The following is a 72,089-nucleotide window of genomic DNA, read 5'->3' as shown; positions in this document are numbered from 1 at the left end:
ATCAGCCAGCAATCCCACTCCTGAAAACAGATCCAAAGGAGGTGATTCCTGCTCTGCTCCCTTATGCTCATTGCAGCATTATTCACAAGAGCCAAGCAATGGAGACAAGCTAAGTGTTCTGGGCAGATGAAAGGATAAAGAACATATCACAATTATATAAAAGACATATCAAAGAATTCTTCTTAAAAATTCATCAGAGGGCTTCCCTGTGGCACAGTGATTAAGAATCCACCTGCCAACGCAGTGAACATGGGTTCAAGCCCTGGTCCGTGAAGATCCCACACGCTGCGGAGCAACTTAGCCTGTGAGCCACGACTACTGAGCCTGTGCTCTAGAGCCTGTGAGCTGCAACTTCTGAGCCCGCGTGCTACAACTACTGATGCCCGCAAGTCTAGAGGCCGTGCTGCACAAGAGAAGCCACCGTAATGAGAAGCCCGCGCACCACAACGAAGAGTAGTCCCCGCTCGCCGCACCTAGAGAAAGCCCATGCGCAGCAACGAAGACCTGACACAGCCAAAAATAATAAATAAATAAAAACAAAATAAATAAAGTAATAAAAGTTAATTTGCAAGACTATTCTTGTCTTTGGGGGTGATACAGAGAGGAACAGGAACAGAGACAAGACATGGTAGATTCTCCTTCCTTCAGACGTCTTGTCTCTCTCAGGAAATCTCTACAGGCACAGCTTAATAGTGAGCCAGCCGGAAAGGCAAAATAGGGTTGACAGAGACCCAGAAACTTAGAACAGGTTATAGAATTTTGAGCTCAGATATTAAACAAATTTTACTTACCCTGCATCTACTTCCTCTTATATATCCTGACAAAGAATGCAAACAGAAGTGACTATAACATCAGTAACACCCACTTCCAAAAACACAAAACACAAAAACACAAAAACAAAATTTAAGACCTTTGTTAGGGAGTGTACTCATGTTTAGATAGTAAATAGGGAACCACTGACAGATTTTAATGAAATTTACATATATCATTAATTTTGATGTAGAAAATTTCATGTACATAATGACTTCTCTTCTTTCTCCCATGGCCACCTAGGAAACTCAGAGATTAGGAAAAATGCTTCCTTCCCCATATGTTGGTTTAATATCCTAGCCTCAGATATACTCAACACCTCTGCCTGCGCCCCTGATGGAACACCACTCTCAGGTGAGGCAGTGTTTCTACCTGAAGGATTTCAAAATACCCTTAAGATTTGGGAGGAATTGGGAGGTCTAAAGGTAAAATCTGTGCAAACACTATGTAGAAGCAAAAACCTTGTATGACTCAGAAACGTATCTGGAGGGTTGAGTGGGTGTGTGTGAGTGTATGGGTAAAGATTATTTCGGCTGAACTTTAGGCAAACTGTAAACATAAACTCTACACAGAAACACTTTCCAATCCCCTGTGTCTTTAAACTCATGAGATGAGCTGCCCTGCAGAGGCAGGACCTGGTGTCTTTGGGCAGCTGTGGCAGTTAAAGGGTGTGAGCTCTCAAACCAGACTGCCTGGATAAAAGTTCCAGTTCACTTACAGGCTGTGAGATCTTGGGCTCAGGATTTAATATCTCAAATCCTGTCTTCTATAATAATTCTCAATTTCTCCATCAGTAAATGAGGTGAAAAATAGTCCCAACCTCATCGGATTGCTGTACAGATTTAATGAGCTAATACTTTACAAGGGCCTACTTGATGTCGAGCTTGGCACAGAGTAAGTGCAAATTAATGTCTGGATACATCACAAAATGAACACATTCCATGCTCACTGCTGTAGCTGCACAGATCATCTTTTAATCCTTCAAATATGCTATGTTCTCTTTCTTCTAATGGATCTTTGCCCATCTTCATTCCTCTAACTAGACCTTATGCATAGCTTTGGCCAAAACTGACTTTCTAAGCCCTAATCATCCTTAACGTCCCAACTCAGGCTTTTTTTTTTTTTTTTTACAAGAAGCCTCTTCTCTGTTAAGACGGGGTTGCACATTTCTTCCTTTATTATTTTTAAACTAAAGTGAAAATAAAATAACATAAAATTAATGATTTTAGTCACTTTAAAATGGACAAATCAAATAAAAAGTTCTAAAAATAAAATGTACAAATCAGTTCTTTTAGTACATTCACGATGCTGTGCAACCATCACCCCTATCTAGTTGCAGAGCATCTTCATCAACTCAAAAAGAAACCCTATACCCAGGAAGCGGTCATACCCCATTCCCTCCTATCCTCAAACACTGGCAACCACTAATCTCCTTTCTGCCACTATGGATTTGCCTAATCTGGACATTTCATAGAAATGGAATCATGCCATATGTGGCATTGTGTGTGTGTGTGTGTGTGTGTGTGTGTGTGATATTTTGTAATTTTTGTTCATGGTAGTTGTTATCTTTTTTTCATTATGAACGTTTTCTCATTCTAAGAAAAGATTCACTTCATGCATGATTGTGTATAATGATAGAAGAGAATCTTCCATATTGTATGAGTTTCTTGCCTGTTTGTACTTGCCTGTTTGGAACCCGTTTTGGACTCTCCCTGTAAACGACCTAGACTCCTTGGGAATAATGCCTGTAGCAGTCCAAGAACATACACAAAGATTGTATGCCCTGACCAAAGGATTTTTATCCCAGGAATATAATGTTGATTTGGATTTGTATCCCAGGAATATAATGTTGATTTAACATTAAGAAATCACAGTGTAGGGACTTCCCTGGTGGAGCAGTGGTTAAGAATCCACCCAAAAACGAAGGGGACACAGGTTCGAGCCCTGGTCTGGGAAGATCCCACATGCCACGGAGCAACTAAGCCCATGTGCCACAAATACTGAGCCTGCGCTCTAGAGCCCATGTGCCACAACTACTGAAGCCTGCGTGCCTAGAGCCCATGCTTCGCAACAAGAGAGGCCACCACAATGAGAAGACCGCACACTGCAACGAAGAGTAGCCTGCAGTCACTGCAACTAGAGAAAGCCCGCATGCAGCAACGAAGACGCAACAGCAGCAAAAAATAAAGAAAGAAAGAAAGAAAAGAAAAGAAATCACAGTGTACGGACTTCCCTGCTGGAGAAGTGGTTAACAATCCACCCGCCAATGCAGGGTACACGGGTCCAAGCCCTGGTCCGGGAAGATCCCACATACCCCGGAGCAACTAAGCCCGTGTGTCACAACTACTGAGCCTGCGCTCTAGAGTCCTTGAGCCACAAATACTGAGCCAACGTGCCACAACTACTGAAGCCAGCACGCCTAGAGCCTGTGCTCCGCAACAAGAGAAGCCACTGCAAGGAGAAGCCCGCGTACTGCAATGAAGAATAGCCCCCGCTCAGCGCAACTAGAGAAAGCCCACGCACAGCAATGAAGACCCAACGCAGAGAAAAATAAAAATAAATAAATTTATATTAAGAAAAGTAATCAAAGTGTAATACATCTAACAGAATACCAGAAAAATCCTCATGATCATCTTAAGAGACATTTATAAAGCCTTTAGCATAATTCAAGAAACTTCCATGATAAAAGCTCTCAAAAAAACTAGGATTAGAAGACATCTTCTTCAATGCTCAACATCACTAATTATTAGAGAAATGCAGATCAAAACTATAATGAGGTATCACCTCACACCGGTCAGAATGGCCATCATCAAAAAGTTTACAAACAGGGACTTCCCTTGGTGGTCCAATGGTTTAGACTCCACACTCCCAATGCAGGGAGCCCAGGTTCAAACCCTCATCGAGGAACTAGATCCCACATGCCACAACTAAAGGACCCCGCATGCCACAAGTAAGAGCCCACATGCCATAACTAAAAGATCCCACATGTCACAACCAAAGAGCCCACATGCCACGACTAAAGATCCTGCATGCAACAACTAAAAGATCCCACGTGCAATGAAGATCCTGCATGGGGCAACAAAGATCCCACGTGCCCCAACTAAGAACCAGCACAGCCAAATAAATAAAAAAAATAAAATAAAATTTAAAAAAACGTTTACGAACACTAAATGCTGGAGAAAGTGTGGAGCAAAAGGAACCCTTCTACACTGTTGGTGGGAAATTAAATTGGTGCAGCCACTATGGAAAACAGTGTGGAGGTTCCTTCAAAACCTAAAACTAGAGTTGCCATATGATCCAGCAATTCCACTCCTGGGCATATATCCAGAGAAAACTCTAATTCAAAAAGATAAATGCACTCCAATGTTCACAGCAGCACTATTTACGACAGCCAAGACACGGAAGAAACCTAAATGTCTATCGACAGGTGAATGGATAAAGAAAACGTGGTACATATATACAATGGAATACCACTCAGCCATAAAGAATAATGAAATAATGCCATTTGCAGCAACATCGTTGGACCTAGAGATTATTATACTAAGTGAAGTATGTCAGACAGAGAAAGACAAGTATCATGTGATATCACTTACATGTGGAATCTAATACAAAATGATACAAATGAACTTATTGATATTTACAAAACAGAAACAGACTCACAGACATAGAAAACAAACTTATGGTTACCAAAGGGGAAAGGGGGTGGGGAAGGGATAAATTAGGAGTTTGGGATTTGCAGATATAAACTACTATACATAGAATATGTAAACAACAAGGTCCTACTGCATAGCACAGGAAGCTATATTCAATATCCTGTTGTTAACCATAATGGAAAAGAATATGCAAAAGAATGTGTGTCTTTGTGTATATATATATATATATATATGTATATATGTATATATATATTTATATATATAACTGAATCCCTTTGCTGTACACCAGAAACTAACATAACATTGTAAATCAACTGCACTTCAATAAAAATATATTAAAAAATGAAACGCAGCTATGAAGCCACAAAAAAGGTACAAACTCTTAGTTATAAAATAAATGTCATGGGGATGTAATGTACAGCGTGATGACTACAGTTAATACTACTATATTGTATATTTGGAAGTTGCTAAGACAAAACCCTCTTAGGTTTGCTCTTAATAAGAGATGATAATAGGTTTTTCCTTACCTTCTAAGTAATCTCCATAGAAAGCAGAGATTCTGTGTCTTATCAGAATAATTTCCTGTGCTTCTTGTTGATTTATCATGTCCTTTATTTGTAAGATAAATGAGTCTTCTTACTTCTAAAAGAGAGAAGGCTCTTTTTAATCACATTACTTCCAATATTTACTTTTGAAATCTTATATTAGTACTCTGGTTAAATAGGTGGCCAAATAGTTTCTTAGTGACCCATGATTCTATTTAGCCAAGTGTACAAATCTTTTGCCATTTCTAACAACTAGTGATATTTGGTCTTTCCAAATTCAAATCCTAAATGAAATCTGCTTGATCTCATACTGACACTGATATTTCCCAGAGGGCCTGCGGAAAATCCAGAGTTTGTTCTTTCACCTTGTAAATGAGAGATGTTACAATAAGTAGGTTTATTTGATAAGTTGAGTTGCACAGGAAGCACTGCCAAATATGAAGAGATGCTTAACCTTCTCTAGTTTATATTTCTATGTGTAAAATGTTATTAATACAAATACTTCAGAAATTGTATTAATTCCTATAAATGTCAGTGCCCTTGCTGTCCATGACGTATCTTGGCGCTGCTTTGCCTTAGAATCAGACAACATCAGCATAATGTTATCAGCTGTCATGCCAGTTAGTGTCTTAAAATGTTGTATGCCACAGAAACAACCAAATGTCCTTGGCAATTGCATCATTTTTATAATGAACTTTCATCACGTCTTTTACCATGGCCATTTTCACTCTTTTGTCATCCACACTTGTTTTAGTTTGATGCCTCCCTGAAAGCTCTTGCAATCAGCTACAGGCCACAGTAATTATCTTCAACAAAATGGGACTATCTTGGAGTCCCACAGAAAGGACTATGCCAGGTACTCTTGAGGCACAGAACTCCTAATGGCATTGCTTAAATAACTTTGAGACCGTACCACCGGCCTGAGTCAGGATTTCCAGAATTCTCCTGGAGAAGCTGATAAGTTCATGAGATGGCTAACCCAAGATCAAGCAGAACAAGAATTACATAGGGCTGAATGAATTGATCAAGGACGATTATGGCTTTTGCTTGGACTACTGCTGATGCTTTAATGTTCTGTTTTCTGGATATAAAGAACTGCCTACTTTTCTAACTTCAGCTATCTACAATTCATAACAGTTTAGTAGATCGTACTTCTGTAAGCAGAAATGAAGTATTTACCTTTTTTTGCCTGCCTGATCACTCTAGAATTTGAATATTCTTACTAAGTATTCTTATTTTCACAGTAATACAATGAACTGCTTAGGTTCCATAAGAATCCTTCCTCCTGGGAACAGAACATAATTGATTTGACTATATGACCAAAGCTCTGAGTGGACTGTCATGTTTTGAAAGAATACAGTGTTTTTAAAAATAGTGATGGATTGATTGACTTGGCTGCACCAGGTCTTAGTTGCGGCACGAGGGATCTTCGTTGCGGCATGCGGGAACTTCAGCTGTGGCATGTGGGGTCTTTTAGTCGCAGCATGTGGGATCCTTAGTTGTGGCATGCAAACTCGTAGTTGTGGCATATGGGATCTAGTTCCCTGACCAGGGATCAAACCCGGGCCCCCTGCATTCAGAGCACAGAGCCTTAGCCACTGGACCACCAGGGAAGTCCCAGACTATCATAGCTGAGAACAATATATATAATCAGATATGACCAGATAGTCTTAAGGAACTAAAGGTGATTTTATGGAGCCAATGCTTATGAAGTCTTCTTGGGAAAATGGGCCTGGCACCTGGATTACAGCTTTCTCAGCCTTACAGGTGAGCGGGAGAGGCCACCTCCTGGCAGGCCTAGGAAACTTAGGATATTTTGGGGGCCTTCAAGAAGAGATTAATTTACCCAGATCTATAGGTACTGCAGGGGAATTGTGGTGGTGAGATTTGGGCTTGGTTTCCTAGCTTTGAGAGGCTTTTAAAAGTCCAGTCGGAGTGAGACTCCTTATGAAAAGTTCCAGCAGAGTAAACTAAAAATGGCCTATGTGGTCAATTATCATCCTTGCTGCAATTGTGCAAATAAGCAAGCCAAATCTAATAAGACCAGACACTCTATAAGCAAGAATAATCTTACTTTGATTATCTTTGATCAAAAGGGAGGTGACGGGGCTTCCCTGGTGGTGCAGTGATTGAGAGTCTGCCTGCCGATGCAGGGGATACGGGTTCGTGCCCCGGTCCAGGAGGAACCCACATGCCGCGGAGCAGCCCGGAGCCTGTGCTCCACAATGGCAGAGGCCACAACAGTGAGAGGCCCGCGTACCGCAAGAAAAAAAAAAAAAAAGGAAGTGACGGTTGAGTGAAATTTTATATTTCAATACAAAACACACCCTTGTGAGGGATGAGATTCTGGTCCCGTTCATTATCTTTCAGCTAATTTGCACTTCTTTGTAAACTACGTGTTTGTGTTACCTACATGTAAATTGGACTAGCTCCTGCTATCTCACACATTTTGTCAGTCCTTACCAAATTCTCAATTCTTCCAATTTCCTTCAACATCTGGCTGCAACTCTTCAAACTAATGTTTCCAATTTTTCTCCAACCCTCCTGATTTGACATCGCAGAGAACTCAAAGCTGACCACCCAGATTCTTACTGGATCCTTAGGTTTTCTTCTAACTGGCTTTGTTTCACAGGATCTAAAGAAGCCCTGTGAGCTGAAGTTGGACAACTTGATGTAAACTTCAAAGGACTCTTCCCTGCAGCAGATCATGTATGATCCTCATGCCTGGAACTGCTGCCGTGTGGGCCACTCGGGAAATTCACTTTATCTTCCATGCTCTGCTCCACGAAATAATCGTGACTGTGGATGATCTTACCCAAACCTAACTGATGTCTAGGCCATCAGAAAACATCCACTGTAAACTAGGAAATCCATCAGATTGCCACTGCCATCCTCACTCCACCATCTAAACATGCGTCAAGCCCAGCATCTTCAATGGGCTGTCCTTCTGGACTCAGAAGCTGGCTTCAAATAGTCCACTACAAACATTAATCTTTCTTTTCCTTTTCTTAGAAACCCTCCTCATTAAATGCCTCATTCCTGGCATGATCCAGCAAATATCCTCTACTACCAAACATCAGCAGATGGCTCAGTTGTTCCTTAATGAACAAAAGGTGACTGAATGAGAAATGGACTTATATTGTTCACAGGAAAAAAGAATGCCTCTTGTTGCCTTGCACAAGAAGGGGAACTCAAAGTAACTCCCTTCTTAACCAAACTTGAGGCCATTCTGAGTCCTCTTCTTCACTAGGCCTCAAGCTTGATCCTATCTTTGGCCTGCCAAGCCCAGTTTTAGCAAAAATCCTCCTAGGCCAGTTTAGCAAGAATCCCCCCCTCCTTCGTATCTAAGTTCTTCATCCCTCCTCTTGAGGTCTAATCAAGTTCCACCCCCCAGCCTCCCTTCATCCTTGTGTTAGTCAGGGTTCTCCATAGAAACAGGACCAGTAAGAAACAGATAGGCATATAGATAGCTTATCTATCTATATCTACAGATCAATATCAATGGTAGGTATATATATCTAGATAGCTATGTCAGATATCTAATATCTGTATATTTATAGATGTATCTTCATATTAATGCTATTTCTCTGTTATATAGAGATATAGATGTTGATATAGATATAGATATAGTTGAGGAGATTTATTATAGTAATTGGCTCATGAGATTATGGAGGCTGAGAAGTCCTACAATCTGCTGTCTGTAAGCTGGGAAACCAAGAAAGCCAGTGGTATAAACCACTCTAAGTCTGAAGGCCTGACAAACAGGAAAGTCCCAGATCAAGATTGAAAGCCCAAGAATCAGGGGACTGATGCTGCAAATCCTGGTCCAAGTCCAAAGGTCCCAGACTAGGAGTAGTGATGTCTAAGAGCAGAATAATATGGATGTCCCAGCTCAAGCATAGAGAAAACTCATCCTTCCACTGCCTTTTTGTTCTATTCAGGCCCTCAAGAGATTGTGATAATGCCCACTTGCATTGATGAAGGCAATTTTCTTTACTAAGTCTGCCAGTTCACATGCTAATCTCTTCCGGAATCCTGCTCACAGACACACCAAGAAATGTTTCACCAACAATCTGGGCATCTTTTACTCAAATCAAATAGACACCTAAAATTAACCAACACAATACCTAAGTTCCCCTCAGTAATCTGCCATTCACTAACTCCCTCACCCTCCCTGTTGGCCATAAACTGTCATCTGTCTGTCTTGTATGTGGAGTTGAGTTTATTTTCCCTATGGCAATAGTCCCTGGCCCCTATTACAATGGTCCTGAAAAAAGCCTTCCATGCCTTAAACTCCATATGGCATACTTTTTTATTGACAATATTGATGTTACTATGTTCCTGTGAGTGAGAGAATGTGTCCGGATCATTGCTGAGCTAGGTAATGTGTCTGCATATTCATGTGAGAGAATGTGAGAATGTGAGTCCATATGAGCGAATTTCTTCTGTGAGCTTATGTTGGAGCTATACGGTGGATGTGAGCATATCTGTGTGTACATCTGTACGTAAGCATGTTCCTGATTTCAAGAATGTGCATGTGCAAGTGGAAGTGTGAGTGACAGCATCGGGAAGCATCTGAGTGTTTATACTCGGGTCCCCATGTGAGTAAACTTATGAGTATGGTCATGAAATTAACTGAATATATCAGCATGTTTATGTGAAGCCGTGAAAGTATAAGTGGATGCATGTGAATGTACGTGTTTTTAAATTTCAATTTGTAGGCAAATCTGAGGGTGTTTAGGGAGTGTGCAAACATGTGACTGTGTGTAAGCATATCTCTGTGTGACACTGTAAGTGTGAACATGTTCATGGTTGAGAGTGTTTTCGTAAGTGCAAATTTGTGTTTAAAATTAATATTTAAGTGTGTTCACTTGTACGAATGAATTTGTAAGCACGTGAAGGCAGATTAGCATAATTCTGAGTCGTTGGGGGTAAATGTGTTTTTTGTGTGTTCTTGTTTATGTGTGAATATATTTGAAAAAGGGAGCATGTATATGGGAATGCATGTAATGGTTTTTTAAGTGAATGAATGAAATCATGAGCTTCTTGCTGATTGTGAGTGTGTTCCTATGCAACTCAATATGTAAGCATGTTACTGTTGGTGACAAGGATATTTTATATGGGTAAGGGAATGGGTGTGTGCATGTGTAAATGAAATGAATGTACCTGGAGTGTGAGTGAACTTGTAACCATGCTTATGTTTTAAGTGCATGATTGATGATGATAATCTGAATGAGGTGGGGCTACTGTGTGTGTGTGAACTGTGAGCCACCAAGTGTGAATGTATGTTAGTATGTGTGAATACCTTTGCCAGTATATGTGTTTGAGTGAGTTATCTGTAAGCATGATACTGTGAGTGAACAAATGAGCATGTACGTGAGCTTGTGCATTTGTGAGAGTAAATATGCGGCCTTGTAATCTCAAAGTGTGCTAGTATTTCAGTCTCTGAGGACTGCTGTAAATGTATGTTCAAGCGCACCCTTGAATTTGCAGCCATATGCATGGGGGTTAGCATGTTTGTATGAGTAAGTGAACGTGTATCAGGTTCACTGTGGTGAGCTACTTCACAGGTGAGTATATTTGTGTAAGTGAAACCTGAATAAACATGAGTGGAAGTGCATGTGAGTGTATTTGCTTCTTTGAGTGGATATTCTGAGCTTCATGGAGGATGTGAGCGTGTTTGTATGTGAATACCTATGTGAACATGTTCCTGATTTTAAGAGTGAAAATGTGCATGTGTAAGTGAATGTGTGAGTGGGAGCTCCTGAATGTATGCATTTGTGTCCCTGTGTGAATGAATCTCTTGGCATGGTCATGTGATTGAGTGTTTGAGCACGTTCGTGTGAAGGAGTGAATGTCAGTATGTACGTGTGAATGTATGTGTGTCTGTGAGTGGGAGTGAATTGGTGGGCAAGTTTGAGAATGTCTGAGTGTTTAAGTGTTTTGTCAGTGAGTGAATGTGTGAGTGTATGTATGTGAGCCCATCTGTCTGTGACAGTGTGTAGTTGAGCCTGTGCGTGGGTGAGAGTGATCTCTTGGATCTACAATGGCATGCTTAAAGTGAACACTTTTGTATGCTCATCTGTATAAATGAACTTGTAAGCCTGCGAATCATGTTAGCATATTCACGTATAGTGGATGAGCAAGTATGTTTTCTTGTGACCTTGTTAATATGTGACTACAGTAGTTGCAGACTATTCACGGGGGACTCATTCCAGCACCCACCAAGGATACCAAAATCTGAGAGTGTCCAAGTCCCATAGTCAGCCCTCTCTATCCCCGTAGTCTGCATTCGTGGACTCAACCGACTGTGGATCATAAACATAGCACGTGATATGCAGCTGGTTAAATCTGTGAAAGCAAAACCCATTGATACAGAGGGCTAGCCGTATATTTATTGAAAAAAATCTGCATATAAGTGGACCCACACAGGTGACACTCTTGTTGTTCAAGGGTCAGCTGTATATTCGAATGAGGTCATTCATGCCCATACGTGTGAGTCAATGTAAGGGTTTTTATATAAATGAGTGAATTTGTGAGCTTCTAAGTCAGTGTGAGCATGTTTGTGTGCAATTATATTTCTGACTATGTTAATGTTTATGACCAAAAAGGTGCATGAGTAAATGAATGCGTAGGTTTGTGCATATACACACAATGAGCATGTCTGGAATGTGAGCGAATTTGTAATCACTCTTGTGTGTATAAGTGAATGTGTGCATTTGCTCACAAGTGTGATGTGGGAAATTTGGGGTAGGTATATGAATGCCTGAGTGTCTGAAGGGGAATATATGTGCATATGTGTATATGTGTAAGTAAATTGGTCACTACACGTGTTTGAATAGTGAAATTTAAGCATGTTAATATTAGTGAATGAATGTTTGAAAGTATGCGTATATCTGAGTTCGTCCACTCACAACACTGAATATATGAACATGTAGATCTGAGACAATATTTGTGTTGATGTACATGTTCGTGAATGTTCAAGTGCATCTTTTTTTTTTTTTGCGGTACGCGGGCCTCTCACTCTTGTGGCCTCTCCCACTGCGTAGCACAGGCTCTGGACAGGCAGGCTCAGTGGCCATGGCTCAGGGGCCCAGCCTCTCCGCGCCATGTGGGATGTTCCCGGACCGGGGCACGAACCCGTGTCCCCTGCATCGGCAGGCGAACTCTCAACCACTGCACCACCAGGGAAGCCCTCAAGTGCATCTTTTAATTTGTGACCATGTGTATGGATGTTAGCACGTTAGGGAATAAGTATCAGATTCACTGTTTTCAGCTAGTTAAGATAGTGTGACCATTCGTGTAAATTATGGGTGTGTACATGGAAGGACATGTGAGTGTATTTTCTTCTGTGAGCAAATGTTTGAGCTCCAAGGTGGATGTGAGTATGTTTGTGTTCGTGCATCCGTGTGAGCATATTCTGGAGGTTAAGACTCTGAATGACATGTGTAAGTGAAGGTGTGAGTGGGAGCATCTGACTGTATATATTCGTATCCCAGGTCGAGAGAATGTGTGAGCATGGTCGTTTGATTGAATGCACGTTGGAGCATGTTTGTGTGAAAGAGTGAATGTGTCAGCGTGTGAGTGTAAATGCATATGTGTTTTAGAATGTGAGTCAGTTTTGAGTTTGAGTTTGTGAATATTTGGTGTGCTTTCTGAGTGAATGTGTACCTCTATGTAAGTCAGGATATCTGTGTGCAACAGGCTATGTGTGAGACGGTTTAGGGGCAAGAGTAATTTCCTGGCTGTAAATTTGCACACTTACAATGAACATGTATGTGTGCTCATCTGTATAAACAAATTTATAAGCATGTGAATGCAGGTTAGTATAATGCTGAGTTCTCAGTCAGTGAGTTTGTTTTTCAAGTGATCTCATAAATGAGTGAATATATTTGAATAAAGTAATTTGTGAGCATGTGAGTGAGTGAATGCAACTATTCTTAAGTAGTGTAATTGAGTGAATTTGTGAGCTTGGTGTGACCATATCTGTGTGCAAGTGAATATATGAGCTTGTTACTCTTAGTGACAATAATAATGTGCATGCGTGAATGGGTGTTTATAACTGCAATGAGCATATCTGCAAGTGAGTTAATTTGTAATCACTTTCATGAGTGAATGAATACGTAGTTCAGCTCATGAAAGTGAGTGAGGTGTGGGATACTTTTTGTGAGTGTGTGAAAGTATGAACATTTGGGCGTGAATGTACGTTAGTTACCATGTGTATGGATGTGGGTAAGTTGTCACTATATGCATTTGCATAGTGAATGCAAGTGGTAATGTGAGTGAATGTGTAACCACGTGCTCCTATGCGAGCATTTATCTTCTTTAGAGTGAACATGTGAACCTGTACATCTGTGTATGCTGACATGTTTGTGTGTTCAACTGTATGTTTAAATTTGTGACCATGTGTACAGCGGTCATCATGTTTCTCTGAGTTAGTGAATATGCATAGATTATTACTGTGAGTTGAATCGTTCAGTGTATTTCTGCGAGTGAAATACGAACATGAGTGTAAGTGCATGTGAGTGTATATTCTTCTGTGAGTGACTACTGGACCTTCACCTAGAAGTGAGCACACTTATGTGTAAGTGTCCATGGGAGCATGTTCCTGATTTTCACAATATTAATGTGCATGTATAAGTGAATGTGTTAGTGGGAGCATCTTAGTATATATGTTTGAGTCCCCATGTGAATGAATTTGTGGGTACGCTCATGTGATTGAGTGACCGTTTGAGTAGGTTTGTGCGAAGGAGTGAATGTGTCGGTATGCATGAATGTTTCTATGTCTTTGAATGTGAGCAACATTGTGGGCATATTTGAATGAGTGTTTGAGTATGTTTTGTGAGTGACTCTGTGAACATGTTTATGTACGCAAGCATGTCTTCTATGACGGTTTAAGTGTGAGCCTGCTCATGGGTGATTGTGTTCTTAAGTGTAAATTTGTGTTTACAAAGTGAATATTTGTGTTCCCATCTCTACGCGTCCATTTGTTAGCATGTGCAATCCTATTAGCATATTGGCGGGTATGAGCAGGTGGTTTTCATGTGATCCTGATAACGTACAACTATATTTGAATAACCTACTCTGAGAGCATGTGTGAGTGAATGTGATTTTATGTAACTGAGCGAATGGGTGAGATTCTTAGTGTATGTTCTTGAGCAAGTGAGTGTGTAAGCATGCTGTGTTTGTGACCATGATAATTTGCATGGAAAAGTGAGTGTGTGAGTGTGTGCATATACATGCAATGAATGTGTCTAGAATGTGAGGGAATTTGTAATCACTTTCGTGTGTATAAGTGAGTATGTGATTATGCTTATGAGAGTGTGGTACGAACTACTTTGTGGGAATGTTTGAGGATCTGAGTGTGCATATGTTAGTATGGGTATGTGTGTGAGCCAGTTTGTATGTGCATTTGAGTGAGTGAACTATAAGCATGTTAACAGGACTGAGGGAATGTTTGAGCGTGTGAACATATGTAAGCATGTACACTCGTGAGAATGAATGTGTAAACTTATACATGTGACAGTGTGTCAGGAAGGCATTTGAAAGTTGACATATGTGTGTTTTAAAGTGTATGTTTCATACTGGATGTGAGCATGTTTTTGTGTGAGGGTTCTTACAAGCATGATCCTGATCTTCTCAATGTTAATCTGCATGTGTAAGTGAATGTCTCAGTGGCAGCCTCTGTGTGAATGAATGTGGGCATGGTCATGTGGCTGAGTGAATGTCACCACGTTGTGTGACTGAATGTGTCAGTCTGCGTGTGTGAATGCATGTCTTTGAATATGAGTGACTTTGTGGGCATATTTCAATGCGTGAATGCTTAAACTTTTTGCTGAGTGATGAATGTGTGAGTGTGTGTATATACGTATGTCTCTGTGTAAGTGTATGTGTGAGCCTGCTCATGCTCCTCCATTGTGAGCAAGCATTTTTCAAGTGATGTTTCGTTGCACTCATTGTATGTATGGATGGTGAGCATGTACAGACACGTTAGCATGTTTCTGTGTAGTGACTATATGGTGGGTTTCTTTTTTATCTTGTTTATGTGGGAGTACATCTGAGTAAGGTCATGTGTGAAAGTGTGTTGTAAGGGAAAGTGTTTTACGTGTTGTAAGATTTTGTGAGATTCTTGGTGACTGTAAGAAGATTTCTGTGCAAGTGAATGTGTAAGCATGTTTCCGTTTGGGACAATGAGAATTTGCATAAAATTGAAAGTGAATGTGTGATTGTGGAACTGTAAACCTAATATGTATGGGGTATGAATGAATTTTTTATCATGTTCATCTGTGTGAATGTGTGGTAATACTTCTGTGACTCACTGAGCTGTCGGCATGATTGTGTGAGTGAAGGGAAGTGTGTGTGTGAGTGCAAATGCATGCATGTTTACATATGTGAGGAACTCGTCAGGATGTTCACAGCAAGAAGTGAACTATACTCATCTTAATGTTGGTCAGTCAGTGTGTGATCCTGTGCGTATATGTGAGGATGCACATTTTTGAAAGTGATTATGTGAATGTGTACGTGTCTTGGAGTATGCTCATGGAAGAATATTTGAGTGGTCAAGGAAAGGTTTCTTGGTGTTCATGTGTATGCGTTACCTTGTGACCGTATGCTTGGATGAAAGCATGTTCACGGGCATGTATGATTGTATTTTATGCTCATATTCATGCTTGTATACTGTGTGGGTGAAATGTGAGTGCATGACTTGAGTTCATGTGAGCGTATGGATTAATGAATGCGTGAGCTTTGTGGTCAGCACGAGCATATTTGTGTGCAAAGGCGTACGTGAGCATGTTCCTGATAGTGAGCATGTTTATGTGGGTAGCTAAATGGGAGCCCTGGAGAGTATATTTTTGGGTATCCCTGTGAGAGAAATGGTAATCATGGTATGCGACTGAGTGAAGGTGTCAGCTCATTTTTATGGAGTGAATGTATCAGTGTGTTTGTATGAGCAGCTCTGAGTATGTACATCAGTGAAATTGTGAGCATGTTCAAGTGAGGGAGTCAATGTCTGACCACGCTCATGGAAATGAGTGAAGTTGTGAGCATACCTGAGAAAACGTGCGAGCATATGGTGCAAATGTGAATGAGAAGTATTGAGGTTTTAGTCAGTATGTTCATTTGGATGAGTCAACACTACATGTGTTAAGGCAATTGTGTGTCCATTGGTGAGCATGCACACTGTGAGCATGAATACATGAACTTTTACACGTCTTCAAGTGTGATTATATTTGAAATGTTTGAATTTATTGAAAAAGCATTTGTGTGTGCATGTGAATGTGTGAGCATGTTCATGAATGTTAGCATATTCATGTAGGTGTGAGGGCTTATTGCGTTTATTTATGTGAGCTTGTTAAAGTGTGAGTACACTGTATGAGTGGAATGTGAGCATGGGAGTATGTTTATGAGTTTATGTGAGTGAATGCTGGGGCTTCGTGACGAGTGTGATCATGTTGATGTGCAAGTGTATATGTAGGTTCCTGATTGTGAGCATGTTCAGGTGCATGAAAAGTGAATGGGTGTGTTGGAAAATGAATATAGGTCTCTATGTGCATGAAACGGTCAGCATGCTCACGTGGTTGAATGACTGCTTGAGTAGGTTTATGTGCAGTGAATGTGTCAGTGTGTGTATGTGTGCATCTGAGAGTGTTTATGTATGAGGGAATTCATCAGCATGTTCTTAGGAGTTCATGTGTGAAAGTGTCTTGTTACTAGGTGAGTGTACGTTACTGGGTATATGCAAGACTTTCCACGGCTGAGAGTGCCTTATTGTGAGGGAGTCTGTATGTTTAAGTGAATATTTTGTGTGTACTCATCTGTATGAGTGAATTGGTGAGCATCTGAGCGCATGTCAGCATTTTCTTATGTGATGATTGTGTATGTGTGTTTTTGTGTGATATGTGAATGTAAGTATACTTGTATAAGGGAATGTATGGAAGTATGTGTGTGAGTGTACTTTTTTCTGAGTTTGAGATAACTTGTGAGCTTCTTGGGAGGTGTGAGCATGTTTGTTTTGACGTGCCTACGTGAGTTAATTCCTGTTTGTGACAATATGGATAAGTGAATGTGTGATTGTTTGCATATAAATATAATGAGTATGTTGTGACAGCACTGTGGCAATGGCGACCTACAAGAATGTCCTGGGCTTCCCTGGTGGCACAGTGGTTGAGCGTCTGCCTGCCGATGCAGGGGACACGGGTTCGTGCCCCAGTTCGGGAAGATCCCACATGCCGCGGAGCGGCTGGGCCCGTGAGCCATGGCCGCTGAGCCTGCACCTCCGGAGCCTGTGCTCCGCAACGGGAGAGGCCACAACAGTGAGAGGCCCGCGAACCGAAAACAAAAAAAAGAATCCGCCTGCCGATGGAGGGGACACGGGTTAGAACCCTGGTCCGGGAAGATCCCGCATGCCACGGAGCAACTAAGCCGTGCGCCACAACTACTGAGCCTGAGCTCTAGAGCCCGCGAATCACAACTACTGAGCCCACATGTGGCAACTACTGAAGCCCGGGCACCTAGAGTCCATGCCCCACAACAAGAGAAGCCACCGCAGTGAGAAACCCGTGTACCTCAACGAAGAGAAGCCCCCACTCGCGGGAACTAGAGAAAACCCGCGCGCAGCAACGAACACCCAACACAGACAAAAGTAAAAAAAAAATGTAATGGACTGAATTCTGTTCCCCCCAAATTCGTATGTTGAAGCCCTAACCCCAGTGTGACTATATTTGGAGATATGGCCTTAAGGTTAAACGAGGTCATAAGCTTGGAGCTCTAATCCAATAGGGGGGTATCCCTATAAAAAGAGGAACAGACGCCACAGAGCTCTCTCTCTCCCCACACTGAACAAAGTAAAGGCCATGTGAGGACACAGTGAGAAGCCAGCTGTCTGCCAAGGACAAAGGTCTCACCAGGGTATAAATTCTTTTAGCAAATTCTAGACTTCCAACTGGATTGAACTGTGGACCTTTGTATCAATTTAAATTGTTTCCTCCCTCTGTATTCAAGTTTTCTGATTTCTTTCTCTCTGATTCTTTTTGCTTGTTTGTTTGTCACTGGATGTACTTTGTGTGTGTGTGTGAGGGTGTGTCCTCTCTAATCTGCTCATATTTATAGATTTCTTCCTTCAGAGAGCATCAAACCAGTTTCATTAGGGATAGAAGCCACCCCTATGGCAATGGTTGCTTACTAAGTCTTAAGGACTCTGGCTTAAGTTGGGGTTAATTTCATCACCGTGTCACAAAAGTGCCATGGTTGCTTTTCCCTATCATTAGGATGATCAGGATTTTTACTGCAACAGAGGCATACGCAAAGGAGTGGCACAGCAGAAGATTGCTGGGCCCCCAAGCCAGAGGTGGGTGGACTGAAACCATTTTCTGCTATGGTGCTGCCACTTGTGTTGCATGGAATTATTATTATTATTATTTTGTCTTTTCTCTCTATACATATTCCTCAGAATATTTTAGATTTCTAGCAGGGCAAATTTACAGCTGTGGGTTTTATCTCCATTTAATCATGAGTGGTCCAGACCTTTTCGGGGCTTATGGGGACAGGTTCGGAGGCACACTGACCCACCTCTTGGGCAGCCCAGGAGAGGAGGACATCGCAGGCCATGCAGGACACGTGGGGGTTGCATTCTGGAACAGCGTGAACCAGAAGGCTCTGTGGCAGGCGGGCTTTGCAGTACTAAGGGGGTGAGGTACGCCCTGGTGCCTAAGCAAGGATGTGATTGGCTTGTTTGAATCGTTCAGCTGGCTGACAAGGAAACACTATTCAGGGGTAAGAAGCAAAAAAACCATCCGGTGCATTTAATAAGGGTTGTTGCTAGAGGACCCTACCTGGCGGAGCAGAGTGGGGAGCGGAATCTGGGATTAGGCCGTTCGAGGCCCTCCCAGTTTTACCAGCCGTCAACTCAGCACGGAATACTAACTTTAGCCCTCACCGCACCATCACCCCCTCCCCCCGCGCACACACACACAGGGGCCAGTATACCTGGCTGAGGAGAACTCAGTCCCTGGAGATGGAGGGGTGGACCCTGGAGCAGTAGCTCCCGACCCCCGCCATTTCAGCGCTATTAGGTACCACAGCGACACAGGGGCTGAAACAAGGGGGCTCCATCGCAGCTGCACGTGCCCAGCCCCACCACCAACTCCTCTACGGACTGGCCAGCAGGCAGCGCGCGTGGGCAGCGGTTCAAAAGCCCAGACCCACGTCTGCTCCAGCCGTCTCCTTCTAAGAGGTCGCCCACTCACCCTCTGCCCGCCCAGCTCACGGCAGCCTGGCGACCCCGCTCACCAATCAAAGAAGTCCAGAACGACGTCAGGAACATCAGGCGAGGAGAGGTCAGAAGCCAAAGTGGAATTTCCACCTGGGATTGGGGTCGTCGCCCGCCAAGGGCCGGGTCCTGATGGGGAGTAGGCGCACAGCGGCCCGCCGCATGTCGGGACGCCATAGCTCCGACCATCCAAGAACCCTGGAGACCGCTGCAGAGTGGGAGGCCGACAGACGAGGGGGGGCGCGGGATAACCAAGAGGAGCGGGGCGAGGAGGTCGTGCTTCTGCAAAGAGCCGCCTGTAAGGTGAGAACATCGAGGCCAAGGGGAGCGCGGAGGGTGCGGGTCGACCAGCGGCCCTGAGCCAGGGAGCGGCAAGAAGAGCAGCAGCCCAGCAACTTCACTCCACGCAGCACCCCGACCACGAACCCAGCCGCTGCAGACAGCGCGGGGTCTGACGCAGTTCTGGCAGCTGCTAGGCGGGCCTGAGGCCCGGCGCACAACTGGCTCCGCCCACCCCTATGGCAAGCGAGCTTCGCCAATCAGGCAGGCGCCGGGAGCCTTTCAACGAGATGCATGGTCCAGCCTCCTACCGCAGCCTGTGTGCCGCCCAGCCCTCTGCTCCTTCTGGCGTCTGCAGTCATTCCCGGGTCAGCCGCAGTTCCAGCTCCCTGGCAGCTGGAGAGCTGGGCCGGGGGTCGGCGGCGTGGGGCACCCCGCCCTGCACCTCCCCTTTGCAAAAACGCAAAATGTGCTTTTCACTTGGAACAGTGTATGCCCAAGAGTTTGCTTTTTGTGGTGAAAGTAGTAATTTGACCACCCAGGCTCAATCTGCGTTTTGAAAATACTGGACACCTTTGAGGAATCAGGACCTAGTTGACTGGTGGTCACTCCCTGACCCTCGGGCCTCCAGTGAACCAGACTGCCTGTCCTCTGGAAGGCATAGAGGAGGTTCAACCAGTGCGTTTTGTGACACGGTTCTGGCCCATCATCAGGACCGAAATTGGGCTCCAGGAGCCCCCCTCCCATAGCTAAGGGATGCACAGTTGAAGTGAGGGTTCTTGGCTGACAGCATTGAAGGGGAAAAGAAGGCAACGGTCAGTGTATCGGATCTTCAAGGCAGTGAGCCCCCGGAGAGCAGGCCACTCTAATGCTCCAGCATTCTGGCTCCGCATGTGGGGGAAAAAAAAGCCTTACGTTTTTGCTAGAGGGCTTCTCTTCTTTCCGCTACCCTGAACATTGCCACACAGAGTAGAAATATCTCAGAGAAAGAGGAAATGCTTCCACTCATTCACTACCCTTCATCCTTCCCATCTCAGGTACCTTGATGAAGCAAGGTCAGAAAGAGGCTTCTTCAGAGCACATAAGCCACATGGGCAATGAACAGATAGACCTCAGTCATATTCACCAGCGCTGGACCTCGTGAGGCATGCCATGTAAAAGTGTTGAAATCAAAATGGATTTCAGGTTCACTCTTGGTCAACTAGAATATTCAAAACAAACATTCCCCCCCTTCCCCTTTCCTTCAGTATTTGGTGAAAAGAGTTGGTACTGCTTGTGCCCAGCATATTGCACAGCTTTATTTGCATGGAACTCTCTGGGGTGGCTGAGTGTTTTGTACAGCTAAAAATTTAACTCTTTACCCCACCTCGACCTCTTCTCAAGCACCCTCTTTCTTCTTCTGTCTTTTTTTTAAACGATTTTAGAATCACACATGTTTAAAATGTGTCTCTTAATTTCCTTCCTTCTCTTCACCAGCAGAGCATCTTCACATATTCGTTTTCCCTCTCCTTTCCCCCTCTTTTTCCTTCTATTGCAGTAAGTGCTCTCTTCTCACTTACGGGGCAGATCCGCATAGAACTAACCCACTTACTTAGGTGGGGGATCCCTCTATGACAAACCATCACAACAGCAGTGGGTCAGTTGAGCCCAGCCCTACTGCTCTTAATCCTGCACCCCTTGTCTCTGGTCAGCCAGGCATCCTCGAACAGACAATGCTTGCTGGTTAAAAATGAAAAGGCCATTTCAGTTCAGTTTGTCTGAGCATCTGAATTGTATATGGGCGAGGAGGTGTGGGGACTGCCTAGAGAAGGAGGGTCGATGGGCCCAAGGTTACACAGTGGCAAAAAGCGAAACTAGAACCCTATTTCCAGGTTGGCCTACTTCTAGAAAAGTGTGTTTTTCTAGTGAAACTCAGCTTTGACTGCTATTTCAGGCAGCCACAGGCATGTGGGTATTGTTTTGTTTGAAAGCAGGTTATTCCTATTCCTGGAATCAAATTCTTCAATCAGTGTCTCAACTGACAGGAAAAGCAAGCCTCAAGTTTTTCTCCTAGGCATCCTTGTGACTATGGATATGGCCAAAAACTTGATGGCAAGAATGAATTTACTTCCAGAGCTTACGTCCCACACTCACATGACAAAGAGCCGAGAAGGCAGCAAGGAATATGAAAAAGCCAGTATAATTTATACTTGTTGAGTTTTTGTCTAGTTCATTTATTAGAATGTACATCAATATCCAGATTGAATGCCCTTAAACCTGAATATGGGATCATGGTGTAGAGGACATAGCACTGACCTAGGAGTTAGCCCATCTGTGTTCTGACCCAGCTCTGACCCATGACTGCGAGTATTCCAGTTTGTCTAGAGTATGAGGTGGATTGGGAGGTAAGGCAAGAGGTAAAACATGTAAGAAGAAAAAGAATAGGTAGTACCTGGCCTAGTGAGGGCCGCACATTCAGTGCACAGAAAATAACTACTCAGTGAATATGTGAAGCTAAGAAAGAGAATTTTATTTTATTTTATTTTTTTACTTATAAGCAGCTAACAGTTATTTGTCACAGTCCTAGAAGCTGGTTAGTCCAAGATCAAGGTACCAGCAGCTTTGGTGTCTGGTGAAGGCCACTTCCTGGATCATGGGTGGCAACTTTTCACTATGTACTCACTGGTGGAAGGGTCAAAGTACCTCCCTGGACTCCCTTAAATAAGGCCCTAATCTCATTCATGAGGGCTCGACCCTTATGACCTACCACATCCCAGAGACACCACCTTCTAATACCGTTATTTTGGGGTTTAGGATTTCAACACACAGATTTGGGGAAAATGCAAACATTCTATTTAGGATACCTACCCAATTTCCACACTGCCCACAAAGTGCCATGTCTAAACCCATATAAAATCACATCATTTTCTTACTTTAAAAAGTTCAAAGTCTTCTGATTGACTGGCAGAGAACCTTTCTTCTTCAACCTTTCTCTCCATAACCTATTCCACATACTCCATTTTTCATCTGCATCTCCTCTATTTTTCTTTTATGTTTTCTTTCTGTCTTTTTTTTTTTTTTTTTTTTGCAGTACGCAGGCCTCTCACTGTTGTGGCCTCTCCCACTGCAGAGCACAGGCTCCGGATGCACAGGCTCAGCGGCCATGGCTAAGGGGCATAGCTGCTCCACGGCATGTGGGATCTTCCCGGACCGGGGCACGGACCCGAGTCCCCTTCATTGGCAGGCGGACTCTCAACCACTGTGCCACCAGGGAAGCCCTCTACTTTTTTTAAAGTTAATTTTTATTGAAGTATAGTTGCTTTACAATGTTCTTTTAGTTTCTGCTTTACAGGAAAGTGAGTCAGTTTTATGTATATGTATATCCCCTCTTTTTCAGATTTCCTTTTCATTTAGGTCACCACAGAGTATTGAATAGAGTTCCCTGTGCTATATACTAGTTTCTCAGAAAGAGACATTTAGATCTCATCATCCAAACAAAGGAATTTGAATTTCATCTTACATTCAACAGTAAGCTTTTGGAGGATTTGTGCAGGAAAATGACACCATCAGGAAGAAACTTCCAGTTACTTTTTGGAGGAAGAACTAGAAGAAAGAGAGACTGGGGACAAGGAGAGAAGTTAGGAGGGTGGTGCACACCTCTGCTTCCAGTCATGGCAGGCTAAGTCATTTGCACTCACCAGCCCAATGAGGACAACTAAAAAATACTGGGTGAAATGTGAAAAAGAAATTATCTTCATTAAGCGCTAAGAAACTCTGGGGCTAAAATCTAGAAGAAAGCAAAAACCCAAATAGGAAAGCCCAGCACTCAAAGCCACTTTTGCCTGAGGGCATTAGCAAATCCAGAAGAAAGAATTGTGACACTGAGCTGTGCTTTTGGTGGCCTCATGGAAAAGAGATGAAAACTTGAAGTTCTTCTCATCCCCAGTGAGTACATCTGATAAGCCCTCCAGCCACTCTAAAATAAGTGGCTACCCCTTTGGGATAATGGTGAACCAGAAGCAACAAGCCCTGGCATGGAATTGCAGTCTAGATATCCATCACCAGAGTGATCCAGGGAACTTCAAGCCCTGAACTTGGATTAAAGTGGTCTTGGACAGGTAGTGACCGAGGCATTTAGCAGCAGCAAGTAAAAATGCTCTCCGCAGGAAGGTTCTGTCTTCCTATGCCTGAAATCAGTCTGATAAATAATTTTTCAATAATATATTGGCACATAGTCAAAGATAAGTGGACACATAAGCAAAAAAATACATTGTAAGTGACAGCTGAAATAAAAATTAGACAATGAAAACAAATTCACAAATATTTCAGATATCAGAATTATGAAACACAGACTATAATCACTATGGCCTACTATAGTTCAAAAAATTTTTAAAAAGCTTTAAAATATTTTCAGGGAACAGAAAATCCTAAAAAGTGGCATAGCCAATTTGAAAAAGAATCAAATAGGACATCTAGGAATAAACAATGTAACGATTGAGGGTTTAATGGATGAGTTTAACAGAAGGCTATACATAATCATTAGATGATGATAAATGCAATGAAGAGATATAAACCTAAGAGAGAATTACTGAATTCGAAGATAGACCAAAGAAATCATCCAAACTTTTGCCTGGAGAAATGAATTATATGAAAAAAAAAGTAGGATAAGAGACACAATGAATAGAGTGAAGAAGTCTAATATACATTTGATTTAAAGCCTAGAAGGACAGAAGTGAGAAATGGGAGAGGAGATGATGGCCAGAAATTTTCCAGAGCAGATGAAATGCACCAATCCACAGATTCTAGAAGCCCAGTGAATTCTCAGCAGGATAAAAAACAGATATTCACTCCTAGACACATCATAATGAAAGTGCAGGAAATCAGAAAGAATGAAGGCTATATTAATGATCCAAGTTAGAGATAATGAATCTTGACCTTGGGCAGGAGCAAAAGAAATAAAGACAAGGGGATGGGCCTCTACACGCTTGCCTTTAGAATACCTTTTGCTCAGACTTACCATGAACGACTATTTTATAAACATTCTCCATTTCATTCTTCATTAATAAAATACATTTGCTAACAAATCTATTTGTTAGAGCAACCTGACACCTAGGAGCTGTTCAAATTTTCTTAGTCATACATGAAAGGTCGTCATCTTATAAGTATGTCATCTCATGGGCTATGAAAGGGGTGAGTATTCTCCATAGGAATTATGACGGTTAATTTTATGTGTCATCTTGATTGGGCTAAGGAAGATTTTCAAGTGCATAAATCTATTCCAGAAGCTATTAGGTCTGAAAAAGTCTGTGTGGATCTGCAGATCCTATTTAGGAGTGAGCTATGGAAATGAAGTCAGAGTGACCTTTCTTGTGTTCCATTTAATGCAAACATATTAAGAGAGCATCTTTACACTGAAATGCATTATTATGGCAACTTGCTTATACAGAACTTCACTTTGAATTTGTTAAAAATAAATGGAGATGCTTATTTCACCTTGAGGATTATGTGTAGACCTTAATTGACAAAATGTACTCTCTACCCCAACCCACTGATCAGAAAATGGCCACCCTCCTCCAGAGGACGAATAACAATCATTTAATCCTCACTTCAGCTCTGTAAGGTAGGTATTATTCTTCCCATTTTCCAGCCAGGAGGGGAGATGATATAGTAGATGTCAGAGGTTCGACTCTGAAGCCAGACTGCCTGGGTTGGAATTTCACCTGTGCTACCCACTAGCTGGCGCATCTTAAGCAAGTTACATAGCTTTTCTGTGCCTCAGTTTCATCATCTCTAGAGTAAGATAAAAATAGGACTTCTTTAGAGGCTGCAATGAGTTAATTCATGGAAAGCACCTAAATTATTATGGCCAATCATACAATCAGTGCTCCAAAAATGGAAAATCTTCTTCTTCTACACTTACGTGGCCATTTGTCTCTGGCCACTCAATACGACGAATGAGAAGGGAAAATATGCACCACTGAAGCCGACTAGAAGAAGAAACGTGGGACATGGGAGCAGCCTGGCCTTATTATCCATAGTTCCTGAAATGAGCTGTGTGACCCTGACTGGGGGCAGGGGGAGGTGTCTACAAGGGTTGGAGAAGGCACTCCAGGGGGAGCCAGTGCCTAAGATATGTCCCAAAAGTGTCTGCCCAGCCAGAAGCTCCTGGAATCCCAGAGATGAGAGAAGGCCCTTTCCCACACAGGCTCCAGGAAGCGTTTAGAACCCCAAGGAATATACAAATTACTAAGCTCAATGAATCACAATAAATTCACTTTAAAAGTACTAGTTTACCCTCTTAATTTACAAGTGGCAATGTATGAAGCAACTGATTGTTCATCATAGTTTTTCTTTGAGAGACCTGAAGCAACTTCTGGCTTACCCAGTAGGGATGTCAAACCCCTGAGTGACACGCAACCACCTTATCACCTTACCTTATAATTTCTAATGGCTGGACTTCGTGTTCCGTTGTCATCACAGAATGTAAATGGTTTCAACTATTACTTGGTTCAAAGCCCTTAGTCCGTATCAAACTACCTTCCCCTTTACTTTTCAGTTAAGACTCTCAAGTAGTTCCTAGAGCAGCTTCAGCATTTATACCTTTCTGTCAGCAGCTTTGTCTGAGATATTCATGTGGATACAGCCTTGTTCACAATGGAGCCCAGGGCAAAATGCAGAATGTCTTTGTGTCTCTGATTTACTATAATGAGGGATAAGTGTGCTTAGGGCAATCACTCCCATGGAGAGCAAAGGGGAAATTTAGCAGAACATAATGTGTGTTGACTTGAGTAAGCCTCAGTCCCGTGCCCCTCCCTTGGGGTTGGATTCCAGTTTCTGACTACCCAAATGTGTTCACAATGCACACTGGAAGATGTAGCCCCATCTGGCAACACTGGAAATAAGCAAGGAGTCATAGGGCCCCTTAATACAGAGGAATTCCCCAGGTCACTGAGTTGGTGAACTCAAGGTGATCCGGTATTTCTCCATTCCTCATGATAGCATTATTTATTGAGAGAGAGCCATATGCCAGGTCCTGTGCCATGCACAGCCACACACACGGTCTGCCCCCAGGGAAACGACACTTTAGTAGAAATATAGATGATGAGCCAAGGAATTCCAAAACACATGGTACAGTGATATACATAAGAGGGGCTCCTGAACCAGGCTTGAGGGTTTGCAGAGAAAACTGGATGTCTGGGGCAGGAGTGAAAGGAAGTATTAATCTTCACACTTTTATGTCTTTCCCTCAACCCTGCCATAATTTATAGACAAGTCCTATTTTCTAAGTAAAATATAAATCCAACCACTTTATAACGCCTTGCTTTTGTCACTCTGGTCCAAGCTCCCATCGTCTCTCAGGTGGACTACTCCAATAGCCTCCTAATTGGCTTCCCCGCTTCCAGTTTTATATCCTGTGGCAAATATCGTAGGTTAGCTCACTTGACTCCATTACAATCCCAATCACAGCAGGTAAGGCTTGGTCGAGGTTGCAGACCAAGTCTACATTTCCTGAACTCCCGCCCTTATGGCCCGGATTGCACACATAGCTTAGCCTCTGCCAAGCAGATAATAAACCCCCATGAGACTTGGTAGGAGCAGGAAGGTGGAGTCTATGCTGCTTCCTCTGTGGTTTCTGGTTTCTCTTAGTGAGCATGGGCTCAGAAACTTTCGCTTCTCCTGCAGCAGTAATAATAGAGGTGCCAGGGTACAGTTCCTAGTTTTGTGGCTATCAAAGGGCAAGGCATGGGACATTAACTTGGTATAGATGGAGAAGGAGGCAATGTGGTCTCAAAGCCAAAATTTGTGATGCTCTCAGCAGAAACAGAGTGGTCCAATGTCTTCTTCACTTTCCACCCTCCTGATTGTCCCAGTTCTGGGGTATTATTCAAGAAAACAATTCTGGAAATTATAACTACTACTTGAGTTAAAACAAACATGACCACCCCTCCCCCCCGTGAAAAAGTCTCTTGTGCTTTTCCCTCATACACCCAGGTATTTTGTAGGCTCTTGTAATTTATTTATCATGCCTGTTTTTGTACTTTGTAAAAATGGCCTCCTATAGAATGTATTCTTGTGTGTGTCTGTTCTTTCTTTCTTTTTTTTCTTTTTTGGCTTGATATCTTGATTCGTAAGATTCATCTAACGTGTATGTAGCCAAGTTTGTTCATTTTCTTTGCTGTATGACATGCCACTGATGGATATATCACTTCATATACCTACCCAAGTAGTTTCTGAATTTGGGTTGTGTCCAGTTCTGGACAATTACATACAATGCAGCTCTGTGCATCCTTGGCCTTGTCATCTGCTTTGCATGGGCATTCTCTAGGCGAAGCACCTAGTGGTAGTATTAGTGGGTCCAGGGTAAATATATCTTAAACTTTGAGGGATACTGAATATTCCCGTTATTCAGTTCTACATATTTCTTGATTTCCGCCAATCCAAGGATTAGTTAGTAGTATGCTATTTTGTTTCCAAACATTTGGGTGTTTTAAAGCTATCTCTGTGTTATTACCCTGTGCGTTAAGCATTATGATCAGAGAGCCTAGATTTCATGCCAGTGATCCTTTGCAATTTATTGAGGCTTCCTTTTTCTTAGTAAGGTCTATTTCTGTAAACGGTCAATATGCTCAACAGAATTTATGTTCTCTGCTTGTTGGGTATAAAGTTTTATAGTATCTAATAGCTCAAATGTATTATTGTGTTTAGGCCTTTGATATCACTGCTTATTTCTGTTTGCTTGGACTTTCATGTTCTGAGAGTGGTGGGTTAAAATCTCCAGCTCTCATTGTTAACGTATCTATCAGTCCCTACAGTCATAAACTTTATCGTTGAGGTTTAAGCTATCCTGCTACGCCACCTTTTATAACGCTCTCATGCTATCATCCACTGACCCTAGCCATCCACTCCTCTCTGCCCCATCCTACCACCTTCTACATGACTCCAACTTCCCCATCTATCACTCAACAATTTGACGCTCTCATTTCCAATGAACATCTTTACAACATACTAGCCAACCCCTCTCACAGACACAGTCTGGTTTATTCTTCACCCTAAACTACTCTACCTCTCACATCTAAAAGGAAGATATCCCAGTGTTGGACCGCAAGCCCCTGGCCATGCTGCTCTCTCATTCTTTTACTCTCTCTACACGTGTTCTTTTATCTCACTGAGCCCTCCTATTCCTTGGCCTCTCTATTTTCTGCCCATCTGCACTCTCCTTCTTCTGTCTCTCCCTCCTGTCACTATTGATTTGGTTTGGGGTTTTCCCTATTTTTTTTTCTGGCCCAGCCACGCAGCTTGCTGGGATCTCAGTTCCCCAACCCGGGATCGCACCCGGGCCCCCAGCCACTGCCGAGTCCGAACCACTGGACCGCCAGGGAATTCCCTGTGGTTTCTCCTCTTTTCCTTCTTTTCCTGCTCCCACTCTGACATACTAAGTTCTCAATACATCTACCACCACTTATTCTTCTATGCTTAAAACACCTTCTGTATCTCTACATCCAGTTATCACCCATAGCCAATCAACTGTTGACTTTCAGTTCTATACACTTCTTCATGTGCTTTCAATACCCCTACCTTAGTCTAGGACTTCAGCATCTCTCACATAAATCACTGCTACAATGAGCACTCCATTCTTGCTCCTCTCTGATCCTTTCTTCACATTGCTTTCAGAGTGACATTTCTAAAACACAAATTATTTCCCAAATTAGAGCCCCTTGACGGCTTCTTGTAGCCTTAAGAATGAAGTCTCCACTGCTGTCTCTGGGGAAATGCAGATGGCCAACAGGCACATGCATACATGTTCAACATCACTAATCATCAGGGAAATGCAAATCAAAAGCACGAGACATCACCTCACCAAAGGACACACATAACAAATTTTGGCGAGGATGTGGAGAAAAGGGAACCATCCTACACAGTTTCGCGGGAGTGTAAACTGTTGCAGCCACTGTGGAAAACAGTATGGATATTTCTCAGAAAACTAAAAATAGAACTACCATACGACCCAACAATTCCACTGCTGGGCATCCATCTGTAAAAAACAAACACACGAATTCAAAAAGATGCATGCACCCCAATGTTCATAGCAGTGTCATTTACAATTGCCAGTGTATGGAAGCAATCTGTGTCTTTCAACGGATGAATGGACAAAGAAGATGTCAGGTATATATACAAAGAAATACTAATCAGCCATAGAAAAAGAATTTTGCCATTGGCAGCAACATGGATGGACTTGGAGGGTATTATGTTAAGAGAAATGAGTGAGACAGAGCAAGACAAATACTCAGTAAATTCAAAAGAATTAATAACTGGCTGAATTAATGGACATAGAAATGAAGGTAGAACAGACTTAAGAAAGGGTAAGTCTTCAACAACACACATGCTGCAGAGAGCAGAGAAAGGGCAGGGCTTATTTGAAAACCACCTAATAAGTTGGTATTACTAGTACTACAGAGCTAGTGGGCCCTTTTGTGTGCGTCTTAAATGCCAAGTTGATTGTGTATGCAGTAGAGTCATCAAAATTGTCTTACAGGAATTTGGCATGGCCAGAGTTGGGTTTTAGGAAGGTTAACTTAGCAAGTATATGAAGCATGTATCTGTGGGGAAAGACAGGGAGGTAGGAGAAGGTTAGGAGTCTAGGGCAAAGTTCAGGCAAGAAGTAATGAAGGTAATGATACTAAGAGTTGGCAAGAATGTGGAGCAAATAGAAATCTCATCCCCTGCTCTTGGGAATATGAACTAGTACAACCGTTTTGAAAGATAATTGGTGTTACCTAGTAAACTGAACTTGGGCAGAACCTAGGACCCAGAAATTTCATGTCTAGGCCTATACCGTAGATCAGGGTTTCTCAACTGTTGACATTTTGAAAAGATAATTCTGGGTTGTAGAGGACTGTCCTGTGCATTGTAGGATGTTCAGCAGTATCCTTGGCCTCCACCCACTAGATGCCAGTAGCACACCCTCAATTATGACACCCAAAACCTTTCCAGACGTTATAACATATCACCCTGGCTGGGGCAGATGGGGCAGTGCAGAAAATTGCTCTCAACTGAGAAACCAGAGAAACTCTTGTATAAGGGCATAGCGGGATATGAATGAGGAAGTTCATCCCAAAATAATTTGGAAAAGCATAAAAGTGGAAACAACCCACATGTCCATCAACAGGAAATAGACAAATTGTGGAATTTTCATATGATGGATAACTATACAGCAATGAAAACTGATTACTACCGTTTTACACATCAACATGGATAAATCTCACAAACACAAATTTGGGGGGGAGAGAAAGAGTAAGACAAGTAATACATCCAGTATAATTAGATCTACATGAAGTCCAAAATGGAGAAGAAATAACATTATTTAAAGGAACATTCCTCTACAGTAAATGTATAAAAAAGTGAAGTATTAACAAGTTCAGGATTGTGGTTACCTCTGGGAAGGAATGAGGAGATGAACCTGGAAGGGCACAGGTGGGCTATCAAGGCATTAGCCGTGTTCTAGTTCTCAAGCTTGGTGGTGAGTACACAGGCTTACATATTATTAAGATACACCTTACATATATGCAGTATTATCTTCTGTATACATGAAACAGTTCATAAAATTTGTCAGGAAGTGATGCGGTCTAAAATAATGCAGGAAAACGGAGAGAAAGGCAACAGAGTAAATAACTAATTGGATGAGAGACAGAGACAGACAGAGAGAGAGAGGGAAGAGCCAACCTTTAGGTGCCTCTTTGAATCATTTTAAACTCATTTTCTTCATAGAATTGGGGATGAAATCAATTCCTTATCTATAAACACACATAATTCATTGCTCAGACATCTAAGAAATGTATATTTTATGCCTCAAAACGGATCCTACTATATGATGTGATTCACAGGACTGGATAATACTACATTTCACAAAACACCATTGTCTGAGAATCCTGCCCTGTTAGACTTGTAAATGTGTACTCATTTGTATTCCTTGGAGTTATAAGCATCTGAAAATAGGTGGCTTAGAGTAAAAGTGATTCTTCATCACTAACTTTAGTGTCATTAGCATACGCCTAACTGGTACAGAAAACTGTTTCCAACTCCGGCACCCACCCTACCCCTCTGTTTTTCTCCCAATGGTCACCTCTCAGGTAGTGGAATAAAAGGAGAACTTTTGGATCAAATCCTTTCAGAAGATGGAGCCATAACCAAGGAAAATATCAGAACATCCTAACCTTTCCTGGACCAGGCAGGGAGGGACAAGACAGGTCTCTTCCTAGAAAAAGCACAGAGTTTTCAAGGCTGAAGGACTCACTGAAAACATATTTTACACATGTGGATACAGACAAACCCACAAACACCCAGAGAGATAGGAAACGCAGGATTTGTCCCTGACCTGATTTAGGGACCGTCTCTCAGAGACTCAGAGAAGCCTGATATGTTAGATCTACAGCAAACCCTCAGAGCAGCAAGCCTGAGCTTCCTCCCTCAACATGAGAGGCTTCAGGTGCATACATGTGGATAACGTAGCCCACTTGTCCTGTTACCTGTATACATGGCCATCACCTCGTAGATACCTCTCAGTCCTGAGAGCATAACACTGTCAGTGCAACTCACCCCTCAGAAGCACAGACTCAGTGAAGAGGAACACACATGCCTCTTGGGGCTTGGGACATGGGGCCACCTGGGGAGTAAATTCAGGGCCCTAGGTAACTGGAGCTCGGTAAGGGGCAGGGATAAGGACTCCGAGCATGCACCAAAAAAGGCTTATCTCAAAAAGAGGTATGCATGCGTTTGTTTAAACTGAAACTCCCGGGACGTCCCTGGCAGTCCAGTGGTTAAGACTCTGTGCTCCCAATGCAAGGGGCACGGGTTCGAAACCTGGTCGGGGATCTGATATCCTGCATGCCACATGACATGGCCGAAAATATAAATAAACAAACAAACAAATAAATAAATAAAGTGAACCTCCGAAAAATTTTAAGCGCAGGTAAAGGCCTTTAATATTAACTATTAACTATAGTTAATACACTAACTATATAACACAGAAATACACACACACACACCCTGCTGGCATGGCATGAACCATATGGAACCAAACCAATGTGAGAAATTTCAAGGGACACTACATGGATAAATTTCTACTTGGACTGTTCTTTCATTAAACAACGGTGACAAAAAGCCTCGTGCCTTTTGTTGTTGTTGTTTTGGCATGAGGAATACTCTGTGTTACTACATGATAATGCATTTTTAAATGTCAACCCCACTGACAGGGGAAAGGGTTGTGGATACCTTACACTCACTTCACTTTAACAGAACTTTATCAAGCATCTACGAAGAAGAAAACACAGTGCTTTAGGAGACAGAAATCAATCAAAGCCTTTAAGTTCCGAACACGTCAGAAGCTCACACTTTAGGGAGCTGGGGCGATACACACATAAATAAATAATGTTAATCTACTCTAGGATACGAGAGGAACTAGCATGGAAAACAGAAAATGTATTGATGCTAACTAGCAAGCTCTCAAGCAGCCTTAACTAAATATAGAAATAAGGCTTTGTGCCCTCAAACCCCTGGTCCTCCCCTTCTCTGATCGTCTGCTCTCCTCAAGTACCACTTCACTCTTTTCCCTTAAAGAAGTTCCAGATACTACGCCCATTTCCTCTTTTAATTTTCTTTAAATTAGGACATATTTCAGACCTCGACAAAGGTACAGAGAATGCTACGCCCATGAAACCATCAGCCGTCTTAAGAAACGTAAGCTTACAAATAAGATCGAAACCCAGTATTCCCCTCCCCAACTGAATTCTCCATCTTTTTCCATAGATTTAACCACTGTCTTAAATAGGTTTATTGTTCTCATACACACCTTTCTGCATACTACATATGCATGCATTACTCCTATGTATGCCTTTTACTACAAACAGATGTATCTATATTCAAACTAATAATTTTGCATGCCTTTAAACTTCATATGTGCATGGTATCATAATGCTTTTATCGTGTTGGAAGTAGGTTCTTCCTTTATCTATTTGTCCCTTCCACTACTGAATCTTTGCCCCTTGTTATAAGCTGAATTGTGTCCCCGCAAAAGATATGTTGATGTCGTGACCCCGGAACCTGTGTGACCTTATTTGGAAATAGGGTATTTGCAGGTGTAATAAAGACCAGATGAGGTCATACTGGATTAGGGTGGGCCCTTCATCCAATATGACTGGTGTCCTTATAAGAAGAGAAAGAACACAGAAACAGAGACACAGGGGAAAGCACTATGTAAAGATGAAGAAAGAGACTGGAATTCTGCATTTACAAGCCGAGTGATGCCAAGGATTGACAGAAACCACAAGAAACTAGGAGAGAGGCATGGAACAGATTCTTCCTCCGAGCCTCCAGAGGGAACCAACCCTGCCCACATTTCAACCTCAGACTTCTTGCCTCCAGAACTGTGAGAGAATAAATTTCGGTTGTTTCAAGCCACCTGTTTTGTGGTAATTTGTTACGGTAAACCTAGGAAACTAACACCTCCCTACGGGAGGTCTTTGTGTCTCAGGCCCCTGAGAATTCTAGTACCTTCCTCAGTCCAGATCTTACCATCCTGTTCAGTTTACCTGCAATAGTACCAAGTCAGTGAGTTAGGGCTGGTTCTACTGTAGGTGTAGTTAAACGTTTCCCCCACTGCCCTAAAGCAGCGGTTCTCAAACTTCAGTGTGCTTCAGTAGCACTTGGAGGACTTGTAAAAACCTGATGGCTAGCAGCCTACCTTCAGAATATCCAATCCAGTAGGTCTGGGGCAGGGTCTGAGAATTTGCACTTCAAACAAGTTCCCCGCTGATGCTGATGCTGCTGCTCCATGGCAGGCCAATAGCACCATCTGGTCCCCAGGCAAGCTAGGTCATCCATCAGTTTCTTTCAATAACATATACTAGAGGCTGGGCCACCATCTCTATCATCACACAAGTTGTTTATAATCTAATATTTTAATTTATTTGAGGCTGCTATAAAAGGATGTCAAACAGGCTTACCAAATACTTGAAAGAAATCCCTTTCAATGACAGTAAGGTGGGCCGAAATAAATAGAACAAAGATACATTGGAGTCAGTGTTATTTATGTTAAAAAAACAAAAACCTCTGCAGCTTATTCATGTCAAACAAGCTTTTATTTTCAATGTGATCAATACTGTCAAACTTATATGTAAAAGGTAAGAATAAAGTCAGATAGCAGTTAATATCATTTTGGGATGTTGAACTTTGAAACAAAATCTGTGTTGTGGGCTAATGAAAACTAGAATCTCCGTGAAGAACAAATTCTTCTTTTCTTTCGCTGTCCACTTCTTTTTATGTCTTCCAACTGTAGGATGGGATAAGAGTCAATTAACAATTGTACACCAATAACATGCACCAGGGACTTTCTAAATAGGAGTCAATTCTATGTACATCTCTTGGCTCTCCAAGGAGAAAACAAAATGTTTTCTTCTTGTAACCCAGACCCTTGGTTGTCAGGGTGCACATCATTTCATCACACCAACCACATCTCTCTCTTGCCAACCACTATATATGTTAGGTTTTTTTCTTGAAAGGTCAGTCTGTGATTTAAACGTCTTTCCACCTTAAGAGCCTATGCTCCTTACACAATTCATAAATCCCTTATAATCCCAGACCTTCAGTTTCCGTATCTGTATAATGAGAATGAGGCTGTTATCAAACATCCACAGGTGTGAAAATTAAGAAAGGGAGAAAGAAAGAGTGTGATACTGAGAGAGAGAGAGAGAGATGAGAAAGGAAAAGATGAATGGGTAGCGGAAAGAGAAACTAGGATTGAATTACCAACTCAGTGAGAGCCAATAATAATACTATGGCTAATTTTCTTTCCTTTTGAATAAAACATCTAAATTGAACTAATATTTGTGAATTACTCATGAAATGCAGTCTTATTTGAAATCCTTAACTTTTTACTACTTTGTAAGGAGTCACCTTCTCAAAGGCATTGTTATTCCAAGAGACTTCATTTCTGTGTCCAGGTGATGAAGGTACAGCTAGTGCACAGCTTAGTCGCTTTAGCTGCTTCTCCTGGTGAGCAGTCTCTAAAACTATAGGTCTCTATAGTTTAGACCTCTAAGAAAATATAGGTCTCTATTTCCAGGTCTGATAAATTTCCCATCTGCAGTAGACTTAAAACTACAGGACAAAGGACTTGTGACTGTAAATGACATACATTTCAGAACACACTTCCTTCTATACCATCTAGAATACAAGTACATTATTAACATTAAACTGTTTTTCCAAAACTAAATTGCAACAAGTTTTTCTTATTTACTTTACAAAACAAATTAAAAACATGATAGATAGCTAGTGGGAAGCAGCTGCATAGCACAGGGAGATCAGCTCGCAGCACTGTGACCACCTAGATGGGTGGGATAGGGAGGGTGGGAGGGAGACGCAAGTGGGAAGAGAAATGGGGATATAGGTATACTATAGGTGATTCACTTTGTTATAAAGCAGAAACTAACACACCCCTGTAAAGCAATTATACTCCCATAAAGATGTTAAAAAGATAAACAAAAAATAGATTAAGGATGTAAACAAAACAAAACATAAAGCTGTCAGTAACAGGTATATGTCAGGACCGGTTGCACCATACATTAATACCTTGTATTCTCCAGAGCCGCCCTCTGCTGAGACCATATCCAGCTTCGGTCCTTCTTCTGCTTTTTCATTTCCATCCTCTTTCTCTTCCTCAGCATTTTCATAATGATATTCACTCTCTTCTTTAGTGTCGAATGATACGGACTTTGGCATCACAAGGTGGTGGGAAACATTTCCTGATTTAAAATCAGCAGCAGAATCTAGTTCTCTGCTCTCAGGAGGATCTGGAGAAGAGAAATGTGTCAGAAAATAAATAAATAAATAAGAAGACTCGCTGGTCATGTTCCTACTGGTTGATACAGCGCTTCCTTGGCCCTCACACTTCTGCTGCTTGACAGTTTTCACAACATTTTCCCCCTCTTTCCAGTAGATCTCACACACACTGTGCTGCTGATTATTTCTGGCCCTTTGGAGAAGGGATCGGAATCATTTGATTCTGAGCAGATTTTTGTATATTTCTGCCAGAATCTCACTGGAAAATGTTCACCCGATTTCAAGACAAATTCAACCTCGAATCTCATTGATTCCTCAACCACTGAAATGTGCCCCTGTGACATTTCATCATTTTCTCAGGTCATCGTACTGAAAATCTTAACATTTTTAGAAGCCCGTCAACCAAAAGTGAGGTATGCCATTTGTCTGCCCCTAGGTTGGTAGAAGGCAGCATACTTTTTCTCAAGATCCTAAAGGTCTTTAGAGAATTGGGCTTCTACTTGTGCATATCGTGCCTGAAGGTTTTTGAGAGCTTTGACCCGCTGCTTAACCACCAGAGGCCAGCGGTGAGTGCATCCTGCCATAGAGGCCGATGCCGCAGCAGGGGCTGCAAGGGACAGGGGACTGGGCCTCCCCTAGCCAGCCTCGGCCCCTTCGATGGGTCCACAAGTCCCAGCCACCCAGGACTCGGAGGCATCAGCCAGGACCTCACCCGCCCAGAACTCACCCTCCCCTGCCCCCGCCACCGGTTCCTCTGCCTTCTGGGATGCCAGCCCCTCTGCAGGCTCCCACGGCTCCCAGGGCGGGGGGCCCTCTGCCTGGCACTCGCCCCGCCAGACCTCACCTGCCTCTCCCAGGTCTTCCTGCCCGTGAGGAAGCGCGGCAGCCTCTGCAGGGTCCGAGGGCCATCGGGAGCGGCGCCTGACCATCACGCGGCTGGCGTGGGGCCCGACCAGGACACGGTCCTTGTAGTGGCTGTGGTGCAGAAGACAATGGGCCACATCCCGGAGCAGGGAATGAAACTGCACCGCGGTCGCCCCATGGCCTGCGACCACTCCCGCGCCTCCCTGCCCATGCTCGTCCTCCTCTTCTGTCTCTTCCTCCTCCTCGACCTCTTCCTCAGTCTCCTCCCCCTCTTCTGACTGGTACTCAGCCTCCTCCCGGTCCTCGGTGTCTAATTCAAACTCTTCCGCCTCCTCCTCCACCAGCTCTGCACCCCAGTCTTCTTCCACTGCGGCCTGGGCGGCCTCCTGCCCACCATCCTCCCCGACAAGGGCTCTGGAGAGCCCCAGGGAAGCCAGAAGGGCCGCGGCCCCCTCGACTCCATCCATTCCTCCCGAAGGGGAGGCACGGACCCCGAGGGGACTGGGGTCACCACCCGCCCTGCCACCAGCTCTATCCTGGCCACCTGGGATCGGCCCACGATCCTCGTTGGCAGACATGGCTGGAGGGACACGCCAGATACGGATCGGGCGGCAGTGACGACCGTGGGGAAGATGGCGGCCGCTGCGCTGAGTGTCGCTGAGGGAGGGGACGCTGTTGGAAGCTGGGCCACCGGGCCGAGGTGGGGGCTGCAGAGAAGCTGGCTGCCCAGGGGACAAGAGTCGGCGAAGATGCCTCTGCGAGCCCCGCCACGGGAAGTGCAGACGGCCTCCTAGCAGAGCGCCCCAGCGAGACTAGGCGGCGGCCGCTGTGCACAAAGCGGGAAAGAGCTTGATTGGCTGGTGACGGGAGGCGGAACTTACAAGGGTCAACGAAGGGCCACTTCCTCCAGCGCCGACTCTAAGCTCATTTGCCAGCAGCCAAGGATTGACAGCACCACCGTCCAATGAGTGATCAAGGTCTTCACTTTCCCTGGAGGCCTTAAAGGGCCAGCTCACCCTCAGCCTCTGTGATCGCACAGGAATCCCGTCTTTTCATTCCACAACTGCAAGAGCAAAACTACAATACCCCTAAAGGCGGCGCCGTGGGGTATGGGATCCTGCATGTTTTCCCCAATTGCCACCGTGGGGCAGCTCACGCTGATACAGACACACTTAGTTCAAAACCGAGAGAGTGAGAGAAGGTGTATAGATCAAATCTCCGCAACGCTTAAAACCTTCCACAAGAGACAGCAAGAGAATTTGGAGGTTTTAATGCTGTTAAGGCTCCTTAGAAAAGGACATACAGAGTCGATATGGATGCAGTGAGAATGGAGAGTGGAAGAAGCAGTAAAGACAGGAGCTGGAGAGTGTTTCATCAGGGCTCCCCAATTCCATTGCAGCCTCCAAGAAATGAAGACGGAGAGAGAGAGGGAAGAGAGACAGAGACAGAGACAGAGATTTCTTTTAAAGACTGGTCTGAACACCTGCTCTGCACTGGATTGAGCACACCCCTTGCCTCCCAAATTCATACGAGAAGCCCGTCCCCAGCCCCACCCCACCCCCAGGAGATGGTATTTGGAGAGTGGGTCTTTGGTAGGTCATTCAGTTTTGGTAAGGTCAGGAGGCTGGGGTCCACACATTGGGATTATTGCCCTTACAGGAAGAGACCATAGATGGTACTCTCCTCCCACCATCCCAACGTGAAGCCACAGGAAGAAGGTGGCTATCTTCAAGCCAAAACGAGGGCCCTCACCAAGAACTCCACCATCCTGACACCCTGACTTTGGGCTTCCTAGCCTCCAGAACTGTGAGAGAATAAATAACTGTCTTGTTTAAGCCGCCCAGCCTATGGCGTTTTACTAGGGCAGCTTGAGCAGACTAATACAGCATGGCAGACCTTAACAGCACAGGCTTCCTAGAATCATTTCTCGGTCAACAGTCCGAGACTTTTTGTTGTACTCAGCCCCACTTAGCTGAGTGGTCAAGGGTAACGAATGCTGAAAATGAGGAAGAAATCGACAACTATTTTATGCTAATCCCAGTTACTACTGTGGATGGGCATAGAAGCAAGACTGGGTGTTAGCTGTAACTTCACGTTTAGGAGAACATAAGCTATGTCCCTTACTTCCATAAGCACACCGCGTTGGGATCCAGGACATCTAATTTGACAGATCCTAACGTTTCACAGATGGGAAGCACACATCCTGCAGTGCGCTCCTGGGAAGGCTCAGGAGAAGAGCTGTTGTTGCCACCCTGAGTCACTATGGACTCCTCCTATCCCAAGTTGGGTTCAACGGTCAATAGGTCTGCTGAAACCACACACACACACACACACACACACACTACCGAGACGCGATGCAAAGTGTATTCCTTACGTGAGGAGGCTTCTGGGGGGAGAGCAGGGCAGCCTTTTCAAGCTGCTCCAAAATAGACTTCAGAGAGTCAGGAAAGGAAGAAATTGCTTTGGGAGTTCTACTGTGACTAGTGGATGGGGCCAGCATGACAGTTCCCTTGTGCTGGCAGTAGCTAGTGTCGTTTGCTGCCCACTCCTCCTGCCCTCCACCCTACAACCGTGCCAAAGGAGAGAGTGGAGGGTGGGGCACTGGGGAAGAGGGAGGGTTGACGTTTAAAAGCCCTCAGCAGTCAAACATCAAAGGATGCAGTCAGACCCTATACTATAATTCACCTCTGGCGTGTGACAGGCGACAGAAACGTGCCATTTTTGTGTAATGGAATCTGAACTTGTGGAAGTAAGCCACTCTGGAACTCTGAGTCCTGCAGCCTAAGGCCGGGTAGGCAGGCAAAAGGTCCACTGAAGGCCGTTCAAGAGCCCAGTGTGGTGTATCCTGAGAAGTAAAATGCATGCCTCGGTCACCATCAATAAGGCCCGGAACTCCAAAGCCCATAAGAAGGGTCTTGGCGAAGCCCTGCGTAGTGGTTTTAGTATATGTAGAGACACGTGTGACCAGGATTTATAATTTGGGAGTCTGCGGGCCAAGAGATTCCCAAGGCTCTTTACCCCAAAGGGGACAGTTTTACACAAGGAAACGTCGCTGCCGCCATGGGCCGGACCAGACAGCCAGACCGACGACAACGGCCTGATTGTCTATGAAAATGTGCAGATGGTGCTAACTGTTGGCCAGAGCATCCAGTGCTAAGGTGACTGCCTGAAGTTCACTCACTGGTGCTGTCTTTTCGTTGAACAGTTTTATATATGGTTATTGTATTGATTACTGACAAGGAAAGAGTTTTCCTGACATTTTCCTATTTATTTTCCACATGTCAGTCGTTTTTTGTTCCTTCACTCCTCAATTACTGTATTTTCTGTTATTAATTACAGTTTCATAGTGTACAAGGTGATCCTTCATCACCCCTTTTGCTGTACTTTTTTAGTTTTTTTTTTAGTGCTGGAGCTTTTTGTGGGGTAGTGTCGGTGGTTACACTGGGAGCTACAATTAGTATCTTAGCTTTATAATAATCAAGTTTGTATTAATACGGAGATAGTTGCCATAGTATTCAAAACCTCTGCTTTTCCCTAGCTCTGCCACATTTCTTTATTTAATTATGGTGACACACGGCATGTTTGTATATTTGGTGCCCATTAACAGAGATTTGTAGTTAATGCTTTATACATTTGTATTTTAAATCATATATGAGAACAAAAAGAGGAGATATAAACCAAAAGTGCAGCAATACTCGCTTCTGCGTTTACCTGTGTAGTTACCTTGGCCTTTGTGGTTTATTTCTTCATATTGCTTCAAATACGTGCCCAGCATTGTTTCAATTCAGCCTGAAGGACTCCTTTCAGTACTTTCTATAGGGCAAGCTTACTAGCTATGTACTCTCTCAGTTATTGTTTGTTTTGGAATGTCTTTAACTCCCCTTCATTTCCCCCACATATAGAATTCTTGGTTGAAAGGGTATTTTGGTTCATTTGTTCTACGCTTTTAATATGCCATTCCAATGCCACCTGTCCTCTGTGGTTTCTGTAGAGGAATGGGCACAAATCTTACCGACGATTACTTGTATATGAGGAGTTGTTTCTATTGCTGTTTTCAAGGTTCACTCTTTGTCTTTGACTTTTGATAATTTGATCATGATGTGCCTAGGTGGGGATCTCTGATTCTATCCTGCTTGGAGTTTGTAGAACTTACTGGGTATGTAGATTCATGTCTTTCCTCCGAGTTTGGAGGTTTTCAGGCATCATTTCTTTAAAGATTTCCTGCCCCTTTCTCTCTCTCCTCTGCCTCTGCCACTGTCATTATGTGTACATTGATAAGCTTGCTGATGCATATAAGTCCCATAGGATTTGCTCATTATTCTTCATTCTTTGCTTTTTCTGCTCCTCTTTTCCTTTCCAGAGACTGGATATTTCAACTAACCTTTTAAACTTTGCTGATTCTTTTTCTCCTGTTCAAATTTGCTGTTGGACATCTTTTATTAAATTTTCATTTCACTTACAGTGATTTTCAGCTGAGGAACTTTTTTTTTTTTTCCTTGTGGTACGTGGGCCTCTCACTGTTGTGGCCTCTCCCGTTGCGGAGCATAGGCTCTGGACGCGCATGCCCAACGGCCATGACTAACGGGCAACGCTGCTCCGTGGCATGTGGGATCTTCCCAGTCCGGGGCACGAACCCGTGCCCCCTGCATCGGCAGACGGACTCTCAACCACTGCGCCACCAGGGAAGCCCCTGAAGAACTTTTTTTTGTCCCTATTTATAATTTCTATCTCTTTGGGATACATCTTTCTCATTGTTTCCTAGTTCTTTGATCACTGTTTCCTTTTGCTCATTGAGTTTATTGAAGACAGCTGACTAAAAGTGTATTTTTCTAGTAACCCAAATACTGTGCTTCACCTCTGACAGTTTATAGTAATTAATTTTTGCCATGTGAACAGGATACACATTCCTCCCATCCCCTCCAACTATATGGAAGTATAATTTACAAATAAAGTTTGTATATTGAAGGGGAACAATGTGATGCTTGATGTACGTACACATTGTTAAATGATTACCACAGTCAAACTAATTTATGCATTTATAACCTCACATAGCTAAAGGTTTTTTGGGGTGGTGCGTGGTATAAAACTAAGATCTACTCTCTCAGCAAGTCTCCAGCATACCATACAATATCTTAAATTAAATCTGCATGCTGTGCATTAGATCCCTAGAATGTATTCATCTTATAACTGATCATTTGTACCCTTTGATGAACCACCCCACAAATAACAAACCTGGAGGCATCATGGTTCCTGATTTCATTATATGACAAAGGTACAGTAATGAAAACAGTATGGTAGTGGCATAAGAACAGATATATATATATATAGACCAACGGATCAAAATATAGAGCCCAGAAATAAACCCACACATATATGTTCAACTATTTGACAAGAACTCCAAGAACACACAATGAGGACAGGATAGTCTCTTCAATAAATGCTGCTGGGAACACTGCATATCCACGTGCAAAGATACTATACTGGAGCCTTATCTTACACCATACCTCAAAATGAACTCAAAATGGATTAAAGACTTAAACGTAAGGCCTGAATCTGTGAAACTCCTAGAGGAAGACACAGGGGTAAGCTCCTTGACATAGGTTATGGCTTTGATATTTTTTTGAAATGACACCAAAACAAAGGCAACAAAATCAAAAATAAACAAGTGGACTACATCAAACTCAAAAGCTTCTGCACAGCAAAGGAAACAATCAACAAAATGAAAAGGCAACTGACCTATGAAGCAGAAGAAAATATTTGCAAATCATGTTATCTGTTGAAGGGATAATATGCAAAATATAAAAGGAATTCAATCAACTCAACAGCAAAAGAAAAAAAAACAAAAAAAAAAACATCAACCAATAATTAATAAAAGGGCACACGGTTCGAATAAACATTTTCCCAAAGAAGACATACAACTGGCAAATAGGTATATGAAGAGGTGTTCAATATCACTAACCATCAGGGAAATGCAAATCAAAGCTGCAATTAAGACATCACACATATTAGGATGGCTATTATCAAAAGGACAAGAGACAGCATGTGTTGGCAAGAGTGTGGTAAAAAGGGAACCCTCGTGCCCTGTTGGTGGGAAAGTAAAATGGTGCAGCCACTGTGGACAACTGCATGGAGGTTCCTCAAAAGACTGAAAGTAGAACTATCAGATCAGCCAGCAATCCCACTCCTGAAAACAGATCCAAAGGAGGTGATTCCTGCTCTGCTCCCTTATGCTCATTGCAGCATTATTCACAAGAGCCAAGCAATGGAGACAAGCTAAGTGCTCTGGGCAGATGAAAGGATAAAGAACATATCACAATTATATAAAAGACATATCAAAGAATTCTTCTTAAAAATTCATCAGAGGGCTTCCCTGTGGCACAGTGATTAAGAATCCACCTGCCAACGCAGTGAACATGGGTTCAAGCCCTGGTCCGTGAAGATCCCACACGCTGCGGAGCAACTTAGCCTGTGAGCCACGACTACTGAGCCTGTGCTCTAGAGCCTGTGAGCTGCAACTTCTGAGCCCGCGTGCTACAACTACTGATGCCCGCAAGTCTAGAGGCCGTGCTGCACAAGAGAAGCCACCGTAATGAGAAGCCTGCGCACCACAACGAAGAGTAGTCCCCGCTCGCCGCACCTAGAGAAAGCCCATGCGCAGCAACGAAGACCTGACACAGCCAAAAATAATAAATAAATAAAAACAAAATAAATAAAGTAATAAAAGTTCATTTGCAAGACTATTCTTGTCTTTGGGGGTGATACAGAGAGGAACAGGAACAGAGACAAGACATGGTAGATTCTCCTTCCTTCAGACGTCTTGTCTCTCTCAGGAAATCTCTACAGGCACAGCTTAATAGTGAGCCAGCCGGAAAGGCAAAATAGGGTTGACAGAGACCCAGAAACTTCGAACAGGTTATAGAATTTTGAGCTCAGATATTAAACAAATTTTACTTACCCTGCATCTACTTCCTCTTATATATCCTGACAAAGAATGCAAACAGAAGTGACTATAACATCAGTAACACCCACTTCCAAAAACACAAAACACAAAAACACAAAAACAAAATTTAAGACCTTTGTTAGGGAGTGTACTCATGTTTAGATAGTAAATAGGGAACCACTGACAGATTTTAATGAAATTTACATATATCATTAATTTTGATGTAGAAAATTTCATGTACATAATGACTTCTCTTCTTTCTCCCATGGCCACCTAGGAAACTCAGAGATTAGGAAAAATGCTTCCTTCCCCATATGTTGGTTTAATATCCTAGCCTCAGATATACTCAACACCTCTGCCTGCGCCCCTGATGGAACACCACTCTCAGGTGAGGCAGTGTTTCTACCTGAAGGATTTCAAAATACCCTTAAGATTTGGGAGGAATTGGGAGGTCTAAAGGTAAAATCTGTGCAAACACTATGTAGAAGCAAAAACCTTGTATGACTCAGAAACGTATCTGGAGGGTTGAGTGGGTGTGTGTGAGTGTATGGGTAAAGATTATTTCGGCTGAACTTTAGGCAAACTGTAAACATAAACTCTACACAGAAACACTTTCCAATCCCCTGTGTCTTTAAACTCATGAGGTGAGCTGCCCTGCAGAGGCAGGACCTGGTGTCTTTGGGCAGCTGTGGCAGTTAAAGGGTGTGAGCTCTCAAACCAGACTGCCTGGATAAAAGTTCCAGTTCACTTACAGGCTGTGAGATCTTGGGCTCAGGATTTAATATCTCAAATCCTGTCTTCTATAATAATTCTCAATTTCTCCATCAGTAAATGAGGTGAAAAATAGTCCCAACCTCATCGGATTGCTGTACAGATTTAATGAGCTAATACTTTACAAGGGCCTACTTGATGTCGAGCTTGGCACAGAGTAAGTGCAAATTAATGTCTGGATACATCACAAAATGAACACATTCCATGCTCACTGCTGTAGCTGCACAGATCATCTTTTAATCCTTCAAATATGCTATGTTCTCTTTCTTCTAATGGATCTTTGCCCATCTTCATTCCTCTAACTAGACCTTATGCATAGCTTTGGCCAAAACTGACTTTCTAAGCCCTAATCATCCTTAACGTCCCAACTCAGGCTTTTTTTTTTTTTTTTTTACAAGAAGCCTCTTCTCTGTTAAGACGGGGTTGCACATTTCTTCCTTTATTATTTTTAAACTAAAGTGAAAATAAAATAACATAAAATTAATGATTTTAGTCACTTTATAATGGACAAATCAAATAAAAAGTTCTAAAAATAAAATGTACAAATCAGTTCTTTTAGTACATTCACGATGCTGTGCAACCATCACCCCTATCTAGTTGCAGAGCATCTTCATCAACTCAAAAAGAAACCCTATACCCAGGAAGCGGTCATACCCCATTCCCTCCTATCCTCAAACACTGGCAACCACTAATCTCCTTTCTGCCACTATGGATTTGCCTAATCTGGACATTTCATAGAAATGGAATCATGCCATATGTGGCATTGTGTGTGTGTGTGTGTGTGTGTGTGTGTGTGTGATATTTTGTAATTTTTGTTCATGGTAGTTGTTATCTTTTTTTCATTATGAACTTTTTCTCATTCTAAGAAAAGATTCACTTCATGCATGATTGTGTATAATGATAGAAGAGAATCTTCCATATTGTATGAGTTTCTTGCCTGTTTGTACTTGCCTGTTTGGAACCCGTTTTGGACTCTCCCTGTAAACGACCTAGACTCCTTGGGAATAATGCCTGTAGCAGTCCAAGAACATACACAAAGATTGTATGCCCTGACCAAAGGATTTTTATCCCAGGAATATAATGTTGATTTGGATTTGTATCCCAGGAATATAATGTTGATTTAACATTAAGAAATCACAGTGTAGGGACTTCCCTGGTGGAGCAGTGGTTAAGAATCCACCCAAAAACGAAGGGGACACAGGTTCGAGCCCTGGTCTGGGAAGATCCCACATGCCACGGAGCAACTAAGCCCATGTGCCACAAATACTGAGCCTGCGCTCTAGAGCCCATGTGCCACAACTACTGAAGCCTGCGTGCCTAGAGCCCATGCTTCGCAACAAGAGAGGCCACCACAATGAGAAGACCGCACACTGCAACGAAGAGTAGCCTGCAGTCACTGCAACTAGAGAAAGCCCACATGCAGCAACGAAGACGCAACAGCAGCAAAAAATAAAGAAAGAAAGAAAGAAAAGAAAAGAAATCACAGTGTACGGACTTCCCTGCTGGAGAAGTGGTTAACAATCCACCCGCCAATGCAGGGTACACGGGTCCAAGCCCTGGTCCGGGAAGATCCCACATACCCCGGAGCAACTAAGCCCGTGTGTCACAACTACTGAGCCTGCGCTCTAGAGTCCTTGAGCCACAAATACTGAGCCAACGTGCCACAACTACTGAAGCCAGCACGCCTAGAGCCTGTGCTCCGCAACAAGAGAAGCCACTGCAAGGAGAAGCCCGCGTACTGCAATGAAGAATAGCCCCCGCTCAGCGCAACTAGAGAAAGCCCACGCACAGCAATGAAGACCCAACGCAGAGAAAAATAAAAATAAATAAATTTATATTAAGAAAAGTAATCAAAGTGTAATACATCTAACAGAATACCAGAAAAATCCTCATGATCATCTTAAGAGACATTTATAAAGCCTTTAGCATAATTCAAGAAACTTCCATGATAAAAGCTCTCAAAAAAACTAGGATTAGAAGACATCTTCTTCAATGCTCAACATCACTAATTATTAGAGAAATGCAGATCAAAACTATAATGAGGTATCACCTCACACCGGTCAGAATGGCCATCATCAAAAAGTTTACAAACAGGGACTTCCCTTGGTGGTCCAATGGTTTAGACTCCACACTCCCAATGCAGGGAGCCCAGGTTCAAACCCTCATCGAGGAACTAGATCCCACATGCCACAACTAAAGGACCCCGCATGCCACAAGTAAGAGCCCACATGCCATAACTAAAAGATCCCACATGTCACAACCAAAGAGCCCACATGCCACGACTAAAGATCCTGCATGCAACAACTAAAAGATCCCACGTGCAATGAAGATCCTGCACGGGGCAACAAAGATCCCACGTGCCCCAACTAAGAACCAGCACAGCCAAATAAATAAAAAAAATAAAATAAAATTTAAAAAAACGTTTACGAACACTAAATGCTGGAGAAAGTGTGGAGCAAAAGGAACCCTTCTACACTGTTGGTGGGAAATGAAATTGGTGCAGCCACTATGGAAAACAGTGTGGAGGTTCCTTCAAAACCTAAAACTAGAGTTGCCATATGATCCAGCAATTCCACTCCTGGGCATATATCCAGAGAAAACTCTAATTCAAAAAGATAAATGCACTCCAATGTTCACAGCAGCACTATTTACGACAGCCAAGACACGGAAGAAACCTAAATGTCTATCGACAGGTGAATGGATAAAGAAAACGTGGTACATATATACAATGGAATACCACTCAGCCATAAAGAATAATGAAATAATGCCATTTGCAGCAACATCGTTGGACCTAGAGATTATTATACTAAGTGAAGTATGTCAGACAGAGAAAGACAAGTATCATATGATATCACTTACATGTGGAATCTAATACAAAATGATACAAATGAACTTATTGATATTTACAAAACAGAAACAGACTCACAGACATAGAAAACAAACTTATGGTTACCAAAGGGGAAAGGGGGTGGGGAAGGGATAAATTAGGAGTTTGGGATTTGCAGATATAAACTACTATACATAGAATATGTAAACAACAAGGTCCTACTGCATAACACAGGAAGCTATATTCAATATCCTGTTGTTAACCATAATGGAAAAGAATATGCAAAAGAATGTGTGTCTTTGTGTATATATATATATATATATGTATATATGTATATATATATTTATATATATAACTGAATCCCTTTGCTGTACACCAGAAACTAACATAACATTGTAAATCAACTGCACTTCAATAAAAATATATTAAAAAATGAAACGCAGCTATGAAGCCACAAAAAAGGTACAAACTCTTAGTTATAAAATAAATGTCATGGGGATGTAATGTACAGCGTGATGACTACAGTTAATACTACTATATTTTATATTTGAAAGTTGCTAAGACAAAACCCTCTTAGGTTTGCTCTTAATAAGAGATGATAATAGGTTTTTCCTTACCTTCTAAGTAATCTCCATAGAAAGCAGAGATTCTGTGTCTTATCAGAATAATTTCCTGTGCTTCTTGTTGATTTATCATGTCCTTTATTTGTAAGATAAATGAGTCTTCTTACTTCTAAAAGAGAGAAGGCTCTTTTTAATCACATTACTTCCAATATTTACTTTTGAAATCTTATATTAGTACTCTGGTTAAATAGGTGGCCAAATAGTTTCTTAGTGACCCATGATTCTATTTAGCCAAGTGTACAAATCTTTTGCCATTTCTAACAACTAGTGATATTTGGTCTTTCCAAATTCAAATCCTAAATGAAATCTGCTTGATCTCATACTGACACTGATATTTCCCAGAGGGCCTGCGGAAAATCCAGAGTTTGTTCTTTCACCTTGTAAATGAGAGATGTTACAATAAGTAGGTTTATTTGATAAGTTGAGTTGCACAGGAAGCACTGCCAAATATGAAGAGATGCTTAACCTTCTCTAGTTTATATTTCTATGTGTAAAATGTTATTAATACAAATACTTCAGAAATTGTATTAATTCCTATAAATGTCAGTGCCCTTGCTGTCCATGACGTATCTTGGCGCTGCTTTGCCTTAGAATCAGACAACATCAGCATAATGTTATCAGCTGTCATGCCAGTTAGTGTCTTAAAATGTTGTATGCCACAGAAACAACCAAATGTCCTTGGCAATTGCATCATTTTTATAATGAACTTTCATCACGTCTTTTACCATGGCCATTTTCACTCTTTTGTCATCCACACTTGTTTTAGTTTGATGCCTCCCTGAAAGCTCTTGCAATCAGCTACAGGCCACAGTAATTATCTTCAACAAAATGGGACTATCTTGGAGTCCCACAGAAAGGACTATGCCAGGTACTCTTGAGGCACAGAACTCCTAATGGCATTGCTTAAATAACTTTGAGACCGTACCACCGGCCTGAGTCAGGATTTCCAGAATTCTCCTGGAGAAGCTGATAAGTTCATGAGATGGCTAACCCAAGATCAAGCAGAACAAGAATTACATAGGGCTGAATGAATTGATCAAGGACGATTATGGCTTTTGCTTGGACTACTGCTGATGCTTTAATGTTCTGTTTTCTGGATATAAAGAACTGCCTACTTTTCTAACTTCAGCTATCTACAATTCATAACAGTTTAGTAGATCGTACTTCTGTAAGCAGAAATGAAGTATTTATCTTTTTTTGCCTGCCTGATCACTCTAGAATTTGAATATTCTTACTATGTATTCTTATTTTCACAGTAATACAATGAACTGCTTAGGTTCCATAAGAATCCTTCCTCCTGGGAACAGAACATAATTGATTTGACTATATGACCAAAGCTCTGAGTGGACTGTCATGTTTTGAAAGAATACAGTGTTTTTAAAAATAGTGATGGATTGATTGACTTGGCTGCACCAGGTCTTAGTTGCGGCACGAGGGATCTTCGTTGCGGCATGCGGGAACTTCAGCTGTGGCATGTGGGGTCTTTTAGTCGCAGCATGTGGGATCCTTAGTTGTGGCATGCAAACTCGTAGTTGTGGCATGTGGGATCTAGTTCCCTGACCAGGGATCAAACCCGGCCCCCCTGCATTCAGAGCACAGAGCCTTAGCCACTGGACCACCAGGGAAGTCCCAGACTATCATAGCTGAGAACAATATATATAATCAGATATGACCAGATAGTCTTAAGGAACTAAAGGTGATTTTATGGAGCCAATGCTTATGAAGTCTTCTTGGGAAAATGGGCCTGGCACCTGGATTACAGCTTTCTCAGCCTTACAGGTGAGCGGGAGAGGCCACCTCCTGGCAGGCCTAGGAAACTTAGGATATTTTGGGGGCCTTCAAGAAGAGATTAATTTACCCAGATCTATAGGTACTGCAGGGGAATTGTGGTGGTGAGATTTGGGCTTGGTTTCCTAGCTTTGAGAGGCTTTTAAAAGTCCAGTCGGAGTGAGACTCCTTATGAAAAGTTCCAGCAGAGTAAACTAAAAATGGCCTATGTGGTCAATTATCATCCTTGCTGCAATTGTGCAAATAAGCAAGCCAAATCTAATAAGACCAGACACTCTATAAGCAAGAATAATCTTACTTTGATTATCTTTGATCAAAAGGGAGGTGACGGGGCTTCCCTGGTGGTGCAGTGATTGAGAGTCTGCCTGCCGATGCAGGGGATACGGGTTCGTGCCCCGGTCCAGGAGGAACCCACATGCCGCGGAGCAGCCCGGAGCCTGTGCTCCACAATGGCAGAGGCCACAACAGTGAGAGGCCCGCATACCGCAAGAAAAAAAAAAAAAAGGAAGTGACGGTTGAGTGAAATTTTATATTTCAATACAAAACACACCCTTGTGAGGGATGAGATTCTGGTCCCGTTCATTATCTTTCAGCTAATTTGCACTTCTTTGTAAACTACGTGTTTGTGTTACCTACATGTAAATTGGACTAGCTCCTGCTATCTCACACATTTTGTCAGTCCTTACCAAATTCTCAATTCTTCCAATTTCCTTCAACATCTGGCTGCAACTCTTCAAACTAATGTTTCCAATTTTTCTCCAACCCTCCTGATTTGACATCGCAGAGAACTCAAAGCTGACCACCCAGATTCTTACTGGATCCTTAGGTTTTCTTCTAACTGGCTTTGTTTCACAGGATCTAAAGAAGCCCTGTGAGCTGAAGTTGGACAACTTGATGTAAACTTCAAAGGACTCTTCCCTGCAGCAGATCATGTATGATCCTCATGCCTGGAACTGCTGCCGTGTGGGCCACTCGGGAAATTCACTTTATCTTCCATGCTCTGCTCCACGAAATAATCGTGACTGTGGATGATCTTACCCAAACCTAACTGATGTCTAGGCCATCAGAAAACATCCACTGTAAACTAGGAAATCCATCAGATTGCCACTGCCATCCTCACTCCACCATCTAAACATGCGTCAAGCCCAGCATCTTCAATGGGCTGTCCTTCTGGACTCAGAAGCTGGCTTCAAATAGTCCACTACAAACATTAATCTTTCTTTTCCTTTTCTTAGAAACCCTCCTCATTAAATGCCTCATTCCTGGCATGATCCAGCAAATATCCTCTACTACCAAACATCAGCAGATGGCTCAGTTGTTCCTTAATGAACAAAAGGTGACTGAATGAGAAATGGACTTATATTGTTCACAGGAAAAAAGAATGCCTCTTGTTGCCTTGCACAAGAAGGGGAACTCAAAGTAACTCCCTTCTTAACCAAACTTGAGGCCATTCTGAGTCCTCTTCTTCACTAGGCCTCAAGCTTGATCCTATCTTTGGCCTGCCAAGCCCAGTTTTAGCAAAAATCCTCCTAGGCCAGTTTAGCAAGAATCCCCCCCTCCTTCGTATCTAAGTTCTTCATCCCTCCTCTTGAGGTCTAATCAAGTTCCACCCCCCAGCCTCCCTTCATCCTTGTGTTAGTCAGGGTTCTCCATAGAAACAGGACCAGTAAGAAACAGATAGGCATATAGATAGCTTATCTATCTATATCTACAGATCAATATCAATGGTAGGTATATATATCTAGATAGCTATGTCAGATATCTAATATCTGTATATTTATAGATGTATCTTCATATTAATGCTATTTCTCTGTTATATAGAGATATAGATGTTGATATAGATATAGATATAGTTGAGGAGATTTATTATAGTAATTGGCTCATGAGATTATGGAGGCTGAGAAGTCCTACAATCTGCTGTCTGTAAGCTGGGAAACCAAGAAAGCCAGTGGTATAAACCACTCTAAGTCTGAAGGCCTGACAAACAGGAAAGTCCCAGATCAAGATTGAAAGCCCAAGAATCAGGGGACTGATGCTGCAAATCCTGGTCCAAGTCCAAAGGTCCCAGACTAGGAGTAGTGATGTCTAAGAGCAGAATAATATGGATGTCCCAGCTCAAGCAAAGAGAAAACTCATCCTTCCACTGCCTTTTTGTTCTATTCAGGCCCTCAAGAGATTGTGATAATGCCCACTTGCATTGATGAAGGCAATTTTCTTTACTAAGTCTGCCAGTTCACATGCTAATCTCTTCCGGAATCCTGCTCACAGACACACCAAGAAATGTTTCACCAACAATCTGGGCATCTTTTACTCAAATCAAATAGACACCTAAAATTAACCAACACAATACCTAAGTTCCCCTCAGTAATCTGCCATTCACTAACTCCCTCACCCTCCCTGTTGGCCATAAACTGTCATCTGTCTGTCTTGTATGTGGAGTTGAGTTTATTTTCCCTATGGCAATAGTCCCTGGCCCCTATTACAATGGTCCTGAAAAAAGCCTTCCATGCCTTAAACTCCATATGGCATACTTTTTTATTGACAATATTGATGTTACTATGTTCCTGTGAGTGAGAGAATGTGTCCGGATCATTGCTGAGCTAGGTAATGTGTCTGCATATTCATGTGAGAGAATGTGAGAATGTGAGTCCATATGAGCGAATTTCTTCTGTGAGCTTATGTTGGAGCTATACGGTGGATGTGAGCATATCTGTGTGTACATCTGTACGTAAGCATGTTCCTGATTTCAAGAATGTGCATGTGCAAGTGGAAGTGTGAGTGACAGCATCGGGAAGCATCTGAGTGTTTATACTCGGGTCCCCATGTGAGTAAACTTATGAGTATGGTCATGAAATTAACTGAATATATCAGCATGTTTATGTGAAGCCGTGAAAGTATAAGTGGATGCATGTGAATGTACGTGTTTTTAAATTTCAATTTGTAGGCAAATCTGAGCGTGTTTAGGGAGTGTGCAAACATGTGACTGTGTGTAAGCATATCTCTGTGTGACATTGTAAGTGTGAACATGTTCATGGGTGAGAGTGTTTTCATAGGTGCAAATTTGTGTTTAAAATTAATATTTAAGTGTGTTCACTTGTACGAATGAATTTGTAAGCACGTGAAGGCAGATTAGCATAATTCTGAGTCGTTGGGGGTAAATGTGTTTTTTGTGTGTTCTTGTTTATGTGTGAATATATTTGAAAAAGGGAGCATGTATATGGGAATGCATGTAATGGTTTTTTAAGTGAATGAATGAAATCATGAGCTTCTTGCTGATTGTGAGTATGTTCCTGTGCAACTCAATATGTAAGCATATTACTGTTGGTGACAAGGATATTTTATATGGGTAAGGGAATGGGTGTGTGCATGTGTAAATGAAATGAGTGTACCTGGAGTGTGAGTGAACTTGTAACCATGCTTATGTTTTAAGTGCATGATTGATGATGATAATCTGAATGAGGTGGGGCTACTGTGTGTGTGTGAACTGTGAGCCACCAAGTGTGAATGTATGTTAGTATGTGTGAGTACCTTTGCCAGTATATGTGTTTGAGTGAGTTATCTGTAAGCATGATACTGTGAGTGAACAAATGAGCATGTACGTGAGCTTGTGCATTTGTGAGAGTAAATATGCGGCCTTGTAATCTCAAAGTGTGCTAGTATTTCAGTCTCTGAGGACTGCTGTAAATGTATGTTCAAGCGCACCCTTGAATTTGCAGCCATATGCATGGGGGTTAGCATGTTTTTATGAGTAAGTGAACGTGTATCAGGTTCACTGTGGTGAGCTACTTCACAGGTGAGTATATTTGTGTAAGTGAAACCTGAATAAACATGAGTGGAAGTGCATGTGAGTGTATTTGCTTCTTTGAGTGGATATTCTGAGCGTCATGGAGGATGTGAGCGTGTTTGTATGTGAATACCTATGTGAACATGTTCCTGATTTTAAGAGTGAAAATGTGCATGTGTAAGTGAATGTGTGAGTGGGAGCTCCTGAATGTATGCATTTGTGTCCCTGTGTGAATGAATCTCTTGGCATGGTCATGTGATTGAGTGTTTGAGCACGTTCGTGTGAAGGAGTGAATGTCAGTATGTACGTGTGAATGTATGTGTGTCTGTGAGTGGGAGTGAATTGGTGGGCAAGTTTGAGAATGTCTGAGTGTTTAAGTGTTTTGTCAGTGAGTGAATGTGTGAGTGTATGTATGTGAGCCCATCTGTCTGTGACAGTGTGTAGGTGAGCCTGTGCGTGGGTGAGAGTGATCTCTTGGATCTACAATGGCATGCTTAAAGTGAACACTTTTGTATGCTCATCTGTATAAATGAACTTGTAAGCCTGCGAATCATGTTAGCATATTCACGTATAGTGGATGAGCAAGTATGTTTTCTTGTGACCTTGTTAATATGTGACTACAGTAGTTGCAGACTATTCACGGGGGACTCATTCCAGCACCCACCAAGGATACCAAAATCTGAGAGTGTCCAAGTCCCATAGTCAGCCCTCTCTATCCCCGTAGTCTGCATTCGTGGACTCAACCGACTGTAGATCATAAACATAGCACGTGATATGCAGCTGGTTAAATCTGTGAAAGCAAAACCCATTGATACAGAGGGCTAGCCGTATATTTATTGAAAAAAATCTGCATATAAGTGGACCCACACAGGTGACACTCTTGTTGTTCAAGGGTCAGCTGTATATTCGAATGAGGTCATTCATGCCCATACGTGTGAGTCAATGTAAGGGTTTTTATATAAATGAGTGAATTTGTGAGCTTCTAAGTCAGTGTGAGCATGTTTGTGTGCAATTATATTTCTGACTATGTTAATGTTTATGACCAAAAAGGTGCATGAGTAAATGAATGCGTAGGTTTGTGCATATACACACAATGAGCATGTCTGGAATGTGAGCGAATTTGTAATCACTCTTGTGTGTATAAGTGAATGTGTGCATTTGCTCACAAGTGTGATGTGGGAAATTTGGGGTAGGTATATGAATGCCTGAGTGTCTGAAGGGGAATATATGTGCATATGTGTATATGTGTAAGTAAATTGGTCACTACACGTGTTTGAATAGTGAAATTTAAGCATGTTAATATTAGTGAATGAATGTTTGAAAGTATGCGTATATCTGAGTTCGTCCACTCACAACACTGAATATATGAACATGTAGATCTGAGACAATATTTGTGTTGATGTACATGTTCGTGAATGTTCAAGTGCATCTTTTTTTTTTTTTGCGGTACGCGGGCCTCTCACTCTTGTGGCCTCTCCCACTGCGTAGCACAGGCTCTGGACAGGCAGGCTCAGTGGCCATGGCTCAGGGGCCCAGCCTCTCCGCGCCATGTGGGATGTTCCTGGACCGGGGCACGAACCCGTGTCCCCTGCATCGGCAGGCGAACTCTCAACCACTGCACCACCAGGGAAGCCCTCAAGTGCATCTTTTAATTTGTGACCATGTGTATGGATGTTAGCACGTTAGGGAATAAGTATCAGATTCACTGTTTTCAGCTAGTTAAGATAGTGTGACCATTCGTGTAAATTATGGGTGTGTACATGGAAGGACATGTGAGTGTATTTTCTTCTGTGAGCAAATGTTTGAGCTCCAAGGTGGATGTGAGTATGTTTGTGTTCGTGCATCCGTGTGAGCATATTCTGGAGGTTAAGACTCTGAATGACATGTGTAAGTGAAGGTGTGAGTGGGAGCATCTGACTGTATATATTCGTATCCCAGGTCGAGAGAATGTGTGAGCATGGTCGTTTGATTGAATGCACGTTGGAGCATGTTTGTGTGAAAGAGTGAATGTGTCAGCGTGTGAGTGTAAATGCATATGTGTTTTAGAATGTGAGTCAGTTTTGAGTTTGAGTTTGTGAATATTTGGTGTGCTTTCTGAGTGAATGTGTACCTCTATGTAAGTCAGGATATCTGTGTGCAACAGGCTATGTGTGAGACGGTTTAGGGGCAAGAGTAATTTCCTGGCTGTAAATTTGCACACTTACAATGAACATGTATGTGTGCTCATCTGTATAAACAAATTTATAAGCATGTGAATGCAGGTTAGTATAATGCTGAGTTCTCAGTCAGTGAGTTTGTTTTTCAAGTGATCTCATAAATGAGTGAATATATTTGAATAAAGTAATTTGTGAGCATGTGAGTGAGTGAATGCAACTATTCTTAAGTAGTGTAATTGAGTGAATTTGTGAGCTTGGTGTGACCATATCTGTGTGCAAGTGAATATATGAGCTTGTTACTCTTAGTGACAATAATAATGTGCATGCGTGAATGGGTGTTTATAACTGCAATGAGCATATCTGCAAGTGAGTTAATTTGTAATCACTTTCATGAGTGAATGAATACGTAGTTCAGCTCATGAAAGTGAGTGAGGTGTGGGATACTTTTTGTGAGTGTGTGAAAGTATGAACATTTGGGCGTGAATGTACGTTAGTTACCATGTGTATGGATGTGGGTAAGTTGTCACTATATGCATTTGCATAGTGAATGCAAGTGGTAATGTGAGTGAATGTGTAACCACGTGCTCCTATGCGAGCATTTATCTTCTTTAGAGTGAACATGTGAACCTGTACATCTGTGTATGCTGACATGTTTGTGTGTTCAACTGTATGTTTAAATTTGTGACCATGTGTACAGCGGTCATCATGTTTCTCTGAGTTAGTGAATATGCATAGATTATTACTGTGAGTTGAATCGTTCAGTGTATTTCTGCGAGTGAAATACGAACATGAGTGTAAGTGCATGTGAGTGTATATTCTTCTGTGAGTGACTACTGGACCTTCACCTAGAAGTGAGCACACTTATGTGTAAGTGTCCATGGGAGCATGTTCCTGATTTTCACAATATTAATGTGCATGTATAAGTGAATGTGTTAGTGGGAGCATCTTAGTATATATGTTTGAGTCCCCATGTGAATGAATTTGTGGGTACGCTCATGTGATTGAGTGACCGTTTGAGTAGGTTTGTGCGAAGGAGTGAATGTGTCGGTATGCATGAATGTTTCTATGTCTTTGAATGTGAGCAACATTGTGGTCATATTTGAATGAGTGTTTGAGTATGTTTTGTGAGTGACTGTGTGAACATGTTTATGTACGCAAGCATGTCTTCTATGACGGTTTAAGTGTGAGCCTGCTCATGGGTGATTGTGTTCTTAAGTGTAAATTTGTGTTTACAAAGTGAATATTTGTGTTCCCATCTCTACGCGTCCATTTGTTAGCATGTGCAATCCTATTAGCATATTGGCGGGTATGCGCAGGTGGTTTTCATGTGATCCTGATAACGTACAACTATATTTGAATAACCTACTCTGAGAGCATGTGTGAGTGAATGTGATTTTATGTAACTGAGCGAATGGGTGAGATTCTTAGTGTATGTTCTTGAGCAAGTGAGTGTGTAAGCATGCTGTGTTTGTGACAATGATAATTTGCATGGAAAAGTGAGTGTGTGAGTGTGTGCATATACATGCAATGAATGTGTCTAGAATGTGAGGGAATTTGTAATCACTTTCGTGTGTATAAGTGAGTATGTGATTATGCTTATGAGAGTGTGGTACGAACTACTTTGTGGGAATGTTTGAGGATCTGAGTGTGCATATGTTAGTATGGGTATGTGTGTGAGCCAGTTTGTATGTGCATTTGAGTGAGTGAACTATAAGCATGTTAACAGGACTGAGGGAATGTTTGAGCGTGTGAACATATGTAAGCATGTACACTCGTGAGAATGAATGTGTAAACTTATACATGTGACAGTGTGTCAGGATGGCATTTGAAAGTTGACATATGTGTGTTTTAAAGTGTATGTTTCATACTGGATGTGAGCATGTTTTTGTGTGAGGGTTCTTACAAGCATGATCCTGATCTTCTCAATGTTAATCTGCATGTGTAAGTGAATGTCTCAGTGGCAGCCTCTGTGTGAATGAATGTGGGCATGGTCATGTGGCTGAGTGAATGTCACCACGTTGTGTGACTGAATGTGTCAGTCTGCGTGTGTGAATGCATGTCTTTGAATATGAGTGACTTTGTGGGCATATTTCAATGCGTGAATGCTTAAACTTTTTGCTGAGTGATGAATGTGTGAGTGTGTGTATATACGTATGTCTCTGTGTAAGTGTATGTGTGAGCCTGCTCATGCTCCTCCATTGTGAGCAAGCATTTTTCAAGTGATGTTTCGTTGCACTCATTGTATGTATGGATGGTGAGCATGTACAGACACGTTAGCATGTTTCTGTGTAGTGACTATATGGTGGGTTTCTTTTTTATCTTGTTTATGTGGGAGTACATCTGAGTAAGGTCATGTGTGAAAGTGTGTTGTAAGGGAAAGTGTTTTACGTGTTGTAAGATTTTGTGAGATTCTTGGTGACTGTAAGAAGATTTCTGTGCAAGTGAATGTGTAAGCATGTTTCCGTTTGGGACAATGAGAATTTGCATAAAATTGAAAGTGAATGTGTGATTGTGGAACTGTAAACCTAATATGTATGGGGTATGAATGAATTTTTTATCATGTTCATCTGTGTGAATGTGTGGTAATACTTCTGTGACTCACTGAGCTGTCGGCATGATTGTGTGAGTGAAGGGAAGTGTGTGTGTGAGTGCAAATGTATGCATGTTTACATATGTGAGGAACTCGTCAGGATGTTCACAGCAAGAAGTGAACTATACTCATCTTAATGTTGGTCAGTCAGTGTGTGATCCTGTGCGTATATGTGAGGATGCACATTTTTGAAAGTGATTATGTGAATGTGTACGTGTCTTGGAGTATGCTCACGGAAGAATATTTGAGTGGTCAAGGAAAGGTTTCTTGGTGTTCATGTGTATGCGTTACCTTGTGACCGTATGCTTGGATGAAAGCATGTTCACGGGCGTGTATGATTGTATTTTATGCTCATATTCATGCTTGTATACTGTGTGGGTGAAATGTGAGTGCATGACTTGAGTTCATGTGAGCGTATGGATTAATGAATGCGTGAGCTTTGTGGTCAGCACGAGCATATTTGTGTGCAAAGGCGTACGTGAGCATGTTCCTGATAGTGAGCATGTTTATGTGGGTAGCTAAATGGGAGCCCTGGAGAGTATATTTTTGGGTATCCCTGTGAGAGAAACGGTAATCATGGTATGCGACTGAGTGAAGGTGTCAGCTCATTTTTATGGAGTGAATGTATCAGTGTGTTTGTATGAGCAGCTCTGAGTATGTACATCAGTGAAATTGTGAGCATGTTCAAGTGAGGGAGTCAATGTCTGACCACGCTCATGGAAATGAGTGAAGTTGTGAGCATACCTGAGAAAACGTGCGAGCATATGGTGCAAATGTGAATGAGAAGTATTGAGGTTTTAGTCAGTATGTTCATTTGGATGAGTCAACACTACATGTGTTAAGGCAATTGTGTGTCCATTGGTGAGCATGCACACTGTGAGCATGAATACATGAACTTTTACACGTCTTCAAGTGTGATTATATTTGAAATGTTTGAATTTATTGAAAAAGCATTTGTGTGTGCATGTGAATGTGTGAGCATGTTCATGAATGATAGCATATTCATGTAGGTGTCAGGGCTTATTGTGTTTATTTATGTGAGCTTGTTAAAGTGTGAGTACACTGTATGAGTGGAATGTGAGCATGGGAGTATGTTTGTGAGTTTATGAGAGGGAATGCTGGCGCTTCGTGACGAGTGTGATCATGTTTATGTGCAAGTGTATATATAGGTTCCTGATTGTGAGCATGTTCGGGTGCATGAAAAGTGAATGGGTGTGTTGGAAAATGAATATAGGTCTCTATGTGCATGAAACGGTCAGCATGCTCACGTGGTTGAATGACTGCTTGAGTAGGTTTATGTGCAGTGAATGTGTCAGTGTGTGTATGTGTGCATCTGAGAGTGTTTATGTATGAGGGAATTCATCAGCATGTTCTTAGGAGTTCATGTGTGAAAGTGTCTTGTTACTAGGTGAGTGTACGTTACTGGGTATATGCAAGCCTTTCCACGGCTGAGAGTGCCTTATTGTGAAGGAGTCTGTATGTTTAAGTGAATATTTTGTGTGTACTCATCTGTATGAGTGAATTGGTGAGCATCTGAGCGCATGTCAGCATTTTCTTATGTGATGATTGTGTATGTGTGTTTTTGTGTGATATGTGAATGTAAGTATACTTGTATAAGGGAATGTATGGAAGTATGTGTGTGAGTGTACTTTTTTCTGAGTTTGAGATAACTTGTGAGCTTCTTGGGAGGTGTGAGCATGTTTGTTTTGACGTGCCTACGTGAGTTAATTCCTGTTTGTGACAATATGGATAAGTGAATGTGTGATTGTTTGCATATAAATATAATGAGTATGTTGTGACAGCACTGTGGCAATGGCGACCTACAAGAATGTCCTGGGCTTCCCTGGTGGCACAGTGGTTGAGCGTCTGCCTGCCGATGCAGGGGACACGGGTTCGTGCCCCAGTTCGGGAAGATCCCACATGCCGCAGAGCGGCTGGGTCCGTGAGCCATGGCCGCTGAGCCTGTACGTCCGGAGCCTGTGCTCCGCAACGGGAGAGGCCACAACAGTGAGAGGCCCGCGAACCGAAAACAAAAAAAAGAATCCGCCTGCCGATGGAGGGGACACGGGTTAGAACCCTGGTCCGGGAAGATCTCACATGCCACGGAGCAACTAAGCCGTGCGCCACAACTACTGAGCCTGAGCTCTAGAGCCCGCGAATCACAACTACTGAGCCCACATGTGGCAACTACTGAAGCCCGGGCACCTAGAGTCCATGCCCCACAACAAGAGAAGCCACCGCAGTGAGAAACCCGTGTACCTCAACGAAGAGAAGCCCCCACTCGCGGGAACTAGAGAAAACCCGCGCGCAGCAACGAACACCCAACACAGACAAAAGTAAAAAAAAAATGTAATGGACTGAATTCTGTTCCCCCCAAATTCGTATGTTGAAGCCCTAACCCCAGTGTGACTATATTTGGAGATATGGCCTTAAGGTTAAACAAGGTTATAAGCTTGGAGCTCTAATCCAATAGGGGGGTATCCCTATAAAAAGAGGAACAGACGCCACAGAGCTCTCTCTCTCCCCACACTGAACAAAGTAAAGGCCATGTGAGGACACAGTGAGAAGCCAGCTGTCTGCCAAGGACAAAGGTCTCACCAGGGTATAAATTCTTTTAGCAAATTCTAGACTTCCAACTGGATTGAACTGTGGACCTTTGTATCAATTTAAATTGTTTCCTCCCTCTGTATTCAAGTTTTCTGATTTCTTTCTCTCTGATTCTTTTTGCTTGTTTGTTTGTCACTGGATGTACTTTGTGTGTGTGTGTGAGGGTGTGTCCTCTCTAATCTGCTCATATTTATAGATTTCTTCCTTCAGAGAGCATCAAACCAGTTTCATTAGGGATAGAAGCCACCCCTATGGCAATGGTTGCTTACTAAGTCTTAAGGACTCTGGCTTAAGTTGGGGTTAATTTCATCACCGTGTCACAAAAGTGCCATGGTTGCTTTTCCCTATCATTAGGATGATCAGGATTTTTACTGCAACAGAGGCATACGCAAAGGAGTGGCACAGCAGAAGATTGCTGGGCCCCCAAGCCAGAGGTGGGTGGACTGAAACCATTTTCTGCTATGGTGCTGCCACTTGTGTTGCATGGAATTATTATTATTATTATTTTGTCTTTTCTCTCTATACATATTCCTCAGAATATTTTAGATTTCTAGCAGGGCAAATTTACAGCTGTGGGTTTTATCTCCATTTAATCATGAGTGGTCCAGACCTTTTCGGGGCTTATGGGGACAGGTTCGGAGGCACACTGACCCACCTCTTGGGCAGCCCAGGAGAGGAGGACATCGCAGGCCATGCAGGACACGTGGGGGTTGCATTCTGGAACAGCATGAACCAGAAGGCTCTGTGGCAGGCGGGCTTTGCAGTACTAAGGGGGTGAGGTACGCCCTGGTGCCTAAGCAAGGATGTGATTGGCTTGTTTGAATCGTTCAGCTGGCTGACAAGGAAACACTATTCAGGGGTAAGAAGCAAAAAAACCATCCGGTGCATTTAATAAGGGTTGTTGCTAGAGGACCCTACCTGGCGGAGCAGAGTGGGGAGCGGAATCTGGGATTAGGCCGTTCGAGGCCCTCCCAGTTTTACCAGCCGTCAACTCAGCACGGAATACTAACTTTAGCCCTCACCGCACCATCACCCCCTCCCCCCGCGCACACACACACAGGGGCCAGTATACCTGGCTGAGGAGAACTCAGTCCCTGGAGATGGAGGGGTGGACCCTGGAGCAGTAGCTCCCCGACCCCCGCCATTTCAGCGCTATTAGGTACCACAGCGAAACAGGGGCTGAAACAAGGGGGCTCCATCGCAGCTGCACGTGCCCAGCCCCACCACCAACTCCTCTACGGACTGGCCAGCAGGCAGCGCGCGTGGGCAGCGGTTCAAAAGCCCAGACCCACGTCTGCTCCAGCCGTCTCCTTCTAAGAGGTCGCCCACTCACCCTCTGCCCGCCCAGCTCACGGCAGCCTGGCGACCCCGCTCACCAATCAAAGAAGTCCAGAACGACGTCAGGAACATCAGGCGAGGAGAGGTCAGAAGCCAAAGTGGAATTTCCACCTGGGATTGGGGTCGTCGCCCGCCAAGGGCCGGGTCCTGATGGGGAGTAGGCGCACAGCGGCCCGCCGCATGTCGGGACGCCATAGCTCCGACCGTCCGAGAACCCTGGAGACCGCTGCAGAGTGGGAGGCCGACAGACGAGGGGGGGCGCGGGATAACCAAGAGGAGCGGGGCGAGGAGGTCGTGCTTCTGCAAAGAGCCGCCTGTAAGGTGAGAACATCGAGGCCAAGGGGAGCGCGGAGGGTGCGGGTCGACCAGCGGCCCTGAGCCAGGGAGCGGCAAGAAGAGCAGCAGCCCAGCAACTTCACTCCACGCAGCACCCCGACCACGAACCCAGCCGCTGCAGACAGCGCGGGGTCTGACGCAGTTCTGGCAGCCGCTAGGCGGGCCTGAGGCCCGGCGCACAACTGGCTCCGCCCACCCCTATGGCAAGCGAGCTTCGCCAATCAGGCAGGCGCCGGGAGCCTTTCAACGAGATGCATGGTCCAGCCTCCTACCGCAGCCTGTGTGCCGCCCAGCCCTCTGCTCCTTCTGGCGTCTGCAGTCATTCCCGGGTCAGCCGCAGTTCCAGCTCCCTGGCAGCTGGAGAGCTGGGCCGGAGGTCGGCGGCGTGGGGCACCCTGCCCTGCACCTCCCCTTTGCAAAAACGCAAAATGTGCTTTTCACTTGGAACAGTGTATGCCCAAGAGTTTGCTTTTTGTGGTGAAAGTAGTAATTTGACCACCCAGGCTCAATCTGCGTTTTGAAAATACTGGACACCTTTGAGGAATCAGGACCTAGTTGACTGGTGGTCACTCCCTGACCCTCGGGCCTCCAGTGAACCAGACTGCCTGTCCTCTGGAAGGCATAGAGGAGGTTCAACCAGTGCGTTTTGTGACACGGTTCTGGCCCATCATCAGGACCGAAATTGGGCTCCAGGAGCCCCCCTCCCATAGCTAAGGGATGCACAGTTGAAGTGAGGGTTCTTGGCTGACAGCATTGAAGGGGAAAAGAAGGCAACGGTCAGTGTATCGGATCTTCAAGGCAGTGAGTCCCCGGAGAGCAGGCCACTCTAATGCTCCAGCATTCTGGCTCCGCATGTGGGGGGAAAAAAAGCCTTACGTTTTTGCTAGAGGGCTTCTCTTCTTTCCGCTACCCTGAACATTGCCACACAGAGTAGAAATATCTCAGAGAAAGAGGAAATGCTTCCACTCATTCAATACCCTTCATCCTTCCCATCTCAGGTACCTTGATGAAGCAAGGTCAGAAAGAGGCTTCTTCAGAGCACATAAGCCACATGGGCAATGAACAGATAGACCTCAGTCATATTCACCAGCGCTGGACCTCGTGAGGCATGCCATGTAAAAGTGTTGAAATCAAAATGGATTTCAGGTTCACTCTTGGTCAACTAGAATATTCAAAACAAACATTCCCCCCCATCCCCTTGCCTTCAGTATTTGGTGAAAAGAGCTGGTACTGCTTGTGCCCAGCATATTGCACAGCTTTACTTGCATGGAACTCTCTGGGGTGGCTGAGTGTTTTGTACAGCTAAAAATTTAACTCTTTACCCCACCTCGACCTCTTCTCAAGCACCCTCTTTCTTCTTCTTTTTTTTAAAATGATTTTAGAATCACACATGTTTAAAATGTGTCTCTTAATTTCCTTCCTTCTCTTCACCAGCAGAGAATCTTCACACTTTCGTTTTCGCTCTCCTTTCCCCCTCTTTTTCCTTCTATTGCAGTAAGTGCTCTCTTCTCACTTACGGGGCAGATCCGCATAGAACTAACCCACTTACTTAGGTGGGGGATCCCTCTATGACGAACCATCACAACAGCAGTGGGTCAGTTGAGCCCAGCCCTACTGCTCTTAATCCTGCACCCCTTGTCTCTGGTCAGCCAGGCATCCTCGAACAGACAATGCTTGCTGGTTAAAAATGAAAAGGCCATTTCAGTTCAGTTTGTCTGAGCATCTGAATTGTATATGGGCGAGGAGGTGTGGGGACTGCCTAGAGAAGGAGGGTCGATGGGCCCAAGGTTACACAGTGGCAAAAAGCGAAACTAGAACCCTATTTCCAGGTTGGCCTACTTCTAGAAAAGTGTGTTTTTCTAGTGAAACTCAGCTTTGACTGCTATTTCAGGCAGCCACAGGCATGTGGGTATTGTTTTGTTTGAAAGCAGGTTATTCCTATTCCTGGAATCAAATTCTTCAATCAGTGTCTCAACTGACAGGAAAAGCAAGCCTCAAGTTTTTCTCCTAGGCATCCTTGTGACTATGGATATGGCCAAAAACTTGATGGCAAGAATGAATTTACTTCCAGAGCTTACGTCCCACACTCACATGACAAAGAGCCGAGAAGGCAGCAAGGAATATGAAAAAGCCAGTATAATTTATACTTGTTGAGTTTTTGTCTAGTTCATTTATTAGAATGTACATCAATATCCAGATTGAATGCACTTAAACCTGAATATGGGATCATGGTGTAGAGGACATAGCACTGACCTAGGAGTTAGCCCATCTGTGTTCTGACCCAGCTCTGACCCATGACTGCGAGTATTCCAGTTTGTCTAGAGTATGAGGTGGATTGGGAGGTAAGGCAAGAGGTAAAACATGTAAGAAGAAAAAGAATAGGTAGTACCTGGCCTAGTGAGGGCCGCACATTCAGTGCACAGAAAATAACTACTCAGTGAATATGTGAAGCTAAGAAAGAGAATTTTATTTTATTTTATTTTTTTACTTATAAGCAGCTAACAGTTATTTGTCACAGTCCTAGAAGCTGGTTAGTCCAAGATCAAGGTACCAGCAGCTTTGGTGTCTGGTGAAGGCCACTTCCTGGATCATGGGTGGCAACTTTTCACTATGTACTCACTGGTGGAAGGGTCAAAGTATCTCCCTGGACTCCCTTAAATAAGGCCCTAATCTCATTCATGAGGACTCCACCCTTATGACCTAGCCACCTCCCAGAGACACCACCTTCTAATACCGTTATTTTGGGGTTTAGGATTTCAACACACAGATTTGGGGAAAATGCAAACATTCTATTTAGGATACCTACCCAATTTCCACACTGCCCACAAAGTGCCATGTCTAAACCCATATAAAATCACATCATTTTCTTACTTTAAAAAGTTCAAAGTCTTCTGATTGACTGGCAGAGAACCTTTCTTCTTCAACCTTTCTCTCCATAACCTATTCCACATACTCCATTTTTCATCTGCATCTCCTCTATTTTTCTTTTATGTTTTCTTTCTGTCTTTTTTTTTTTTTTTTTTTTTTTGCAGTACGCAGGCCTCTCACTGTTGTGGCCTCTCCCACTGCAGAGCACAGGCTCCGGATGCGCAGGCTCAGCGGCCATGGCTAAGGGGCATAGCTGCTCCACGGCATGTGGGATCTTCCCGGACCGGGGCACGGACCCGAGTCCCCTTCATCGGCAGGCGGACTCTCAACCACTGTGCCACCAGGGAAGCCCTCTACTTTTTTTAAAGTTAATTTTTATTGAAGTATAGTTGCTTTACAATGTTCTTTTAGTTTCTGCTTTACAGGAAAGTGAGTCAGTTTTATGTATATGTATATCCCCTCTTTTTCAGATTTCCTTTTCATTTAGGTCACCACAGAGTGTTGAATAGAGTTCCCTGTGCTATATACTAGTTTCTCAGAAAGAGACATTTAGATCTCATCATCCAAACAAAGGAATTTGAATTTCATCTTACATTCAACAGTAAGCTTTTGGAGGATTTGTGCAGGAAAATGACACCATCAGGAAGAAACTTCCAGTTACTTTTTGGAGGAAGAACTAGAAGAAAGAGAGACTGGGGACAAGGAGAGAAGTTAGGAGGGTGGTGCACACCTCTGCTTCCAGTCATGGCAGGCTAAGTCATTTGCACTCACCAGCCCAATGAGGACAACTAAAAAATACTGGGTGAAATGTGAAAAAGAAATTATCTTCATTAAGCGCTAAGAAACTCTGAGGCTAAAATCTAGAAGAAAGCAAAAACCCAAATAGGAAAGCCCAGCACTCAAAGCCACTTTTGCCTGAGGGCATTAGCAAATCCAGAAGAAAGAATTGTGACACTGAGCTGTGCTTTTGGTGGCCTCATGGAAAAGAGATGAAAACTTGAAGTTCTTCTCATCCCCGGTGAGTACATCTGATAAGCCCTCCAGCCACTCTAAAATAAGTGGCTACCCCTTTGGGATAATGGTGAACCAGAAGCAACAAGCCCTGGCATGGAATTGCAGTCTAGATATCCATCACCAGAGTGATCCAGGGAACTTCAAGCCCTGAACTTGGATTAAAGTGGTCTTGGACAGGTAGTGACCGAGGCATTTAGCAGCAGCAAGTAAAAATGCTCTCCGCAGGAAGGTTCTGTCTTCCTATGCCTGAAATCAGTCTGATAAATAATTTTTCAATAATATATTGGCACATAGTCAAAGATAAGTGGACACATAAGCAAAAAAATACATTGTAAGTGACAGCTGAAATAAAAATTAGACAATGAAAACAAATTCACAAATATTTCAGATATCAGAATTATGAAACACAGACTATAATCACTATGGCCTACTATAGTTCAAAAAATTTTTAAAAAGCTTTAAAATATTTTCAGGGAACAGAAAATCCTAAAAAGTGGCATAGCCAATTTGAAAAAGAATCAAATAGGACATCTAGGAATAAACAATGTAACGATTGAGGGTTTAATGGATGAGTTTAACAGAAGGCTATACATAATCATTAGATGATGATAAATGCAATGAAGAGATATAAACCTAAGAGAGAATTACTGAATTTGAAGATAGACCAAAGAAATCATCCAAACTTTTGCCTGGAGAAATGAATTATATGAAAAAAAAGTAGGATAAGAGACACAATGAATAGAGTGAAGAAGTCTAATATACATTTAATTTAAAGCCTAGAAGGACAGAAGTGAGAAATGGGAGAGAAGATGATGGCCAGAAATTTTCCAGAGCAGATGAAATGCACCAATCCACAGATTCTAGAAGCCCAGTGAATTCTCAGCAGGATAAAAAACAGATATTCACTCCTAGACACATCATAATGAAAGTGCAGGAAATCAGAAAGAATGAAGGCTATATTAATGATCCAAGTTAGAGATAATGAATCTTGACCTTGGGCAGGAGCAAAAGAAATAAAGACAAGGGGATGGGCCTCTACACGCTTGCCTTTAGAATACCTTTTGCTCAGACTTACCATGAACGACTATTTTATAAACATTCTCCATTTCATTCTTCATTAATAAAATACATTTGCTAACAAATCTATTTGTTAGAGCAACCTGACACCTAGGAGCTGTTCAAATTTTCTTAGTCATACATGAAAGGTCGTCATCTTATAAGTATGTCATCTCATGGGCTATGAAAGGGGTGAGTATTCTCCATAGGAATTATGACGGTTAATTTTATGTGTCATCTTGATTGGGCTAAGGAAGATTTTCAAGTGCATAAATCTATTCCAGAAGCTATTAGGTCTGAAAAAGCTTCTGTGTGGATCTGCAGATCCTATTTAGGAGTGAGCTATGGAAATGAAGTCAGAGTGACCTTTCTTGTGTTCCATTTAATGCAAACATATTAAGAGAGCATCTTTACACTGAAATGCATTATTATGGCAACTTGCTTATACAGAACTTCACTTTGAATTTGTTAAAAATAAATGGAGATGCTTATTTCACCTTGAGGATTATGTGTAGACCTTAATTGACAAAATGTACTCTCTACCCCAACCCACTGATCAGAAAATGGCCACCCTCCTCCAGAGGACGAATAACAATAATTTAATCCTCACTTCAGCTCTGTAAGGTAGGTATTATTCTTCCCATTTTCCAGCCAGGAGGGGAGATGATATAGTAGATGTCAGAGGTTCGACTCTGAAGCCAGACTGCCTGGGTTGGAATTTCACCTGTGCTACCCACTAGCTGGCGCATCTTAAGCAAGTTACATAGCTTTTCTGTGCCTCAGTTTCATCATCTCTAGAGTAAGATAAAAATAGGACTTCTTTAGAGGCTGCAATGAGTTAATTCATGGAAAGCACCTAAATTATTATGGCCAATCATACAATCAGTGCTCCAAAAATGGAAAATCTTCTTCTTCTACACTTACGTGGCCATTTGTCTCTGGCCGCTCAATACGACGAATGAGAAGGGAAAATATGCACCACTGAAGCCGACTAGAAGAAGAAACATGGGTCATGGGAGCAGCCTGGCCTTATTATCCATAGTTCCTGAAATGAGCTGTGTGACCCTGACTGGGGGCAGGGGGAGGTGTCTACAAGGGTTGGAGAAGGCACTCCAGGGGGAGCCAGTGCCTAAGATAGGTCCCAAAAGTGTCTGCCCAGCCAGAAGCTCCTGGAATCCCAGAGATGAGAGAAGGTCCTTTCCCACACAGGCTCCAGGAAGCGTTTAGAACCCCAAGGAATATACAAATTACTAAGCTCAATGAATCACAATAAATTCACTTTAAAAGTACTAGTTTACCCTCTTAATTTACAAGTGGCAATGTATGAAGCAACTGATTGTTCATCATAGTTTTTCTTTGGGAGACCTGAAGCAGCTTCTGGCTTACCCAGTAGGGATGTCAAACCCCTGAGTGACACGCAACCACCTTATCACCTTACCTTATAATTTCTAATGGCTGGACTTCGTGTTCCGTTGTCATCACAGAATGTAAATGGTTTCAACTATTACTTGGTTCAAAGCCCTTAGTCCGTATCAAACTACCTTCCCCTTTACTTTTCAGTTAAGACTCTCAAGTAGTTCCTAGAGCAGCTTCAGCATTTATACCTTTCTGTCAGCAGCTTTGTCTGAGATATTCATGTGGATACAGCCTTGTTCACAATGGAGCCCAGGGCAAAATGCAGAATGTCTTTGTGTTTCTGATTTACTATAATGAGGGATAAGTGTGCTTAGGGCAATCACTCCCATGGAGAGCAAAGGGGAAATTTAGCAGAACATAATGTGTGTTGACTTGAGTAAGCCTCAGTCCCGTGCCCCTCCATTGGGGTTGGATTCCAGTTTCTGACTACCCAAATGTGTTCACAATGCACACTGGAAGATGTAGCCCCATCTGGCAACACTGGAAATAAGCAAGGAGTCATAGGGCCCCTTAATACAGAGGAATTCCCCAGGTCACTGAGTTGGTGAACTCAAGGTGATCCGGTATTTCTCCATTCCTCATGATAGCATTATTTATTGAGAGAGAGCCATATGCCAGGTCCTGTGCCATGCACAGCCACACACACGGTCTGCCCCCAGGGAAACGACACTTTAGTAGAAATATAGATGATGAGCCAAGGAATTCCAAAACACATGGTACAGTGATATACATAAGAGGGGCTCCTGAACCAGGCTTGAGGGTTTGCAGAGAAAACTGGATGTCTGGGGCAGGAGTGAAAGGAAGTATTAATCTTCACACTTTTATGTCTTTCCCTCAACCCTGCCATAATTTATAGACAAGTCCTATTTTCTGAGTAAAATATAAATCCAACCACTTTATAACGCCTTGCTTTTGTCACTCTGGTCCAAGCTCCCATCGTCTCTCAGGTGGACTACTCCAATAGCCTCCTAATTGGCTTCCCCACTTCCAGTTTTATATCCTGTGGCAAATATCGTAGGTTAGCTCACTTGACTCCATTACAATCCCAATCACAGCAGGTAAGGCTTGGTCGAGGTTGCAGACCGAGTCTACATTTCCTGAACTCCCGCCCTTATGGCCCGGATTGCACACATAGCTTAGCCTCTGCCAAGCAGATAATAAACCCCCATGAGACTTGGTAGGAGCAGGAAGGTGGAGTCTATGCTGCTTCCTCTGTGGTTTCTGGTTTCTCTTAGTGAGCATGGGCTCAGAAACTTTCGCTTCTCCTGCAGCAGTAATAATAGAGGTGCCAGGGTACAGTTCCTAGTTTTGTGGCTATCAAAGGGCAAGGCATGGGACATTAACTTGGTATAGATGGAGAAGGAGGCAATGTGGTCTCAAAGCCAAAATTTGTGATGCTCTCAGCAGAAACAGAGTGGTCCAAAGTCTTCTTCACTTTCCACCCTCCTGATTGTCCCAGTTCTGGGGTATTATTCAAGAAAACAATTCTGGAAATTATAACTACTACTTGAGTTAAAACAAACATGACCACCCCTCCCCCCCGTGAAAAAGTCTCTTGTGCTTTTCCCTCATACACCCAGGTATTTTGTAGGCTCTTGTAATTTATTTATCATGCCTGTTTTTGTACTTTGTAAAAATGGCCTCCTATAGAATGTATTCTTGTGTGTGTCTGTTCTTTCTTTCTTTTTTTTCTTTTTTGGCTTGATATCTTGATTCGTAAGATTCATCTAACGTGTATGTAGCCAAGTTTGTTCATTTTCTTTGCTGTATGACATGCCACTGATGGATATATCACTTCATATACCTACCCAAGTAGTTTCTGAATTTGGGTTGTGTCCAGTTCTGGACAATTACATACAATGCAGCTCTGTGCATCCTTGGCCTTGTCATCTGCTTTGCATGGGCATTCTCTAGGCGAAGCACCTAGTGGTAGTATTAGTGGGTCCAGGGTAAATATATCTTAAACTTTGAGGGATACTGAATATTCCCGTTATTCAGTTCTACATATTTCTTGATTTCCGCCAATCCAAGGATTAGTTAGTAGTATGCTATTTTGTTTCCAAACATTTGGGTGTTTTAAAGCTATCTCTGTGTTATTACCCTGTGCGTTAAGCATTATGATCAGAGAGCCTAGATTTCATGCCAGTGATCCTTTGCAATTTATTGAGGCTTCCTTTTTCTCAGTAAGGTCTATTTCTGTAAATGGTCAATATGCTCAACAGAATTTATGTTCTCTGCTTGTTGGGTATAAAGTTTTATAGTATCTAATAGCTCAAATGTATTATTGTGTTTAGGCCTTTGATATCACTGCTTATTTCTGTTTGCTTGGACTTTCATGTTCTGAGAGTGGTGGGTTAAAATCTCCAGCTCTCATTGTTAACGTATCTATCAGTCCCTACAGTCATAAACTTTATCGTTGAGGTTTAAGCTATCCTGCTACGCCACCTTTTATAACGCTCTCATGCTATCATCCACTGACCCTAGCCATCCACTCCTCTCTGCCCCATCCTACCACCTTCTACATGACTCCAACTTCCCCATCTATCACTCAACAATTTGACGCTCTCATTTCCAATGAACATCTTTACAACATACTAGCCAACCCCTCTCACAGACACAGTCTGGTTTATTCTTCACCCTAAACTACTCTACCTCTCACATCTAAAAGGAAGATATCCCAGTGTTGGACCGCAAGCCCCTGGCCATGCTGCTCTCTCATTCTTTTACTCTCTCTACACGTGTT

This window comes from Mesoplodon densirostris, chromosome X (assembly GCF_025265405.1).
Source record: "Mesoplodon densirostris isolate mMesDen1 chromosome X, mMesDen1 primary haplotype, whole genome shotgun sequence".
Classification (NCBI taxonomy): Eukaryota; Metazoa; Chordata; class Mammalia; order Artiodactyla; family Ziphiidae; genus Mesoplodon; species Mesoplodon densirostris.
This window is presented reverse-complemented; position numbering follows the sequence as displayed.